The sequence below is a fragment of the Ostrinia nubilalis genome, chromosome 10 (assembly GCF_963855985.1).
Source record: "Ostrinia nubilalis chromosome 10, ilOstNubi1.1, whole genome shotgun sequence".
Lineage (NCBI taxonomy): Eukaryota > Metazoa > Arthropoda > Insecta > Lepidoptera > Crambidae > Ostrinia > Ostrinia nubilalis.
This window is the reverse complement of record NC_087097.1, coordinates 7614556-7686644: the sequence shown is the minus strand read 5'-3', so window position 1 is coordinate 7686644 and position 72089 is coordinate 7614556. Positions and strand designations below refer to the sequence as shown.

The 72089-nt window shown below is 35.8% G+C and overlaps 1 protein-coding gene across 1 annotated transcript; it reads right to left on the bottom strand.

Annotated features, from left to right (window-relative positions):
• Positions 1 to 19463: 19463 nt before the first annotated feature.
• LOC135075099 (uncharacterized) lies at positions 19464 to 50927 on the bottom strand. Its single transcript, XM_063969438.1, has 11 exons — positions 50797 to 50927; positions 48005 to 48205; positions 36319 to 36555; positions 35091 to 35197; positions 33608 to 33827; positions 32163 to 32312; positions 31497 to 31643; positions 25334 to 25495; positions 21913 to 22127; positions 20909 to 21829; positions 19464 to 20818 (listed from the first exon to the last, which is right to left on the bottom strand). The coding sequence occupies exons 2-11, from the start codon at positions 48134 to 48136 to the stop codon at positions 20272 to 20274; spliced, it is 2838 nt and encodes a 945-aa protein (XP_063825508.1). The 5' UTR covers positions 48137 to 48205; positions 50797 to 50927; the 3' UTR covers positions 19464 to 20271.
• Positions 50928 to 72089: the final 21162 nt, after the last annotated feature.

The following is a 72089-nucleotide window of genomic DNA, read 5'->3' as shown; positions in this document are numbered from 1 at the left end:
TGCATCAGCCCCCTTAGACAAAACGCACTTTTTGATCGAATCGAAAATCGAATCCGTCAAAACTCCATACAAAAAAGGGGCTTTTCGACCACTTTTCGACTGGTTTGCGATTATAATTTGCACTTTGTCTAGACCCGCTGATTTGTATGCTCTGTCACATCATAATTTATCAATGTCACCCCTCCCGTACCGCTCATACCTTAGACACTGACTTAGTTAAGCACCAGATCTATAGTTCAATACTGCAATGACAGCAAACGCATACTCGTATATTCCTCGTACTTCAATTAAAATGAATTCATAACGACTGGGTTTTTAATGCAAAATGAAATAGATTAGACGCTAAGTTTATTTCTCGACCTGGATAGATATCGAGTCTTCACTCAACAAGTTCTTTAAAGGAATTAATTGAAACTAGACTGAAACTGTTGACGTAGTGAGGAGATATTAACGAGTTTTAAAATGTAAAACAGCTTTGTAAAATTTAATTACTTTAGTCAATGATTGCTATAAAATATAGTTCCGATAGAGTAGAGTTAATTTCCGATATTCCCATAGTAAAAGTGACCAGAGGGACATGACTGTGAGTAGGCCAAATCCTCTCTTTGTAAAAATTGGAGAGGGTGGAGACTGACGCCCGTATTCACAAACATTACTATGAGGTCTCACAGTGTGCGTGGACGCACAGGGTGACACACGAACCAATCACAGAGCTCTATTCAACGCTGTGCGTTCGATTTGCTGCTTCACTTATGCAAGCATCGTTTGTGAATGATCAAATAATCATAATGATAAAAAATGTTCATCTCACTAGAACGTGTATCGCACATATCGCACAAGCACATTTTCGCGTGGAAAATCTTCGATCGGAATTTATGTCTCCCTAAACAAGCAATATAACTAAAATCGATGTTTTTATTGTTCAATAAATATCAATATATCACTCGAGATTGAAAGTAATAAATCTCGATAAAAGATGAAAATGGAAAAATAATCAATTCCCAAATTACTTATTACAACAATAAATATTCTTCAAAGATACAATGTACAAATTCTCATTTTTATTCCCCAAACTACAGTCACATTCCGAATAACATAAAATAAAGGCAAAAATACCTAGCTCCGGTGAGACATGAAAAAATAATTACGCCAAGGAATGAACCTGTAAATAAATACATAGGCACCTACGTGACTGCCGACTATATAGAACGTCGTTAGCTAAATAAAACAACGTACCAATATATTGCAGAAAGGCATCGAAACAAGAAAGTTCAGAGAATTCTCCCGAGAACAACACAACATTCGCAAATTTCGAAAAAGAAAATAAAAATACTCGTCTCTGAGCTGAAGTTGCTCTCAGCCATAACTTGTTGGCTGAAGGCTTTTTATAGAAACATGACTCAAATAGAAATGGGAAAGGTTCGCCTCTAAGTGAAGGATAAAAAGTTTTCGTTTTTCTGTTTGACTTATAACGGGTTTTGTATAGACTGTAATCTATACAATATTTGGGGTATGGTTCGAACTCACGTAGGCATTCTTTTGTAATAAAAGTTTTGTTATAAAAATACTTGTAGCCATAGTAGTTATACCTAACCCTGTAACGAGTAGGCATAGCTCATTTAGAATAACCTACATTACATAGAAGATGAGATGAAACAAAGTTTTTTTTTATACTTCCCACAGATGTTGGCTAACATCCTAATAACTAACCAAATCTAATAATGGACAACACGCATAAGTTGTAATATTAAGTTAAATTATGACTTAATTTAAAGTTTAGATCACACACATTACACTAGTTTTTATTTCACCTCAATCCATCCAGTATTACCGAAGATAGAGCCTCGAGAAGTTTGCAGACTTTTTAAAATTTTCAAAAATTTCCAATATTCGCGCGTGACGTCACAACATGATTTTGCAGCCCCCGCACGTTAACCCATTTACCACTTTTTGTCTTTTTCCAACTAAAATAAAATTTTACCTAACTGACAACTGTTGTTAGTTGTCATCGTTCAATCACGTTTCAAACTAGGCGCTAAAAAGTAACCATTATTATGCCACCTATTGCCAATTTTGTGCACTATGAAGCCATTTTTACATTTATGCACTTAAATATAAATTTTCTGGAAAAATAACCAAGTTTGTGTCTTTGTGCTCAATAACGAGTAAATAGTCCAGTTATTTGTTAATTTTACTTGGAAAGTTTTCCGGATTTTTTGAAAATTGGTGAATAAATAGATTTCGCTATGTTCTTTCCGAATTTTGTGACCTCGTTTATAGCCGCGCGCGCGCCCGCTTTATTGAAAAAAATCCGCCTTAAAAAAGGTTTAAACTACTTTTTATAATTTTTGGGACATAGACAAGCTAAGAAGCTTTGATAAATGTGATAAATTTCATGTTATGTAAGTTAAATAGATTTAGAGTTGTGAAACAGTAAAATTAATGTACCTGCTAAATTGCGAGTTCTTTTTTCTTTGATCATGGCAGGACACGCTGCCGGGTGTCCTAAATATGCTGAAGTATAAAAAAATTCGCGTTGCTGAAGTATACTTTTTTTTTGTCTTGTTTGTTTCTACATTACATAATTGTATCCTACTAATATTATAAATGCGAAAGTTTGGATGTCTGGAAGTTTAAAATAAAGTAAAGTAATGTTTGTTTCTCACCAACATAACAGATAATATTATGATAACAAACAATCAGGAAAAACAAAAAGTAAGAATGTTGGTGGATTGATACCTGAACTAGGAAGATTCCTGTGTCTCAGGTTTGTTACTCTTTCACGCAAAAAGTACTCAACGGATTTTGTTGAAACTATACAATATTATTGTTTGTAACCCAGATTAACATATAGGATATAATTTATGCCGATCTGTAACACTAAATTTCACGCGGGTGAAGCCGCAGGCAAAAGCTAGTCGTGAAATAAATAGGAAAGTTTAAGGTTCTGAAACGTGGTCGCTTACTATGGGCCTCATAAGAAGGCTCAAGGTCACCCAAAGGGTAATGGAGCGGGCTATGATCGGGGTTTCCCTGCGTGATCGAATCAGAAATGAGGAGATCCGCAGGAGAACCAAAGTGTCCGACATAGCACGCAGAATTGCTAAAATCAAGTGGCAGTGGGCGGGACACATAGCTCGTAGAGACGATGGCCATTGGGGCAGAAAATTTCTTGAGTGGCGTCCACGGCACGGGCTGGAAGACGTAGCGTGGGCAGGCCTCCTACTAGGTGGACCGACGATCTGGTAAAGGTCGCGGGAATAACCTGAATGCGGGCAGCGCAGGACTGTTCATTATGAAAAACCTATGGAAAACCCAAAGGCCTCTCGCCTTTGTCCAGCAGTGAACGTCATTTGGCTGTAACGACGAAATAGGAAAGAATGTAACTATCAAAAATCTTCTCTAAGGCAGCATTTTTCCAATTTCGCAACGAGCGCGGCAATCACACTTAACTAACAGACTAACACAGAGCATAGCGAAATCTATTTTAATCACCAATTTTCAAAACTCCCGGAACACTTTCCAGGTAACCACGTTAATTTGTACCAAACGACTGGACTATAATTAAATTGATATAAAAATTTGGGTACATCTTCTCAAAAACAAAAGAACTGGTGCTAAAAGGGTTAAGTGACGTTTTGACATTTGTAGAGGGCCTTGTAGAAGGGGAGGCTATGGTGCTGAATGTGGATTAACTCGAGTGTCATAGTAACTTATTAGACTGCTAAGCTTGATGATAAAAAGAAAAATATTTTATTCAATGTACATAGTCTGGTCATAAGTTCTGTCGTATTATTATGATAATAACTTTTGAATTTTGAATGAAAGTCTCAAAATCATTTTTTACTGAATTAGAATTAGAAAGAAAAAATGTGCGATAGTTCGAATTTTATTGTATGTGTAGTGGACACATAATGAAGTCCGAACTGCAGTTGTTTGTCACGCTGCATTGGTGCGGCTACGCGCCAAAGCATATTTTAGTCGCGCTGAAAAATTGTCTATGACAGACAGCTACACATCACTATCGGTCGATCTCATTCGGTCCGCGCGCGCGTTCACTCTTCCATTCACTGTATCCCCCTCTCGCCTATCAGCCACCGAACCGGCTTGACGTGCCGGCCGGCACGTTAACTCCAATTTCAATGTAATATTATTGTCTAAAGTACAATAAATTCTCGAAACTAAATAATGTATTTCTTTAATTAGTTCTGCGTGAACAATAGGTACAATGAAGTTTTAAGTGTAAAAAATCAAAAATAAAAGTAGTTGCCATCTCACGGATAGGGAGACCTAGTAGTAGTAGCGTTAAAAGCAGTGAAGGCGAGAATCCAAAGAATCCCATGCTTTATAACTGTTTACCCTGGAGGTAGTCTACAGCAGAAACAGGGTGAAATTAAAACCAGACATCGTTCAGATGTGCGTTCAAAAGACTTGAGATTTTAAAAAATCCCACGTTTTGTTTAAAAAGTTACTTGAAAAATTATGAAATACAAAATGATAAGGTATGGTAAATGATAAGTCTTTATCAATGAAGAAGCAGAAGTTCAATTTCATATGTCCTCCATCTAGGCTAGTTTCCGTCGTCACTCAAGGTTTGACTGCATGTCTCAAATTTGGGCTTAATTGAGGTATTTTTTGGGTGAGAGGCATAAGAACTAATGCCGTTTTATATCAAAAATTCATACTTAGAGGTACCTACTCAACCAGGTACCAGGCCTGTTCATCTCCGCGAGTTTACATCGAAAACAAAACACGCACGATGGCCCACCTACAGGATACTATTCGACAAGGCCTCACATACGAGCGAACATTGACTCACGCACGCGTATTCTTGTGTATGATGGAAAAAAATAAAGAAAATGGTGTACTAAATACTGTGCAGTATTTAACTGCCTAAATAATAATAAAAACACAGAATGTACTTTTTTAAGTAATACCTTCGCGAAGTAAAACTTCTGTACGTAGTACTTATTATTATTCTGTGCAGGTACAAAGTATTTCCTTGTATGTTAGTCTGCCAAGTCCCGAAATCCCCGCTTCGGCTCCCCTACTAACCATTCTAACCATTGTACACAGATAATATCTTGCATGCTGCTTTTCATGTTACTACGTCACATTTTCAAAATCCGCGCGGAAAATCGCTCCGAGCGGAAGAGCGCACTTTGAGCTTGAATATTTCAGTCATTTTTAAAGATATCAAAAAAGTAAAAATACAGTATTCATTCTAATTTTTTGTAGTTTTTTTTTGCATCTTCAACAAAAATTGTGCGCCATGTCCATTGATAAACATAGCATTTATTCACTACATACGATATTATTAGATATACTTCTGAATGAACAATAGGTAGGGTACTTTATGCCCTCCAGTATGTTACATTCACTACAAAAACAATAACGCCGAGCGGTAATGACGAAAAAGACAACAAGTGTAGTTTTAAATAAAAACAGTTGGCCTAGTTATAGAGTGGAAGTGCCCAAGTTGGAAGCATAGCCAAACCGCTAGTTTATAACTTTTCCCGGCCTTCCCGCTACCGAAATTTGTTCGTACGATTAAATTTTGACGCAGATTGCCGAGATTATTTGTTTTTAATGTGGAAGTTAACTTATGTCGTTTTAGAGTTTGGATGAAGAGAGTTTTGTATCTGTATTTAAATGTATGATTTAGTTGTTGCTATCAGCAAATAAAAAGGTTGTTTGATTTTTATTTTACAATTTTAAAAAATATCCAAGAAATGCGCTGCACTATAGTGACGTATTGTAATCATTCACGTCACGTCACAAAAAAACTAAGAAAGGGTGTTAATTTGAAAAGAAATACTACTACGTTGGCACAAAATTCAATTAAGTTCTGGATTAATTATATTTTTATGGAGTTATACACATAATAAATTCGCAACACAATCAATCAACTATTTGTGTAATACTGAGCCGTAGACAAGCAATCTAAACCTCAGGCATGTCTGAAGGGAGCGTTCTGCGGTCCATTATAAGCTAAGCCTATAACACAAGTTACTCCTCCATCGGTCCATTATAAACGGTGTTTTGCCAGAATAGATTGAATTTGGAAATCAAATTATAATGGAAACCCAATCTCAGCTGTGATGATTTCTATCCCCGTATTATGTGAGAGTTTTCGATCAAACTCCTTACGCACCTGGCCACTATAAAACTTTTTTCTTTTTATTCGACCAGTAGTAGTAGTATTGTCAGTATTGATTGTCATTCGTTTCAATCACAACCCCTTGGCCTTCTGCCAACGTTTAAAAAAACAAATTCGTAACGTTCCTTTTTTAAAAGATCATAATTGTAACATGAACACACCCAGAACACAGAACGTTGTTTGAATTTAACCCATTATAGACTGAGTTTTCAGTATTGATTGTCATTCGTTTCAATCACAACCCCTTGGCCTACTGCCAACGTTTAAAAAAACAAATTCGTAACGTTCCTTTTTTAAAAGATCATAATTGTAACATGAACACACCCAGAACACAGAACGTTGTTTGAATTTAATAAATATCTGGCACAATAGACTGTAATCGTCCAAATGTGAAACTAAATACAGTGGAAGGCATGATTAGGGAGTAAGTAGCAAATGAGTTTATAGCGTGATACCCAACCTCCGCGGTGTAAGGTTAAGCTTGAGTTGTTTGTTTGGCGTGTAATTAAAAAATAAATTATATATTATAATGTGTTGACGTGTTATTTTTTTTTTATCAATTTTAATACATATTTAATTTCTTACTGTTAAAGTTCTTATCGTGTATTTACTAAACACTGGCTCAATTAACTTCCTTTACAATGTTAAGTGCTTTTTGTTTTTTTTTTTCTAGGGGCATTATTTGCTGTAACATTATTATTAATTTTTGAAAAGTACTGATGGAAAGAAATATAGAAACTTTACTAACGTCTTATTAGTATTTAATTAAAAAATTAAGAACAATTTTGTTGCATTTAATAAAATGTTAAATTCAGTAAGGGGAGCATAATGACGCAACTTTTCAAAGGTCCCTCCCCTCATAAATTACTAACACATCATCTTTACACGAAGTTTAATTAAAAAATCTCAATCATTTTTTTATTTAAATTACAGAGGAAAAAGACTAAAACTGTAACTTTTAAGGGAAATTGTTTAAGGGAAAAGGGAAATTAATCTTTCGGTTAATTAGGAAAGTTGGTCGGACGCTGCGACGGGGTATTCGCGACCGATAAATCAAGGTGTTGGCTTTACAAATGAAAATAATATAGAAGCAGCTCTTCTAACAAATATCTTTGTATCTAATTTGTAGTAAAAAATGTCTGAGTTCTGAGGTACTACCTAACAGATCAAACTTAAAAAAATGTTTTTCAAGAGTTTAGTGCGAAGCTCATGGCAGAATGTGAAGCTATTTTCAACTCATTATCAGCGTGCTAAGGCAAGGGACTCCTTATAGTACGCCATTATTTCAGGGGTGTCCTTGTGATTGGAAAACTAGATTGACTATGGACTATTCTGCAACAGATATCAAAAATAAAAAATAAAAAATATCTGGTGGTACTTATGAACCTCTTGCTCACTCTGCCTACATTTTTTTCTTTTGGTCCATTATTTTCGTCTGCTTCTATAATACCTCATTCCATATTTAATCCTTTAATGAGATTCCAAGATTTCTACTTGAATTTGACATTTCGCATTAATTTGCTACCACGATTTTCCCTGCACCAAGCTCTACGCCGACTCCGCGTGACTAAACATGGCCCCAGTTTTTCACTTCTACGTTTCTTTTGTTGTCTACTCAGCTCAACCAGTCCAAAGCAACCATTCTTTGCTTTTAAGACTTCAATATTTTAGAGCACCCTTATCGATATTTCAGCTGCCAAAGCGTAGGGCGCGAAACCCTGATGTTAGGGGGTACGATAAGACATCGCTTTCCCACTGTTAGTTTTTACGATAAATCACAACCTTTGTTACGAACAGTGACCGATCGTGATAGTGGAGAGAAATGTTCGGGGTGCGTTTAGGAAGATGCATGTCGGGGGAGGCTGTCAAAATATTATTTCTCGTGTCAAATGAAAGGCTACGTGGCGATTTGTATTACTAATCTTCTATATTGAAAATTGAATTTTCATGTGATATCAGTATTAATAAATTAGATAAGCTCGGTATATGATAAATCGCATTTGCACCCCTTGGTTGAGATTGTTATCAAGCAAAAAAAAATATTTAAATTTTTTTTAAAATAATTTAAAATTTTTAAAATAATTAAAAATAATTTAAAATTACAATATTAAGAATCACGTATGCCCTTGACTGCTTCCAAAGCGCATCAAGTTATCGCTTGTATTCCATCGAAATGAGGGCGGTCGCAAGTCCAACACTTAATATTATCATGTATGACGTGTGTGTCTACCGATTGCTAGAATATTGAGGCCAATAAAAGCTAAATATACAGGTCGTGCCCAGGTCCCAAACGTTCTATAAAAATAGCTCGTGCCGTTTCTAGATTCATGTAACGTAAAGCACAAACATACGATTTCGAACTTATTATTCTAAATGCCTCGTATTGCCAAAATGGACTAAGTAGCAATATTCGAAATGAAATACTCAAGACAATTTTCTTTAGGTTATAGTAAGAAACACAATAAAGCTGTGACTACACCTTCCTTTTTATCGAACACAAAATTAACTACATATTCCATACTATGTAATACATTTTTCATTATCGTTATTTTCAGTCAACTACTTATTTAACATAGGCTTCCAAACGTCATTTTTCATGACTATAATATACCTAGGCGTATTGTCGTTTCCAAACGGCATAGTAGATGATTATTATGATTTATTTGATGATTAGGTAATAATATGATTTAAAATAATATTTAAAGTAATAATATGATTAAAAGATATACAAATTTTAATCTTAATGATGAGATTTAGAAATGAACACAATACAGTCCTTTGCGTCGCGAAGTCGGGTGAAAACTAGATGGCTATAGTATAGAGCCACACACATAGGTGTTGTTCAAGGAAAAAATAGATCTCATATTAAACGGTTATAAAAGTTATAATATTTCATTAAGTTTCAATTTTTTCTATTGACATTTCTGAACACAGTGCGCTCGTGTAGACAATTATGTAATTGGAAAGTGACCCCAGTTTAACGGATTGCTGGCTAAGCCGAGGGTGCAGCCAAAAGATAGCAGCCAGCTCATTCAAGCGGCTAACTAGCTTTTAGTGACATTTTAGTAACTCGTTATGGTAAATTTCACTTCTAATTTAGTATCTATTGGAGTTATAGTAAGTTCAATTATTCGCAAACGGTTTGCTGTGAAACGAAAAATAAGAGGAAAAATACGCAGGCAAAGCCGTGAGAAAAACATTTTAAGTTTTCGATAATATGAAAACACGTTAGGTACCTACTTAAGTATGTGCTTTTTATAATCGTCGAATATTCTAATATTTTCACAGTTAAGAGTGAGGTTACCTATTTAAAAACTATAGCATCATCACCTAATGATACAATTATAACAGTTATGAAATAATATTCTTATACTTAATTAAAAAAAATCTCTAGTACTCTCGATTGTCTATAGCATTAACTAAAGTGTAAAAAAGGTGCTCATAAACTAAGGCGCCTAAAATATTTATATTTATTGTGCTTGGTAAATTGTTGTTTCCCCGGCTGTGGCACAGGGGACGCCTCTTGCAAGTCCACCCGAGGACGCAACACTTCACACGTTGACGTTTCCCGGCACGTGAAGGGAATCCCGCAGCTTCCCAGGGTAGCTACAATTGTAACTGACATTGGGGTGGCGCTGTATTATTTAGCAATTTTCTACTCGTCTGATTTTGATAAGTCCCGCCATTTTGCTAATGCATCCGCCGTTATCAGGTTTACACGTCGTTATTTCGGATGAATGATTAATAATGTGAGTAGGTTTTAAGTTTAAGACCTCCATTATTAGCAGTAACGGAAAATGTTTAAATTTTAATTTAGCACCGTACTTATTTAATAGCAACTGCTTATGTTTACAATTTGGTATCAATAATATACCAACATAAAAATATGCTTAAAACATCGAGGATACAGAACTCTTCTTAAATCTGTCCCCAACAATCTGTGTCAACAAGTCCTAGCAGTAGGTAAATAAACTGAATAAGTAACATAATTACTTCTCAAAAATTTTAATATTTCTTCAACATCAGAGCTTGTACATTTTTCGGGAACAACATCATTATTTCATTAAGCGGCAATAAAAACATTTTCAAGTCACGCTTCCAAATAAAAACAAAAGAACACGATAAAGACCGTGAAATCAAGTATACGGAGACCATTTTAAAATTAATTTATGGGAGAAGAATAAAGGCCAAAATGGGCAGCGTGACATTAACGATGGTGAGAAATGTTAAGAAGGGTGGCATAGATAATTACTATGGGGGCCTCCCCCACCACGACCTAATGTTAATTCGTAATTGAAATCTTGATGCTGGAGGATTTGTAAAGTAATAACATAGATAAGGGGCCTTAACGAATTGAAGTGTAAAATCTTGTCTGTGCATCTTTTATCGCCCTAAGAGGTTGTATAAGTAGCTTTGTAGACCTCCTTTAATTTAGTCTGAGGGTGGAATGAAGAAGGCCGAGTGCATTACGCTGATTGATAGCGTTTAAAAAATGCAGTGAGGGCTTAAATGAGGTGTCTACATAGTCTCGTACCCTAAACGTAGAGGTGCTATCTTTGTGTCGTTAATATGTAATTTGATTTATTTTAGTAGCACGGGGGACGCAGAGTGATGAAAATTAAAGCATTTATTACACGGAAAGGTGGTTTACACAAACGTTACATTTTAAGCACATGTAAGCAATTTGATAATATTAGACCCACAGATATAGATGTATATCTATATCTGTGATTAGACCATTGAGGAAAACCTATAAATGATTCCTACTTACTTACAAACAAATGCACACTACACATAAAAATGCGATAGAAAACTAAAAACCATTTTTAAGATAAACTACTAATCTCTAATTCATCTTGCACTTTTTCCATGATATCTGTCAAATTTTACGTAAATTGGAAATAACAGCACTGAAATCCGCTCACAAACGTAGGTAACAAGATATTCCGTGATTGAAGTGATACATATACATGAGCTGTATTGATACCAGAATTGGTAAAACACAATCAGTTTATCTAAGCCAGTGGTTCTCAACCAGTGGTCCGCGTGAGTCTAAGGCCCAGAACAGACGGTGAAACGCAACTGCAACGAAACTGCAACTGCTAGTTACTTTTGAGTTGCATCTAAGTTTCTGCCATAGCGTCCGTTGAGAGACCACACATGACGCGACCAGTTTGAAACTTTCAGTTTCAGTTTCATTCATCAGAATCATCACAAAGTTGCAGTTTCGTTGCAGTTGCGTTTCACCGTCTGTTCTGGGCCTTAATGGGAACCGCAGATGATTTCAAACTTAGCAGTCGATGATATTTCATTTGTCGCGCGTAGTGAGTGGTTTTTAAGTCCTCGTTCTTAAAAAAAAATGTGCTAGAATTACTGACCTTGTACAAGAGACACAAGCCTTACATCGATTAAAAATTGATTTTATTTGCATTTTATCGATTTTAGACGATAATGTTAACTATATCATATTGCGTATCCTAAGTCCTATGGTCCTTGTTAACGACAAAGAAAACAAAGTGGTCCTTAGTCCAGCAAATGTTGGGAAGCACTGATCTAACCCAATCCGGTTAATCCCGCGGAACATTAATCTCAGTTAACCGTGTCACATTCATTAAAATTTCTTCAAACGTACGTGCGATAAAACAGTGTAGTGTCGCTGAAACTTTTGCTTATCTGTGGCACGTATGGTCGACTCTAGTGATGGGCAGAATGGAATTTATTCGAGTGACCTTTCGATTAATTTACTGTAAACATTTTCGAATAGGTAAAGCTATTTACAGTGGAACCACAAGAATTGATCACTTATCGATGTTTCTGTTTAGAAGCACCTATTGGAATGTTTGATAATTTGATTCGTGTAAGCGAGCGATAAACCACATCGCTGAAAACTTTTACTTATCTCTTGCACGCAGTTAATTTTGTTGTTTGGTTGTATGGTTGTGATGGGCAACAACAACAGATAAATAAATAATATTATTATGACGATCGATCAATTTATTTTTATAACAATAAAGGTTTTAATATGTTTTAATATGTACCTATGTCTTATTTACTTTTTTTCTTCTATTATTTACATCTTTTGTCTTCTGTGATGTCCATGGCAATAAATGTTTCTTTCTTTCTTACTTTCTTTCTTTCTTTCTAATATAAAAGATTACTCAATTTAGTAAATGTTTCAAGTAAGTACTTAGATAACATCAGAAAATTAAAATTATTTTAATTAGTTAATGTGACCATGTTAAGCAGGGGAACCCTTATGACTGAAATAATGATGATGATAATGATAAATTAATTAATGTGATCATTTAAAGAATTTTTTCTTCAAACCATAGTACTTATACATAATTACAATTAAAAGGTAAGTATTAACAAACCACAATGAACATCATATTTATTCCAATGAATGAATGAATAACTCAAAATGCACATTTGAACACTCGCCCATCACTAGTCGTTCCACGAAAATTACGGCGTGGTTTAACACATGGTACATTTACTCGAAAGTTCTTGTAACGCCCGAACAACCCTCGGGAACCCTTCCATCCAACGCAAAAACGTAGCAATAACTTCGATTAAGGAACGAATTATTGGGACGCGAGCCGCAGATCGATCGACGCTTCAAGGTCTAGAGGGTATTGTAACTAATATTATCTGTGCGCCGAATACCAGTATCATTTTTGTGGGAGCTATCTGAGAAAATGTGGAATAAATGACATACGATTTAAAAGGCCAAATTCAGAGTGAGGATAAAAAAATATATCACACACTTAATAGCTATAACTTTACTTTCCGACTTTTTCATATGAGTATTTCACGATGATCTTACATCATTCTAATGGTCTCATCAAAGTAAGTAGGTACCTCCATATCAAATAAACTTTAAAGAGAGTTGGAGGAGAGGCTTATGTTCGGTGTTTCTTTACGAGATCGAATCAGAAATGAAGAGATCCGTGAACGAACTAAAGTCGCTGACATAGCCCAACGGATCAGCAAACTGAAGTGGCAATGGGCAGGGCACATACTCGTAAGTAGTACGCAGACTGACGGCCGATGGGGCAGCAAGGTTCTGGAGTGAAGGCCACGTACTGGAAAGCGCAGCGTAGGATGTCCACCCACAAGGTGGACCGACGACCTCATAAAAGAAGGTGCTGGATGCAGGCCGCTACCTACCGGGCTTTATTGAATCATTGGGGGAGGCCTATGTTCAGCAGTGGAGGTCCTATGGCTGACATGATTCTGATGATGATGAAGCAGAGTTAATTTCGCATTTTTATTAATATTCCACTTTCAGCCTGCTTCAACTTGAGAAATTATTGGTCCTTTACAAACTTTCATTATCCATTTTCCGGATACAAGTATCTTAAGATCCTTTATCCTTTTCTCGGGTCTAATCTATTTTAGAATAAATAAATTAAGACTCGAACAGCTGTTTGGAAGTGAAAACTAATCAGATTGAAAGCTACTTTCGCATTTAGGCTGAGTTGCACCATCTTACTTTTACTTTGACAAAAGTCGAAAATCTGTCTAACTCCATACAAAAAGCACCGGTTATCGTTATTGTTACGGTTAAATTGAGGTGGTGCAACTCAGCCTTACAGTACTAGCTATTATTATAGACACAGTCAAAAAGCTTTGTCTCCTGTTACAACCAATCTGATGAATGAATTCCACACCTCCACTGGTTCAAACAAAGGACTCGGGAGTAATAATAATTATTACAGTCGCTATAATAATAGCAGCTAACAATATGTGTGGGGCGGAAATTAACAGACCACATTGCATTCCATAATGCTTGTAATTAACGAAATAATGCGAACCGCGATATTCATTTAACAGTAACATCAAAGAGAAATATTGTGCATTCGAATGAATGATACGTTTAATTATGCGATTTAGCCCTGTAAAGGGAAGGCATTGGAAGCAATGAGTTTAAAGCACGCCCATTATTAGTACCTACTTAAACTTTTGACTTTAATTCGAAAAGTCTTCTTAGAATAATTACATAATTAAAACTATACACCTGTAATATGTAATTTACCTTTGTTCCACGAATAAACGAATTTTTATTTTCGATTTTGATATTTCCACGAAATGGAAGCTGTAGGATGTGAACCACGTGTTAATTATTGATTTGAAATGAAACTGAAATATTTCTCATCAAACTTCAAATCTTCCTTGTGTGTTTAAGAAAACGAGTAAATAAGTAGGTATGAGGAAAGATTGCTTCAACTAATCATTATGTTAAGTACCTACTCGCACATAAACTCAGTTCTAAGTAAATATTAGAGTTGTTTGTTAGTAAATAATAATTAGACATATTTTGCTGTATAGGATAATAATGTATGAAAACATATTCCCAGAACGTTGAGAGTATTTCCAGGTTAATAAGTTAATTATTTACTGCAGCTATGTGTAAGTGTCTTGTGCTTTTAGGTCTTTTATAACACAAAAATACGTATTTTTTATAATTTTTACTTTACTTTATATAATTACGATTACGACAACGCTTTACGCAGGAACAAAATAAATACCAAATCCATTACTATGTCGGAGCAAACACGGAGGGACGGCTACTCATAGTTATATTTTAGTAATTTTAGTAGTCAACGTGGAAGACGTAGCGTGGGCAGGCCTCCTACTAGGTGGACCGACGATCTGGTAAAGGTCGCGGGAAGAGCCTGGATGCGGGCAGCGCAGGACCGTTCATTGTGGAAAACCTTGGGGAGGCCTTTGTCCAGCAGTGGACGTCATTTGGCTGAAACGAACGAACGAGTAGTCAATGGAGAGGAAAATAGTTGATTCAATTAAAGCATCAAGCTTATTATTCATTATTAACATGTCTTAATTATTCCAGATTATTATTAATTATTAATAAGAACCTACCTCGTATCTTATATTCATTTCCAATAGTTACAAGTGACAGAATAGTAGACGCAGCAAAACAGTAAAAGCACTCAGCCGATTAATTTTCTGTCATTCTGACATCGTTTTTCTTGTGAATCCATCCGTTAATAAACCAGGAACATCGATAACTTATTGATTAATTACAGTACGTACAACTACAGTGTTCAACGATCAAATTCAATCAAGTATAATTTCGCTTTTATGAACTGTATTAAATAAACATTATTACAATGCTTTTAGGCTGATTGACAATACATTTCTGTGCTACTTTCAATACAAAGCCATCAGCTTAAAATATTAATCAAAGGTTTCGAAGTGTTTGTTACCTTCATTATGTTTGACCTTTATGGTTCAATAGTAAGCAACTAGCTGTGCCTGTGACTTTGTCCGCGTGGGAATCATTTTCCAGAGACCTTCACAATATTTCAGGAAATATCAATCTACTATTAGAATTGTTGTTTATCCTTTAGGCACATAGTTCCTTATGGGCCAATTGAAATTATGGAGGCAATAGGCTACTTTATAGTATTGATGATACAACGCAGCAAAGTGGCGCGTACAAAACACTAAATGTTATATTTTTGCAATTGCTATTAGTCACCTTCATGAATATCGGTTTGAAATAACTATAATTTAGCACTCGCAAACAGATATCGATTCTCGATTACAAACAAAAACAAAAAATCCGCACTCCCAGCGCAGGTGCACTTTTCAAATGGAATGTGGGGACAAAATTGATTGTACGCGCCCGTTTTCCATTTAGATATGGAAATTCTGACAGTGTGTACGACACGACGCCACTAAAAATATTTCAACGATTACCCCGCTTGTATTGTGGAGCGTAGTTTTTTCTGGAGATTGGGAATTTGCAACCACTGTGTTTGCGGCTTTTGCTTTTTGGGTAACAAAAACTGTACGTTTGCACCTGCTGCGGAATATACAAGCGCTGTTGGATATGACAATAACAACCCTATTGTTATATGAATAAAATGTACGAGACAATTTTAAACCACTTTTGAATCATTTTCAGGAAAAAATGTTTTTTTTTTAATTTATTCAGGAAAACATCTATATTTATTACTATATGTATTTACGTCGATAGAGCCCATTGCCAAGTCGATGACGTAACGGAGCCCAGAAAAGTGTAAAATTATACGGCAATTTTTATCATACTTACTAGGAAAAAACCTAAGTCAAAGGTTTTACATAGCAACTTGAGCATTAAAAGTCCTTGGATTTTTAAATTTTGATAAAAAGTAGTAGATTGTTGATAAAATACGTGCAATATAGAAAATTAAATACAAACTATGTTTTTCAAGGGCAACTGCGACATTTTCAAACCAAAAAAGCTGTAATACACTTTTTTTTTTTCAAAAGCCAAAACACCAAGTCTACAATCATACATCTACTTTTTCAATTGAACAGTTCCCTTTTCAAAGATAATGAAAGGAATGGAAACAATTTCGGGATCACACAGACGAGAGAGTTAATTCCACACAGACATTAATCTTCTTACCCATCCTCTTAGCAACCTTGGGCGAATACCTCGACCCATTATTCCAGCAACTGGACGCAGTAATTCGCAAGCGATCGACGTACGCGCTCAAATGAATATAAGTGTCTTACTTTTCTATACGAGGGTTATGTAACTTTTTTAATATGTGTTATGTATAGGACTATAGGTATGTTACGAAACGGTGAAAATACGATACGATAGCGATAGTGTTTTACCTTTATAAAATACATCTTACTTTGTTTCGCAGAGGAACCACACGCGGTGGATTGTCAAAAAAATGTAGGTACATACAGGTTGTCCCAAAATGAAGTGTCAAGCCGAAACCCAGAGGTAGAGCATCACTAGAGCTATACAAATCACCCCCATATTGTATGTTCCGCGATTTGTGATAGTTTTCGAGTTATGATTGTTTTAAATTTCTGTGCTTAGGCACTTTTTTGATCACTGTGGCGCGAATAGTCAAGTTACATGCCTGATTTTTTATTATTATTAGATGAATACTAGGCCTAGCTGATTCAGAAGTATTTACATCCATAACACGAATGTAAACTAAAATCCTGTATGTTGTAAAAAAAATCATAACTCGAAAACTATCCAAAGTCGCGGTGATTTGGGTAGCCCTAGTGATGCTCTACCTCTGGGCTTCGACTTGGCACTACTTTTTGGGACACCCTGTGTATCGGTGACATACCGTTATCTCATTTCAAATGTGAATATTATTTGTTTATCTTCATCATTCATCTTGTTGTCTCATAAAATGACGCTTTCTTTCTTTTGCCAGTGTCTAATAATATGAGTGAAAATGTGTTTCTACAATGTATCACGTTATACCCGTATGATTTTAAAAAATATAGGTACCCAAGTCAGGAACAACCTGAATTTTAACTTCCCTTCAAGTCATATTTAACCCTCTATTTACAGGCTTTTAATAATAAAATGTGAAACTGACGAGCAATATATTTTCAATAAAACGACTGTCACTCAACGTCACAACCTTTACGTTACCAAGTCTGACAGATGATTACAGCTATAACTGAATTTAAACTTACCCTTGTTAAGTAGGACGTTTTTCCACAGTGCTGTTGTAACTCAGTAGACTGGTTCCAAAGATGTTTTCGTGTATATCTACACAAGGAAATAAAAAAGAAATCACACATCAACTTTCACCCACGGAAGTAAGTACTCTCGTCCAACATAAGATATACTTACGTATTTGTTCAAATAACAAAACGCAAATTTATGTATCACAAATAATCACTTATAAATAATTAACACTGATCGCGCCGGACAGTTTCATAAACGTCTTATCAGGTCGACGGTTCGACTGAAAGTGAAAAACTCTGTCAAACTCCACTAGGTGGCGCTGAACTGTCACCATCTTGTTAGGAAACGGAAACTGAATTGACTTCCGTTTCAGCAAAAAAAAAATCATCAAAAATACTTATTTCCAAACTTTGTAAAATCAGAGTAATGAAATGGTAATAAAACAAAATTGCTTTAGCGACAATGTTTCCTCATAATTATTGGAATTTAAATTAATTAGAATTGCTTACAAGTACCTAGCATAATATTATAAATAAATAAGAAATAAAAAAGCTGGCCATAAAAATAAAAAAGTTTCGAAATTGTTTCAGTTTTGTTTCTTTTTATTTTAATTTAAAATGAAGAACACGCAAAGGAATTAAGTAAAGAGCTGCTTACACACGCTGTGTTCTTGTTGTTCTCAGGTCCTGTTACGATGTGTATTATTCTTAATAGTAATAAAAAACGAAAAATATAAAAGATGATTTGGAAATCGTTTCACTTTTGTTTCTTGTGAAAAACTTTTTAATTTAAACAAAGAGCTCGCAAAGGAAATAAGTAAAGGACTGCTTACACACGCTGTGTTCTTGTTGTTCCCAGGTCCTGTTGCGATGTGTATTATTCCTAATAGTAATAAAAAATTAAAAATATAAAAGATGATTTGGAAATCGGTTCACTTTGGTTTCTTCTTCACGTAAAACTTTTTAATTTAAACAAAGAACACGCAAAGGAAATAAGTAAAATACTGCTTACACGTGCCGTGTTCTTGTTGTTCCCAAGTCCTGTTACGAGTTTATTATTCCTAATAGTAATAAAAAACTAAAAATACAAAAGGTAATTTGGAAATCGTTTCACTTTTGTTTCGTCTGAAAAACTTTTTAATTTTAAACAAAGAATACGTAAAGGAAATAAGTAAAGAGCTGCTTACACACACTGTGTTCTTGTTGTTCCCAAGTCCTGTTGCGATGTGTATTATTCCTAATAGTAATAAAAAACTAAAAATACAAAAGTTGATTTGGAATTCGATTCACTTTTGTTTCTTGTGAAAAACTTTTTAATTTAAACAAAGAACACGCAAAGGAAATGAGTAAAGAGCTGCTTACACACGCTGTGTTCTTGTTGTTCCCAAGTCCTGTTGCGATCCGCGCTTTAATTAGTTCATCAGATAATTTAGTTTGCGCTGCGCTCGTTACGGAGCGAAGTGGACGGCTAATACACGTTGAGCCTATAATTTAATTATTTGACGGGACAAATACAAATTAGTCGCGCTGTACAAATTACCTGCGGAACTGTGAGATCTTAATAGAATTTAAGAATTCAATTACGTGATAAAATATTTAGCATTTTGTTTTTAGTCGTTCTTAGAGACAATTTGTTTGTGTTTTTTGTGGAAACTTTAAGGATTAAAAATGGTGGTGAAGCTTTTTGGAAGATACCAGTGTATTGAATCAAGTAATAAAAAGAAAACTATTATAGGCTATGTATGTTTGGTTTGTGTACAAATTCATCATTCAGATCAGTCTATAGATATCGATGTAATGTTTTGTAATATACTAATCTTCGAAATAAATACGCATACGATATTTTTAGAAATGACTTTAATCTTCCTTTTACCTGGAAATAATTACAGACTTTAAAAATCTTAACCCTATAATTTATTTACAACCAATTTCTAAAGTTAGTTACAATTTTCAATATGCTATATTTATACATAAAGAAAACAATATTTTTACTATTTTATTATCTAAAGTTATAATGGTACACAGTGCGTGAACGCTTATCAATAGTTTTTACAACTATATCACATTTTCATTTTATACCTATCATTTTAGTTACATATTACTTATTGTTAATTTTATTCACATTTACAAATATGTGAAAATTCACATTAAAATACAAGTGTCACGCGTGATTTAACAAATCCAGGGTTGATTTACATAATAATTATAATAAACTTGATCTTAACCAGAACACTAACCATTCATTTCACTAACATACGTTAAAATGATTTAGTTTGTATTCTTAAAATTGTATTGTCAAGCGTTGTATGTACAATTAGATATGTTAATTGATGAGAAAAACTTTACCGTGAGACTCAATAAGAAAAACTATGACCGGTGAATTCTTCATTACCTAAAGTTACAATATTATTTACATTTTCTACATATTTGATAGTGAAGTCTTCTTTATAGTAAAACAAAATTACATTAAAATATTACATGAATGTTACAAACTTCAATTCATTCTAAGAATTAGACCAAAACATTGGGGAGGCACTTTCGCCAGTTCAGTCTTTTATCTAATGTTACACCAAAACACAATTCGAAAATCTTTGGGTGGGGTTGAGACCCCGTCGCTAAACAGTTGTTTCTAAGAGGTCTGGAGAGGGTCAACAAAAGCCGTCTTTGAGGTCGGGGTACCCAAGGTCAGGCATGGCCGTTCTCGAGCCGTTGCCTCTAGAGTTCTCAACGCGCATGCCTCGCCCGGCGCGGCCTAAACTAGCGTACCTTGTATCCGCCAGCTTATCCCTTTGTGCCACCTCGTCGTAATACCTCGCGTCGTTCAAGCCAGCGCTATACTTCTGGCTTAAGCTGTACTTATCTATCGTGGCATACTTTTGAACGGTGGCATACTGCCGCGCCGCTTCTGGGACGCCGTTTGTTTTGGCTCGGTCGTATGGCCTCTCCTCGGGAGGTAGGGCGCCGTCGAGCCTCGCTTTGAACTCTTTGTCTTTTCTTCTGCGTCGGCGACAAGCGCACATGGCGACTAAGACCGCGCAGATAAGAAGACCGGCACCGGCAGCGGCAGCGACGTAAGGGGGCGGGAGGGATATCCTAAAGGAGCAGTTGGAGTCATCTTCATCGTATCCTGATGGGCAGTGCGCGCTCCCGTCGCACCATAGTGTGAGTGGTATGCAGGCGTTGAGTTCTGGGCAGCTAAAGAGAAAAAATAATAACAATTATTACCTTGATACTATAACTTAACACATTTGTTTTATGAATTAAGAATGGAATTGAAATACGCACCTATAACGACATTCCAGGGCAACCGAGGTAGGAAGGAATGTATTTTCTGGATCGTGTTCATACGTTGACTTTTTCATTAACTCTATCCATTTGATCGAATAATCCGCTTGCTCGTGTTGCAGAAAATCAATGACATAACTTCGAGCATGGGGCTTCAGCGATGATTCCAAAGGAGTTTCAGCGGACAACCACCCAGGAGAAAACAGTTCTATAAAATTTGGGCTGTCGGGACATACTTCGCGGTAGCGGGATGTATCACGTGCCTCGTAAATAAATAGTCTATTTGGTGTGGGACAAAACGGCGACGTTTGCGTCATCTCATACCCTGGAACTCTAATATACAGGTATCTTCCTTGCACGGACGTGACCTCATCTCCACCGGGCTCTATAAGCCAGGGTCTATGAACGCACGCTACTTCGGCTCTAACACTTTCAGATATGACATTTCTATCGCCAACGATTTCTGGAGCCAGAGATGTGTGTCGCTTATCAAAGAGACGGATTTCCCCACTGCTTCCTCGAAGTTGTCTTTTTCCCCACCCCGTAGAGCACACGGTTTCATCGCCAGGCCCTGTTGGCACAAACTTGTATTCACCTTCGAAAGCAAAATCATCGTAGTCTTCTGTAATGTTCATCATAGTCACTGTAAAGTTTATTTCTACAACAGGAGCAGTCAAAGTATGTATATTGAGAGGTTCCGTTCGATTTGTACACAGACAATCCCTTTGTATCGGCACCCCTTCCCACGGGTACTCGGTAATAATTATTTGGGCAAGTCCTTCACCCCCGATTGTTCTTTTAGCGGGCCTATCACATTTCCACCGCCCGGTTCGTGAATCTTTGTGTGTACTACAATGTTTATTTCCGAAGTATGTGCTCGTAAAGGTTAATTGTACTCTTTCTCCTTGTTTAGCTTCAAACCTGAATAGAAAGAAATATTTTTAGATTGGTCAAACATTTCATTATTGTACTGGATTATGTTAGTTGTAGTGGAATAATTTTACCTTAGAATGCAAGTCAGATTTTGCGCTCCACCGCGGCCGTAATAGAATATTGCTCTGGGAGCTTGGAATCTCCCTGAGTACGTCTGAGCTGACTTGAAAATTCTGTCACAAGCCGACCGGGAATCGACAAGAGGTTGTCCTTGCTCGCTCACGTCTACAAACTCGTACCTCAGAAGGAACGAAACAGGGTATAGTGCTGATCCTTGCCGAAGCTCCTGCGTGGAAGACAAATCAGAGTTTAACACGATGAATGCAGATTGTTGACGATGAAACTTGAGAAGTTTACAATCTGCCCGTAAAACAAAGCCAAACCGGGAAACGCTAAACAGATAGTATTAGTAAGTTCCTACAAAGACAACCGTGGAAATACTTGTTACCATCTGGCACGACTTATTGCATGCCATTGTTGTACATTGAGACAAATTCAAGGCCGCAGTTAACATTAACTGAGGCTACGCGGTATAGTAAAACTTCAAATATTTAGTTAGCAACTTGGTTCAGTCCTTCCTCTGTTGAATTTAATATTGAATAATAAAGCAGTTCCCAACTACCGACTTTAACAACTTGCTTAAGACCAGGTTTCCTATATTAAAGTAGAGCGCTACTATTTACAGAAGGTCGAGTTGCATACTAATGCCAGGTCTTCAGTATTTGAAATGAAAAAGTTATTAAAAGTATTTCCTGAGGCGAGTTTCAATCGGAATAACTTTGGAATAACATTAAAGTTTAGGAACGTTGAAGCCAATGAAATATCAGACTAAATTAATATTTTATTTTCACTTTGCTTCGCAACATCAAAAAGTATTGGAGTTCTGATAAAAAGTTAATAATTTATTTGTATGAGTCCGATGAATGCCATTTATTCGAGAATATTGAATTTGCAAAATGAAGCTTCGTGCTACAGACTTGCTCTGGTTGTAATTAAGCTGAAATTTGTTTTATCTGGAGATACTCGTGCTCGTAGCTGGAGGATTGTCGTCACAAACTAACGACGTATTCTTTTTGTGCATTAAATGTCTGTGTACAGAGGATGCGTGTTCCACGCCCTGCAGCAGCGTGACAGGACACTAAAGCATTCCATCACTTCAGAGCAGCTGAGCTGGCACGTACTCTGTGCATTATTCACTATGGCAAATGCAACTCCGCGCGTGACTTATCTCGTAGGATGAATGTTTCACCGGGCTGAAAAGTCCCAAATGTAGTATACGGGGACTGAAAGCGATCTGGAATGGAATGGACCCGGCGAGACCATTCATGGAATAAATGAAAGATGTATTGGAGTAGTTTCTGCGACTCTATCAATCCTTTTATGGATCTAACTTAGCAAGATGTAATGTTTTTTTACAATCATCTTTTTTTCCTGAAACTTATACCTGATAGTGAATACCATCGGTTAAAACAGTTTTTTTGCAGTTTTAATCAAAGACTTTATAATTAAGTATAATGCTTACGAGACTGAGCATAAAATAGCAAAAATAGATATAACCGTCATTTTACGATTTATGACCTTCATAAAAATACTTTTGAGATAAGTTCTAATTCTGACAGGTAATTACGATACACAATGAGTTAATTAAACTTTTTTTAATTTAAATGTTTAAGAAACAGTGTCACATCCAGTCTTAGCCCTCCATGGCGCACTTCGCAGAAAAATTCCCATGCACTCGGTGTCGTTCCACTCAGTGCATACGCAAGTATCTGCCTACACGTCGAAAATGGAAGGTTAATATTTGCCAGGTCTAATTAGTTCCCTCTTCAGCTATGGTTGGTACTCCAAGTCTAGAGGTCGGAGATTTATGCTGTGCTATTAAGAAATGAGAATTGAAATGAGTGAAATGAGTATTTATATTTTAAGAATTCTGCTTTGGTATTTTATTAATAGAAAACCGGCCAAGTGCGAGTCGGGCTCGCACACCGAGGGTTCCGCCGTACAAACGTAACGTAGCGGTTTACAATTTATGACGTATTAAATCAAATTACTTACTTGATTCCGTTGCGAGTAGTGGCGAATTTCAAAATATGCGGTATGATTATTTTTTATTTATTTATTTTTCCTATATTTGCATTATAGGTAGGTACCTACCTCAGCGTTTTGAATTTTTGAGTTGATTTAGAATTTCTCACAGTTTAGAGGCAATTAGATTTAAGAAGTGTTTGATATGAATTTCAACTTTAATATCTCTACGCGTTCATGTGAAAAAGGGTAGGTAGTAAGTTTATAATTATTAAAAAAATATTTTATGTCATGTAAGCAAAAATAATATTTTAAATTTTATATAACTTCAAATTTATCATTTTCGCAATTTTTCCTTTATCTGTACTATATAACGTTGCTTCGTGCCGAATTTCAAGATTCTGAGTTCACAGGAAGTACCTTGTAGGTTTTGATTCCCTAGCGTGTGACGGAAATTCGTCTAAGGTGTCGGTATAAACTGCTGTATCTTTTGATCGCGTTAACTTAGAAGTTTGATTTTTTTACTTCTTAAAGGGACAATAGATCTAGGTATTTGGTATAAATTTCAATTTGATACCTTTATTCGTTCGTGAGAAATAAGGTAGTAAGTTTCATTTTATTAAAATATTTTTATTATATTATATAACTAAAAAAATGTAATTTTCGCAATTTTCCCTATAATTGCATTATATGACAATGCTTTATGCCAAATTTCAAGATTCTGAGTTTACGGGAAGTATCCTGTAGGTTTTGATTCCTTTGCGAGTGTCGAAAATTTGTTGAAAATATCGACATAATCGGCTGTATCTTTTGATTGGCTTGGCTTAGAAGTTTGATATTTTCACAGCTTAAAGGGACAATAGACCTGAGTATTTCATGTGAATTTCAGCTTGATACGTTCACGCGTTCTTGAGATAAAGGGTCTTGACAGACGGACGGACAGACGGACAACAAAGTGATCCTATAAGGGTTCCGTTTTTTCCTTTTGAGGTACGGAACCCTAAAAATTGAATGTTTTCTTTTATGAATAGTCAAGGTTATACGTAAGTAAACTTTTATAACCCATAAATGAATCAGGACTTCTTTTTTCATAGCAAATCTGATTATTTTAAAGACACATTCCACAATTTAGACTTATTTTTTAGAGTTCGAATACTGATGAGTTCAGATGCTCAATGAGTAAAGAGCTCTACTTTTATTCACTTTTTACTTAGATTAAACATCAATTTGGATCTGATCAATGTTTACAAGGGAACTACAATTTGTATGATGTTATGAGTTTTATCACTAGGCAGAATGGTAAGTTTGTGTTATGACTAAAGTTTGTATTTTCATATTCAAAATTGAATAGCGACGATAGCCGAACGTTCGAATCCCACCGCCGCTCGACTATTGTAGTGAGCCCACTCGTAACACATGATTATTTAGCTTAACACGAGGGGCTTACGGGACTATTAGTAATATTACCTGTAGTATGGTGAGTGCTGGCCCAGTAGTGATGTAACTTTCAGAAGGCGCGCAGGGTCTCGTAGCTCTAGTGGCATTTGACAGAAGGGCGTGGTCACACAACCGCGGTGATTCTTCTCTGCAAAACGATCCTAGCAGCGACTTTTTATCAGACATCTCCAACTGTAACAAAATATATTTTTTTAATCCTATAATTTTAAGACTACAGACTTATATTCGGCCGATAGTTGAGCTATTCTAATTTGCATGAAGAATCAATCGGTGTAATTTGCGCTTTTTCATACATCTCCATACTGATTAACAGTCCGACCCAACTATCTGCCAACTCAAAGGCTAACTGATCAATGGCGCATTTTGAACCTTAATGACTTGCGTATAGGAATAAACAAACCAATGAGAAATATAAACCAGCTGTACCGCACAGAGGGTTGATTAATAAATATGATGAATGACACTTCTCACTCAACCCCTCATTTGATTCCGACCTATTTTTGTTTATTCCATTTTCCAGGAAATTGGTAGCAATTTTTTAATCCCTAAAAAGTCGGTTTCGCTGTATATGCTAACGTAATTGTATTTCCAATAAAAGGCATTATGCTCTCTGGCTAGCGGGCACAAATAAAGCAAGTTAAATAAGATTGTTCTAATTTCAAGGGAAAATGTACAACTAAAAATACTTAACGTTGTAATCCGATGTCTAAAGCTTACGGTCTGTTTTCTGAGCTGAAACTCAATACTAAGTCTACTTTACAGAAATAGAACATAGCAGTGTGTGGATGTGTGGCGGATAAAAGGTTATTTTAGAGGGCTTAGAAAATGAAGATAATTAAAGTGATATACTTTTTATTTAAATCTGTATGTTTTTTTCAAGAGAATTTAGTGTAGGTACCTTACCTTTTACTTTTTCTTTAAACGATAAATTCAAGTTGAAATTAAACAAAATTGTACGTACTATGTATCTTGCTCTAAACTTACCTACTATCAATGTTGTTTAAATGTATGTAATTATGACAACCGAGATTTGAACAAAATGTTATTCCTCTGAGAACTTATCCTACTAATATTATAAATGCGAAAGTTTGGATGTCTGGATGTTTGTTACTCTTTCACGCAGAAACTACTGAACGGATTTTGATAAAACTTTACAGTATTATTGTTTATAACATAATATAGGTTATAATTTATGACGATTTGTGACAAACTAAATTTCACGCGGGTGAAGCCGCGGGCAAAAGCTAGTTTACTAATAAATTTTGCTATCCGCAGTGCACACTACTAATGTAAGGCTGGGTTGATCTTGTAACAAACGTCAAAAATCTGTCAAACTCCATACAAAAACACCGGTTATCGTTATAGTTACAGTTAAACTTAGATGGTACAACTCAGTCTTAAAAGGTTATATTAGCGTCGTAACGTCGTCATAGAACATTAAACTGAAAATTAAATAAGTTTAGTGATACATTAGTTCCGTTCCACAACATCTACGCAGTTCCCATAGCTTTGTACATTATAATCGATTGTATTGTGGTTTCCAGTACATTAAGATGCGATCCCACTCGGCCGACCCGTATTATTTCGCATGACAAACTTGTAACACGGTAGTTTGGATTATACTACGTCGTTCTGCTTTGTGTGTATACGAGCCTATACTTGTAGCTTTCAATTGAGGACATGTTGTATACAGGGTGTCCTAAAAACAATAGATAACCTTACAACTGTCGATAAGCCTCCTCAAGATCTCTATAATATCAAAATTTTGACCTTAGTAAAAATGTCACTGACTTAAAGATTTTTATTTTTAGAAAATTGTCACCCTTCTCATGAAATTCAACAAACTAGTTCCAAATTATTTTATAAAAATTAAAAAAAAAGAAAAGGAAAATGTAATACGTTTAATCTCGCATCGCAATCGCATATGTCAATTTTCTAAAATACAAGAAACAACCGTGAACCATCCATGACCAATATTATTTAGTACATACCTACATTTATCATAACATTCTCATAATTACTTGTTGTATTTGTTAAATCAATCATTAATAAACGCAAAACCCCATAAGATATATCTAAATAAATAAATCTATACTTATAATAAATCTGTAGAGAGGTCAATTCTGTACATGAAATATAATCAGGGGGTGATTAGTGATCGATACTGATGCCAAAAATGCAATCAGTAAAATTTTGTCTGTCTGTCTGTCTGTCTGTCTGTCTGTCTGTCTGTATGTTCCTTATAGAAACAAAAACTACTCGACGGATTTTAACGAAACTTGGTACAATTATTCTTCATACTTCTGGGCAGGTTATAGGATACTTAGGAATTCCCACGGGAACGGGAATTAGCGGGAAAATTCTTTTGTATGAAAAATCTAAACCGCTTAAGTTAGACGCTTGAAATTTGGCATGCAGGTACCTTAGTAAACTTAAAGCTTAGTTACAACAGAATATTGCAAAATTCCCACGGGAACGGGAGTTAGTGGGAAAAAACATTTGTATGAAAAATCTAAACCGCTTAAGTTAGACGCTTGAAATTTGGCATGCAGGTATCTTAGTAAACTTAAAGCTTAGTTACAACAGGATATTGCAAAATTCCCACGGGAACGGGATTTAGTGGGAAAAAACATTTGTATGAAAAAATCTAAACCGCGTAAGATATACCCTTGAAATTTGGCATGCAGGTACCTTAGTAAACTTAAAGCTTAGTTACAACAGGATATTGCAAAATTCCCACGGGAACGGGAGTTAGCGGGAAAAAACATTTGTATGTAAAAATCTAAACCGCGTAAGATAGACTCTTGAAATTTGGCATGCAGGTATCTTAGTAAACTTAAAGCTTAGTTACAACAGGATATTGGAAAATTCCCACGGGAACGGGTGTTAGCGGGAAAAAACATTTGTATGAAAAAATCTAAACCGCGTAAGATAGACTCTTGAAATTTGGCATGCAGGTACCTTAGTAAACTTAAAGCTTAGTTACAACAGGATATTGCAAAATTCCCACGGGAACGGGAGTTAGCGGGAAAAAAAAATTGTATGAAAAAATCTGAACCGCGTAAGATAGATGAAGGGGGGGTAAAACGAGATCCACGCGTACGAAGTCGCGGGCGGCCGCTAGTAATAAATAAATAAATAAATATCTTTCGACAATTTCACACAGCGCTATCTAGCCCCAAGGTAAGCAATTAATATGCTTGTGTTATGGGTGCTAGTTTAACGGATATACTACATATATACTTTTTAAATACATACATATTATACATAGTAACACCCAGACCCGTCACAGAAATTAAAATTCATTATTTCAATTTCTGCCCGGCCGGGAATCGAACCCGGGACCTCTCGGCATAGTAGTCCGTTTTAGAACCACTACACCAAACGGCCGACCTATCCTATAGTCCAGTAGAATTAGCTTTTAAATCGGAAATAATTCCTACAAAAGATTTGATTGTTTTAGTGGCTTCTTTGGTTGCCCATTAAGACTCTCCTAAGTTTTCGACTTCGACGGAGTTGTGCTTAAGTGGTGGGGGCCCCCGAAAGAGGCATTTTTTCGGTTTTCCGGTTATACCGCGTAAAGGACTTACCCTATCAAAAAGTGGTCTTCATGACGGTTAAAGGGCACTTAATCCTGCATTGAATAAGACCAAATTCATATGTTTTGGACAAACCGTTCTCGCGCTAAAGTTCGGCAAAATAGAAAATATACGTATAATTAATGACCCTCTCCACGTCCAATGGTTTGTTACCCACAGGCTTCCAAGTCTTGAAAAGGGCCACCTCAACCAGTGTAACCCTATCAAGGCTTACGAACTTGATGCGCCTATCCTTGTTCGTCCCAGACGTTCCTTAACTGCGGTTGCTGCACCTCTTCCTGGCACTCACCTGAACGACTCTGTGTTACCTACTGTGGCTGCCCCTCTTCCTTGTATCCTCCTGCATGACTACGTTGCCTAGCCGTATGCCTGGTCTAAGGTTCGACGCCAAAAATCAACAACAACAAGTTCATATTAAAACGCTGAAGAGTTTTTTGTTTGTTTGTTTGAACGCGCTAATCTTAAGAATTACTAGTTTGATTGAAATCATTATTTTTGTGTTGAATAGCTCATACATTGAGAAAGGCTATAGGATATATACAATCACTCTACGACTAATAGAGGCGAAGCAGTAAAGAAAAATGTTGCAAGCACGGGAAATAGTATTTAAACTATTTTCACTCGTACGAAGTTGATTTTGTGGCGTCGAACCTTGGACCAGGCATATGGCTAAGCAATTAAATCGTACAGGAGGGTACAAGGAAGAGGGGCAGCCACATTAGGTAACACAGAGTCGTTCAGGAGAGTGCCAGGAAGAGGTGCAGCAACCGCAGTTAAGGAACGGCTGGGACGAACAAGGATAAGCGAATCAAACTCGTGAGCCTTGTTAGGGTTACACTGGTTAAGGCGACCCTTTACAAGGCTTGGAAGCATGTGGGCATCAAGCCATTGGACGTGGAGAGGGTCATTAATTATACGTATATTTTCTACTTTGCCGAACTTTAGCGCGAGAACGGTTTGTCCAAAACATATGAATTTGGTCTTATTCAATGCAGGATTAAGTGCCCTTTAACCGTCATGAAGACCACTTTTCGATAGGGTAAGTCCTTTACGCGGTATAACCGGAAAACCGAAAAAACGCCCCTTTCGGGGGCCCCCACCACTTAAGCACAACTCCGTCGAAGTCGAAAACTTAGGAGAGTCTTAATGGGCAACCAATGAAGCCATTAAAGCAAAAAAATCTTTTGTGGGAATTATTTCCGATTTAATCAATTTTTGTGTTTAATTCTACTGGCCTACTATCCTACCTATCTAAACAGTAAAGCAGAGATTCGCATGCACATCGCCATTTTTATCCTCAACTCCAGTTTCTATTTACAAACTGTATTTGCTAGAAACTTCCCTGATTAAAGTGCCAACAAAAAATAACTTAACCGCTCATCCATTCTTAATGTAAACTAAGGAATTCCGAATGAATGAAACGAAACACCGCACTGCAGTCGGTCGAGAGCCGGTAAGAGTGCTCGGGCACATTAAAGAAAATTAATGTTTGGCTGCCGACGTCAAGAGGGGTTGAGGTAGTCGGGTAGTTGGCAAAGTGAAATGGCACGAATAAGGCGAGAACGCTACCCAATTTTATATCGCTTCTGTATTGTGCCATAGCATTAGTCTCGGAATGCAAAAGTTTCAACGCACGCGTTTAAGTTAATCCACATTTCATTACTGTATGCGGTTCTGAACTTTTTGTCGTTTCGAATCGTGTTGTGTAAAATTTTATGCGGAACGGTAGTGCAGTTACGGTTGAACGTTACAGTTTCGCGATGATAAAGTTTAAAAATTGGCAACACCTACGCTATTTTCGTGCTAGTGTACGGTGCATGGGCTCTGTAAAGAGTATTTGCTTACAAAGAAACATCAAGTAGGTACCTAATCAATTTTCCTTTTGTTTTTTCAATGGACTTATGTCCTCGTTATCGAGGTTCAATTAAGTACCACTTATGATGAGAAAACTAAAACCTTGTCTTTTCTGAGCACAAAGTAGGTGTACGTAGAAATTAAAATATTTTCAGAACTCACTATAACATGTATGAACAGGTTATTGGAGTGAAAACCCCTAGTCAGCCTAAAATAATAAGTCTGAAAATAATTCAAACATTAAAATTCAAATACTAAAAACGATTCTATATTTACATAATGTAGAGACGGATTTTTACATAAAATCGTTCATCATATTCAAATGCCTAGCGCCAATGAACAATCTATCTTCTTGTCTACGTTTTATGTTCTTTATGTTCTATGTAAAACCATTAAAATTGGCGATCGGCGGTTTGTATAATGCAAACAAAAAAAAATAGCCGACATTGGCTGGGTTTCATTTTAGCCAAACTGAAGATGGATAAAAGTAGAGCTCAAAAGTTGCAGTTGCTGAAATGGAAATAAGTAGTCCCGCGGTGGTTTTAACTACCCTATTTGTAATGGTTTCGATTTTGTCAGGCACTTAAAAATGTCCACTGCTGGGCAAAGGTCTCCGATAAGGATTTCCATGAGGCATAATTCATCAGATTGTCGGTCCACCAGCCTACACTACGTGTAGACGTAGCTATGTCTACTTCAGCCTGTACATTGCTTCTTACCTTTCTATCCAGGTCTGCATCTGGCGCCGCCCCGTCCCATATGGTGAGCTGAGACGAGCAGTCCTTCTGCTGGTCGAACCCTGCCGGCTCCGTTCCCGCCGAGTGGTACTTCACAAATGACACCCACACGATTTCGTTTGGTCGACCCTAAAATTAATTGCTTTTTGTAAAATATTGCTATAAGAATTTGTACGTTTCTACGAGTACCTCTACTAAGGCTAGTTGCACCATCTTACTTTAACTTTATCAAACGTGAAAATTCTGTCATACTCCACACAAAAAACACCGGTATCGTTATAGCTAGGTGGTGCAAGTCAGCCTAAGAGTGTTGTGGTCTGAATTGGAACTTGACGTTAAAACTAAATTTAGTTTTAGAATTAGCGTTTTTAGGATTTATCCAACTCTGTGAGTACTTAAACCTTAAACTATGTTATTTGTGCAATGAAAATGAAATTAAAATATTCAGAAAATATGGTTTTGACAAACAAATTACAAATTAATATATTCAATACAATTTAAAACACAACATCAGCCTTGTAAGTAATGAGGTAAACATGTTTTTATTACATTTCAAAAGTGATGTGATTTGATTCCTGCGTGATTGGAATGGAACAAGATAAAAATACGTGATTGTGAAATTTATTAGAGAAAATCTTTAAATCTTACCTGAAAGTAGTACACACAAGACGTGTTCGGTGGCAACGAATGCCGTGGATTCCTGAGAACACCGCTCGTTTTGTCGGACGACCGCAACACAAACCGACAGCGGCCGTCGGAGCGTACGTACGAGTGGGAATCTTTGTCCACGTACAACACCTGACAAAGTGAAAAGGATTTCAATGCTTTAGTCGAAGGACAAACAATTTTTACACGTTCTTATTCAGTATAGCACTGATAGCGCCATGACGTTACTCAGAGATAGGGTCGATATGAAAGTAGGTAGTAATAATAAATTATTACATTTTTAACGAGAAACAATAGAAGACATTAGTTAGGGCATGGAATGCGACACAAAAAAACTAAACTATTGCTTAAAATTGTAATACGACGCATGACATTGAAATTGCAATAGAATGATGACTTTAACTACATCCAAAGTCACCACTTCTTTTGATCAATTACCAACTTCACACTACTACTGTAAAATATCAAATCATTTTGTCATTTTTCTGTCTACAGACTCGATTAACCTTACTAATGAGCGAGACAGTTGATTATCAGAATTAGTGAAAACGTACAAATGTAGTAGCCATTATCTAACAAATTGTCTTGATCATTACGGGGCATAATGAGAGCTTAATTATTTGTCTAACTTCGTCAAGGCCAAAATAGCGGCTGAGTTGCGACATCTTACTTCAACGTTGACAAACGTCAAAAATCCGTCAAACTCCATACAAAAAGCACCGGTTATTGTTATTGTTACGGTCAAAATAAGGTGGTGCAACTCAGCCTAAAAATTTGAAAGAATACCCAAAAAATATTTAGTTTTCATCCCTTTGTGTTTCCCGGTTTCCTGCGTGATGTATTTGGCTCCATTCGCATCCAATATCAGGTTTCGCTTTGCAAGTATAACGGGTAAAAATTGAATCAAAAGATGAAATCATATTGGTATCGACTGTCGCATCATTCTATTTGTGTTTGAATCTCTTTTCAGTCATTGTGTTTTGTTTTTAGAAGTCGTAAAAACGACCGAAATGGCTACGTTACGTATTCATTTTTTTTTTATTAATCTAATGGATAAAGCATGTACCTCCCTACCTACGAGTATATTATTTAGTTATACTGTTACAGTATTCTATTTATGAAGATAACTCTATATTTGTAACTAGGTGCCTAAATTACCTTCTCCCAAATAAAACTAATACCTACCACTGTCAGTAATAAGCCTAATATTTTTGGGAGTAGTTGGCTTTATAGGTCTATGGTAAGAAGACGCCATGAATCAATGGGACCTGCCTACTCAATCGAACGAAAAGTTCAAGTTTTATTAAACTTTAGTGATATTATGAAAGCAGACTCTATTTAGTAATAGAAAAAAGACTATGTTTTGTTTTCATAGCACTTTTCAGGCACACAATATTTTTAGTTCGTAATTAAGTTAAAATACATACCTGGACTTCCAGCTCAAATCCCGGTAAGTAACTCAGCGGAACAGGGTGAAAGGGGTTGTCATAGGGGGACGTGTGAAACTCCAGCAGCATATTAGGCCCTCTGCTCACGATATCGGGGACCGCATCCCCCCCACATAAGCGGACCAGGACCGGCGAGTCTCTTGTGGCCCCGTCCCACACCGTCAAGTAGTCTTGCACTACATTGCACTGGTCCCATATCCTAAAAATAAGTGTATTTATAAGACAAAAAATACAATTCTGAGGGTGCTGCGGACTTCAAAAGACTCTAACGCCCGTATCACAAACATTACTATGATAATTACATAATAGCAATCCCGTCAGTAATAATAATTATGATAGTGACCATGAAAGTTTAAAGCAATATAACATTACAATGAGTTCTCACAGTGCGCGTGGATGCACAGGGCGACAAATTCAACGCTGTGCGATCGATTTGCTGCTTCACTTATGTAATCATCGTTTGTGAATAGGGGCGTAAGCCTCAACTGTCACTATAGGTGTTAATTGTTCGACACTGTCATATATGACGTCATGTACTTAGTTGATAATGATCAGTTTTGTTTGTCGAATATACAAAAAATAAACATACAAATAACCAAATGTGTGGTGCTTAAGTAATAAGTAATGGTCTGTCTATATAATTCATCTATAAAAAGTTAAGTGAGTGTCTACGTAGCTCTCTCCAAACATAACAGAAATACCTTACATGCAAAAATAACTTACATTTATTTTATGCAAATACATTAATTAAGCAAATTGAGTTAAACTTTTCAACGTGAAATGTTACAATTCACCGCAACTTCGTTTCGTAACCAACACAATACATTTCGAGTCTAAAAACGTTGCTTCAATATGCAAACAAAGATTGCGTTATGTACGGGAAACCTCATGAAATTCGGAGGTAAATGATGCAGAGGCCTCATAAAAACTTTTACACCGACAAAATCGCAATGTTTTGTCGCGTTCGGAATTTGATGGGACCAACGAGAAATATGGCGTAGAGATATTTCGTTTTACATAACATATTGAACTGATATGTACGGTTTCAGGAATCATTTCAGAGTACTTTAACGTTATTATATTTGTTCTGAAAGAATGCTTTATTTGCACAACTGCACATCAACTGAAAATGATGATTAAAATTTCAGAGAAACGTAAATCAAAAACTTATATGGAAATATTTTGAAATGTTATTTGTTTTACTAGGGTATTATCCGCACTAATAAATTCAAAAACATTACGGTTTCCTATAAGTTAATTTTACTATCCTGTTTACTACGAGTATCCTGCATTATTTATTTTCTGAGTTAGGTGTTTCTACATATAGTGGGTTTTACTGACACATTTTATCATATCTCTTAGGTGATATTAATTTTCCCGCATTAGGCAACTTAATACAGCGTACCTATAATAAAACATTTTTTTTAAGTATTAAAATTAGTATTAAATATTAAATACTTACTTTAAAACTCGCTGGCTTCTATCATACTTCACTATTTGGTCTTTGATATGTATTTTGTGGCTATTTGTTTGTCTTACTGCTAACAGCACGTGCTTGTCTGCTGGTATCTAAAAATAAAAGTAAATTATTAGGCTAGTATCTAATGATAGCATCGACTACATACACAGCCCATAATTAAAGGTCATGCCACGGAATCAAACGTTGAGTGTTACCATTATTTTTTTTCCGAAAATAGAGTTTCGAAGTTTAACTTAATATCGAAACCATCAAGATACGTGGCAGGAATAATATGTAGGTATATCCACACCATCATCCACGTAGCTTTGACAAAGAATGTGTTGTTTCAGAATTCAGTCCTATCTATCGAATTGATATAAGCAAGTTTAAGGTGGAAACTGTCCTAAATTTATGATCTTAAAACTGAAATGGAAGATTTAGGTATATGGTACTCGTACCTAAGGCAACTATTATTATTTACTAACATTTTCTTACGTTCCAAGTTTATAAACTAACCAAATATACTATCAAACAACAAAAGTAATCAAGACGATCTAAATTACTATTAAGTTACATATTAAGTCACAAACATTTAATTCTGCTAAGTCGCGCTCATCCCGTCAACTTCGCGTGGAAACATATTTTATTAATATGGCGACCCCAGTCGGTGTTGCCCGTGTGAAGTTTGAGTTAAATATTAATTGAAACGACCACACCGGCCATATTTAAATCAGGTAACTGGAGCCTTTCGTTCATTTTTGATGTCATCAACGCACTGGATTTACACATAAATTGTGAACGCTTTATATTTATTTATTGTATGTTAATGTTTTATATTAAAGACAAAGAGAATAAAATATTACTAGGACTTATGGAACTTATAGTACTGAATTTTAATTTTATTACAAAGTATTCTTTCAATATTACTAGTGGTCCTTCCAAGACTTATAACATTTTATTACGCATGGTGCATAAAAATAAATTTTGTGATAGCACCTCATATGTATTAACGCAATGTCCATTCAGTTACTTTTTATTAAGTTTATATCCTCAAAATGACATGAAGAAAATTGCCAAGAACATTTATTTGTTTTTATGTTATTATGCCCCTTGTCTGGAGAGATTTCCACTTAACTCTGGACTCCACCAGCAACTGTACCTCTAATGATTTATCATTTTCATTAAGTCAAAGAAAACAAAATGTATACAGCCTAGTCTTTATTTCTCTTACCTTAGTGTGCTCGATGCGGTATGTGCAAGTCGCGTTCCTCGGGTACACTCCAGGAAAGTTGGGCGATTGGATACGGCAAGCTCTGAGATCGCAGTCACTCAGTATGCGGTCACAATACGTCCCCGGCACCCTCTCCCCTCTCCAGGCTCCCACCGTCGCGTTACCATACCGCAACCGCGCCTCGCTCCGTCTTAGGAACTTGTACGCCAACTTGAAGTCGAAATTGTATCCAACACCCTAAAACCAGAGTTGTCAACTGTTTTATGACGTACAGTACACGTAGACGTTTATATGAAGAAATGAACTTTATTACAAACGGTTAAGGATAGGTAAGCATCCTGTCTGAGTGTATTAGTCCAGTAGAATTAGCTTTTAAATCGGAAATAATTCCTACAAAAGATTTTATTGTTTTAATGGCTTCATTGGTTGCCCATTAAGACTCTCCTAAGTTTTCGACTTCGACGGAGTTGTGCTTAAGTGGTGGGGGCCCCCGAAAGAGGCATTTTTTCGGTTTTCCGGTTATACCGCGTAAAGGACTTACCCTATCAAAAAGTGATCTTCATGACGGTTGAAGGGCACTTAATCCTGCATTGAATAAGACCAAATTCATATGTTTTGGACAAACCGTTCTCGCGCTAATGTTCGGCAAAGTAGAAAATATACGTATAATTAATGACCCTCTCCACGTCCAATGGTTTGTTACCCACAGGCTTCCAAGTCTTGAAAAGGGCCACCTCAACCAGTGTAACCCTATCAAGGCTTACGAGCTTGATGCGCCTATCCTTGTTCGTCCCAGCCGTTCCTTAACTGCGGTTGCTGCACCTCTTCCTGGCACTCACCTGAACGACTCTGTATTGCCTACTGTGGCTGCCCCTCTTCCTTGTATCCTCCTGCATGACTACATTGCCTAGCCGTATGCCTGGTCTAAGGTTCGACGCCAAAAATCAACAACAACAAGTTCATATTAAAACGCTGAAGAGTTTTTTGTTTGTTTGTTTGAACGCGCTAATCTTAAGAATTACTAGTTTGATTGAAATCATTATTTTTGTGTTGAATAGCTCATACATTGAGGAAGGCTATAGGATATATACAATCACTCTACGACTAATAGAGGCGAAGCAGTCAAGAAAAATGTTGCAAGCACGGAAAATAGTATTTAAACTATTTTCACGCGTACAAAGTTGATTTTGTGGCGTCGAACCTTGGACCAGGCATATAGCTAAGCAATGCAATCGTACAGGAGGGTACAAGGAAGAGAGGCAGCCACATTAGGTAACACAGAGTCGTTCAGGAGAGTGTCAGGAAGAGGTGCAGCAACCGCAGTTAAGGAACGGCTGGGACGAACAAGGATAAGCGAATCAAACTCGTGAGCCTTGTTAGGGTTACACTGATTAAGGCGACCCTTTACAAGGCTTGGAAGCATGTGGGTAACAAGCCATTGGACGTGGAGAGGGTCATTAATTATACGTATATTTTCTACTTTGCCGAACTTTAGCGCGAGAACGGTTTGTCCAAAACATATGAATTTGGTCTTATTCAATGCAGGATTAAGTGCCCTTTAACCGTCATGAAGACCACTTTTCGATAGGGTAAGTCCTTTACGCGGTATAACCGGAAAACCGAAAAAACGCCGCTTTCGGGGGCCCCCACCACTTAAGCACAACTCCGTCGAAGTCGAAAACTTAGGAGAGTCTTAATGGGCAACCAATGAAGCCCTTAAAGCAAAAAAATCTTTTGTAGGAATTATTTCCGATTTAATCAATTTTTGTGTTTAATTCTACTGGCCTTGAGATGTAGTACTTAAATCACCTATATATTTGTGTGTTATTGGACAATATAGTCAGTCTTTATCCAGCATTCGATTGTATCATTTCTCACCTTCGCATCCGTCCCTACATGGCGACCCTGCCTATGGGTATCGTCTTACGCGAGTGAAGCTAACACTAGCACCGTGCCGAATATGGACTCATTGGCGTAATCATCATTGTTGCAGTACTAATTAAAATATTTCATCATGTTAAAATACATTCTAAATTTTGTGACAACGGGTGTGTACCTTGTAAAAGCAAACAATGGGAAAATCACAATCTAAGGAAGAGGTCATAATCGCCCAAAATGCGGCAGGCGGTTCCAATGACGCCAATCTTGAACTACTGCACAGTCATCTTACCACTACCAACATTTTGATGATCTTCATGGTGCTTTGTGTGGCGCTCATTGTGCTATACATGATATTTCGAATGTATCGAAAATGCCACTTGAGATGGATTCGCCAGGAGTTCCAGCAAAATAATAACAGAGGCTCCTTTTTTCGACGACGGTACATTTACCCCAACAACCCGCCGACAGAAGAAAGTAAAGTGTGAGTGTAAAGTGATATAAAGTGATACGTATAACTATCAGTGATTTATATTTCAATTACGGTGCGCGGACGATATCCAAGAAATTAAATATTATGAACATTAAGTTTTACAAGAAATTAAATATTATGAACATTAAGTTTTACATGTGAAATAGGTACTTTCCAAAACTTGTAAGTAAAAATAATTATTATAGTATATTTCTATTCAGTTATGATCTGATTATTGCTATTATTTTATGGCAAAATTTATAAAGGAATTGTATGACAGTTTATTAGTAATAAGAACTTATTTAATAAAAATTGGCCCTTCTAGAAGAAAAGGAGAAATAATAAATAAAAAGCTTAACGAGGCCAAATTAATTGTTGATCAATATAATAATTATTTACATAATATAAGTAGAATCGAGAGATTAAACACAGATGAACAAACATTAATAAATACCTATTGTGACAATTTTATTAAATTATATAAGGAGATTTGTGAGTTGTGCAATCAATTCGACGCTATATGTGATTTAGCAAATATGGAGAATTTTGATTTAAAAGTCGCTTTGAGCTTATTGCCGGTCATGACGGACGAAATAACGGTGACAAGACAACTAATTGATGGCATAGAATATTATAGTTCAGTCATTAATAATGATTCCAATAAGAAATTAATTAATTTTGTATTAAAGAGTCGACTTTCACAAGGTGCGAAACTAAAGTTAGATAGCCAATACGACACAATTTCAGAGCTTTTGGCTGATATGAAACATATTTTATTGCCACAGAAATCGGCAAGTTCTTTGCAAAAGCAATTACTTAATTTTCGACAAAATGATATGTCGATTAACGATTATGGGAAAAAGCTTTCCGAAATGTTTGTTGACCTAACGGTTTCTCAATCCAATGGAAATAGCGAAAAATACAATGTTTTGAAAGAAATTAATGAAAAACAAGCCATTAGACAATTTAGTGACGGATTGCGAAATCGTAGGATCAGCACGATTATTTCAGCTCAGAGGTTCGGATCACTGAAGGATGCGATACAGGCTGCAGTCGACGAAGACGTAGCGGCCTCAAATACACAGCCCGAAATCATGTCGATGAGGTATACTCGTAATAATAATAATTTCCATTCAAGGCAACAATACAATAACAGGGGATTTGGAACCATGGGCCGAGGACGACAGCGAGGCCGTGGTCGTAATTATGACCGTAGATCGCATCCGTCCAGAGACACTCGGCAGGATGCTCAACAGCCTCAGTCGCAGCCAAGCGGATACCGATACCCTGCACACCGAGGAGGTAGAGGTAACTACCGAAATAATTATTTTAATAATAATTACAGGGGTAATAGACAGTTTAGAGGGCAAATCAGGACTGTCACTAATGATTCACAAGGTTCTCAGGCTTCACAGCCACAGCCCAGTACTTCAAGTCAGCATTATGAGCTAGAAAATGAGTTTTTTCGAGTCTAATAATTATAATATTTTGGCATGTGACAGTAGTTTTTTCGTAGAACTGTATTACAATAACAACTATGCGTTGACTTTCCTTTTAGATACAGGTGCATCAATTTCTGCTTTAAAATATAAACATGTTGCCCAGTTAGGTATTCCAGTGCATAGAGACAACATTATCATAAATGGAATAGGAGGCAAAGTTCAGGCAATCGGATACGTGTTTATGCAATTAACAGTACACGGGCAGTGCATTGAACACAAGTTTTATGTATTTGATTCCTTGCCTTGTAAGGCTCATGGAATTATCGGCCAAGACTTTTTAGGCAAACATAAATCTGTTATAGACTTTAATAATGAAACTTTGTCGTTACGACATAGCGATTCAACTGAAACTATCATTAAATTATTTAGTTCGAAAGACTTTTTAATGACTTTACCAGCAAGGTCAGAATCCATCCAATATGTAAACACGAACTTAACTGAGGAATGTGTTATATGCACTAATGAAATATCGGAAGGAGTTTTTGTTGCAAGTTCATTAGTAACTCCTAGTAATGGTAAAATACCTGTACGAATTTTGAATACGAATACTAAAGATATAACTTTATCAGAAATAAATCTCGATATTCATAGTTCTAAGGAGTATAACATTTGTGTTTTCGATAATAATGTGAAAAATGCATCGAGAGTCAAACAATTATTTTCCAAATTAAATTTAACTCATTTGAATAAAGAAGAAAAAATAAATATAGAGAGTTTGTGTGCTAAATATTCAGATATATTTTATATAGAGGGTGATAAGTTATCAACAACAGATATTTACAGTCATAAAATAGAATTGAAACCAAACACTCAGCCAATTTATTCCAAACCATATAGATTACCTCATGCTTTACAAAAAGAAATTAAATGTCAAATTGATAATATGTTAACAGAAGGGATCATAGAACCTTGCCAAAGTGAATGGTCTAGCCCCATCTTATTAGTACCGAAAAAACAAGATAACAAAGGGAATAAAAAGTGGCGTTTGGTCATAGATTATAGAAAACTGAACAACGTAATTCATGATGACAAATTTCCGCTCCCGAATATAACGGAAATACTAGATTCTCTATCTGGCTGCATGTATTTTTCACATTTAGATTTACATCAAGGTTACTACAACGTGAATTTAGATCCAAACAGTCGCAAGTATACAGCGTTTTGTTCAGGTCAATTTCAAATGACTAGGATGCCAATGGGTCTTAAAACTAGCCCAAGTTCATTTTCCCGAATGATGACTATGGCTATGACAGGACTAACATATGAAAAATGTCTGGTTTATCAAGATGATTTAGTATGCTTTAGTAGAGATTTACACAGCCATATAAAAAACTTACAGGATATTTTTGAAAGATTACGAAAGGTAAACTTAAAATTAAACCCACAAAAATGTAATTTTTTACAAAAGGAACTTCTTTATTTGGGTCATGTCGTCTCTTCAGATGGCGTTATACCAGATCCAAATAAAATAGAGGCAGTTAAAAATTATCCAGTGCCAACGAATGCAGACGAAATAAAACGGTTCGTTGCTTTCGTTAATTATTATCGTAAATTTATTCCTGATTTTGCAACAAAAGCATATCCACTAAATTATTTATGTAGAAAGAATGTAAAATTTAACTGGAATGAGGATTGTCAAAAATCATTTGAAATTTTAAAACAAAATGTTATCGCACACCCTGTATTACAATATCCCAATTTCTCAGAAAATAACGAATTTATTTTGCAAACCGACGCATCTGGTTATGGCGTCGGAGCAGTATTATGTAATGGCGATAGAAAACCTGTGGCATACGCTAGTCGCAGTTTAAATAAAGCAGAAAAAAGATATCCAACTATAGAAAAAGAGTTACTTGCGATTGTTTGGGCTGTAAAACATTTTAGGCCATATTTATACGGTCGAAAATTTAAAATTCAAACAGACCACAAACCACTCATATATTTATTTGGTATGAAAGACCCCTCAAGCAGATTATTAAAATTTAGATTAATAATTGAGGAATACGACTTCACTTTAGAATATATTAAAGGTAAAGAAAACTGCGCCGCGGACACGCTTTCTCGTTTAATTTTAACATCAGACGAATTAAAAGAGATGAATCAATGTGTTATGAATGTTATGACGCGAGGTCAAAAGGCTAGGCAAACTCGGGATGCTATTGTTTCCAAGAACGATTGGCTTGATCACCCAAAAGTTGTGGAAATACATAGTAAACCGAAATATTTCACGGAACTACGTTTCATTAGCGCTAATGAATTAAATCGATATCGTAACTTAAATGAAATAAGACACGAGAGTAAATGTTTATGTTTTGTACCTAATATTAACACAATTTTTATTAATCCAGCTTCTCGATCGCAATTATCGCCAGCCGAATTTGCGAGAGAACTGAATAAATTTTGTAATCAAATTGATATAAAAGAAATATATTTTATAAAAAACGATAATAATAATATTTTTATTAAAAAATTAATAAATGAAGTTCAAAGTTGTAAAACGTGGTCAGGACCAAGGATATGCATTTTAAAAGACGTTAAGAGGATAGATAATAAAGACGACCAACGAGTTATTATAAATGATTTTCATCTTTTGCCCACTAGTGGCCACGCGGGCATAAGACGAATGATTAACAACATTAAAAAATATTACTTTTGGTCAGGTCTTGAGGTTGACGTAACGGAGTTCGTTAGAAAATGTGGTAAATGTCAAAAACAAAAGCACTCTTCACATTATACTAAAGAGCCAATGTGTATAACGACCACAGCACATACAGCATTTGAGAAAATATTTTTAGATGTAGTAGGTCCTTTGGATAGAGATATAAATAATTATACATACATATTAACAATACAATGCGAACTTAGTAAATACATAGAAGCTTATCCGTTATATTCTAAAAGTTCAGGCGAAGTAGCAAGGAGTTTTGTTAATAATTTTATTCTCAGATATGGCATTCCAAAAGAAATAGCCACCGACAGGGGAACCGAGTTTTTGTCATCAACAATAAAGGAGGTTTGTAAACTTTTACATATAAATCAATTACAGTCAACGGCGTACCATCACCAGAGCATCGGTGCATTGGAGAACTCGCACAAACACTTAGGTAATTATTTACGCATCCAAACTGATAATCACCCGGAGGCTTGGAGCACGTGGCTTCCTTATTGGTGCTTTTCGTATAACACATCGGTGCATACTGAAACTAGGTTCACGCCTTATGAATTAGTTTTTGGTAAGAAATGTTGCTTACCAACAAATTTAATTTCAGGACATGTTGACCCTTTATATAATGTTGAAAGTTACCCATTAGAATTAAAATACAGATTACAAATGTCACAAAATGAAGCGAGAAATAATTTAATAGCTAGTAAGGTAAATAGAAAAATTAAATATGATCGTACTATGAATCCTGTATTGTATAAACCCAATGATTTAATTTTGTTAAAAAATGAAACCGGTAATAAGTTTCAGAGTATATTTTTAGGTCCATACAAGGTAATTAAAGATTGTTCACCTAATGTCGAGATAATTAAGGATAATAAAACATGTATAGTACATAAGAATAGGACAAAATTATATATTTCATAATGTGTCTAGTTAAAATATAAACACTGATAGGTACTCAGATACTATGCGTTGTTATGCTATATTAAATGACAGCAAATATATTATCACTTTACTTACGTTTTAATAAATGTAATCAGTTTATATAGACATGTAACATGTTACTTATATCAAAATAAAATAAATAACGTTTATTTTATTTTTTTTGTAAAGGATGGTGATGAGATGTAGTACTTAAATCACCTATATATTTGTGTGTTATTGGACAATATAGTCAGTCTTTATCCAGCATTCGATTGTATCATTTCTCACCTTCGCATCCGTCCCTACAGCCTATATAGGTAACAATACAGGAAAACTTTACGCTTACATGTAACTGAAGTTAATAAAGTTTAATTAATCTTACGAGCGTAATCTTGGGCTGCTATTTAAACCTACTAAACTTTTTTATCGTGTAGGTACTTTATAAATCTTTGTAGGTACTTACTAATGTTATTAAAAAAAATAATGACAGCAAAAAATACTAAGCCTTGTCCTAAAATCTGCAAAACATTTTAGAACAGTTTTATTGTTACCCAATTTCATAAATTGCCGAAGTAAATCGTTTGTACAGCGTATGCTCATGACAATGGTTTATGAACAGGCTGTAACAATAAGCGATATTTATTGTCAAAAGCTGTGTTTAATTGGAACATTGTTATAAAATAACGACAGAGAAACATGAAAATAACATTATTATTTTTAACTCGAAAATTAAACACAAAAGAACTGAAAAACTAGTCAAAAGTGTGGTTTAAAATCCAACCGCAATCACAGTAAGAGAAATGATACCGCAGGTTTTAGCCAAAGAAACATTTTGGCAACCAGCAGACCGCAAAGAAATAGATTTACTTATTTAGATCCACGATTTGGCTATGAAAGATGCAAAGATGAGAAGTCTTATCTATACTTTTAACTCATCTTTATCTAATAGAGATTAAGGCTCAAAATAACCTTCACTTGTTTCATCTTCAGAATAACACAGCTCCCATGAGACACATAATGGCCTATCTGAACTAAACTCATCGCAGTAGGCAACTTTCTACAACAAAACCACGACATTGATTGACGTACCTCTAACGAGCCATATTTCCCTTAACGCAAAAATCTCGCGCCGCTACTCGATTTCCGTTTATTAAATTACTGAATTAGCTTCTAATAGCGTCCATTATTGTAATTGAAGCATTGGGAGCAACAAGGGCGTTCGGTACCGAAAGTCCGTTTTGATGTTATTATATCAAAACATGCACTGTACCATCTAGTTTAACATCCCAAAAACTGGTTTCGATCAGACGCTCCCTGATGGCGTGAAAATAATTTAGGTCACAAGTGGCGCTACGCCCTTGTTGCACACAGTAACAAAAGTGCATTTAAATTCGATCTGTATGCAGTTTTTAAAAACTTATTAATGTAAAAAATGACTGAAGACTAGTTTTGAGTCTTCCAGTGACTTGGCCCCCTTTTAGATTGGTCCACGGATCAAGTCGCCAGACTGAATTTTCAATTATTTATTCCTCCGGCAAATGGACTCGCTCTAAGATTCTAGAGTAGATTTGTGTTGATTTGGTGTTTAATTTATTAACAAAAATATTGAAGGTCCACCTTTTTAGCTCTGGAAACAGCGGCAACCAGTTTAAAAAAGAAGAAAATATTTAAAAACTCAATCCGGCGACTTGGTCCGTGGACCTAGCTAAAAGTGAGCCAAATGAGTGGTTGAAACTGGTCCTGACCTTCTATGCAGGCCTGGAGGATCAGGCTGGACCTTCCAGGCCAGTTGCAGCTGATTCGGAAAATTCCCTTCAGTCTAGTAAATATTTTGATAAATCTGATTAAAACACGAAAGTCGGAAAAAATATTAAGAAAGTTTAATATTTTAACGGTGATTGTAATAAATACACATGTTTGACTTACATTTTAATTAAAATTAATAAAATAAGTATTCAAATTGTTATTTATTTTCCAAAAAAAATTGTAATTTAACTAACGCCCTATCTGTTTACCAGTTTGGTGCAACAAGGGCGGATAACACAAGTAAAAAAAATCGCATTTTGAGATGTTTCCGATTGCTTTAAAATAGTTATAATACCTTAATCTTATTGCTAAATCATGGGACTAACAAATAATAAAGTAAGTGTAAGTCAAATTATAAACATTTAAAAAATATAAGACATTGAAACTTTCATCGTCAATTTTCTCGAAACTCAATTTTACGAGATACGCCCTTGTTGCACCCAATGCTTCAATTGTGAGGTAAGGCCTATCCTGAACCTCCCTGGAGGGCGTCGGTAATCGTCGTCTAATTAATTGATCGAAAGTTCACCCCTTGGTGCACATAATACGCCTGCCAGCAGTAGATAAAGGAAACTTACCGAACCGTTAAAACCGGGGTGATGTGAAATATTAGTCAAGTCACAGTCGAAAACATGTAGTTAGTTACACCACGTCAGTGAAACAAAGGGATGCTTAGTAAGTGACTCTTAATGAAGATAAATATGGTTGTTCATTTATACAGATTAACTTTGGTGCGTGCAAAAACTTGTAATTAAACATGTCGGGGCGTGTTAACAAGTGTGTGCGTTAACAGATCGGCGTTAGTACGTGAGGCTTTTATAATGATACAGGCGTAAGTCGTGCTGCGAAATATAAATCTTTTCTTCTTCGTATTAGTTTAAAGTCTCTAATGTCATTCAATGCCCAACTTATTACTTTATTATAATTGCTTCAATTTGAGTTTTTGAAAATGAAACTTCGAAGGGATGGAGTATAAACAAAATATTTTAATCAGGAATTTTTTGTAGGAGCTGGAGGGTAGGTACTCCTGACAAAGAGGATTTTACCATTAAGTAAAACCATGTACCTAGTATTTTATACATTTGCAATAAATATCAGCCAATTTGCTACAGAAATTAATAGTCCGATGTGCTGACTGTACAGAACAAAACACGTATAATTACGGTGTATATTTTACCTGGCCTTAGGGAGCACAATAAATTAAATTTCCTTTATAAATAGAGACGTTTAAATTATACCCTCTCCCAGTATAATGAGCCTTGATTATTTTCAAATTATATACTATTCGCAGCTAATATTTGATAATGAAATTATGAAACATGAAGGTGAGTATGGACTAGCTAGAGCATTTACAAGTAAATTCGTTGTTCTGGTACAAGTACCAGAACCACGATCCGCACTATGAAATGTTTTAGTCAGTGTCACCATTTCACCATTCTTTAGAACGTTATTGTATTGTAGCATTAGTTAGCACGTTACTTTACATAGAAATGCTCTAGCTAGTCTATAATCCCCTTTAGTCGTTTCAAAGTGTACTGTGGAAGAAATCGATGTCACGTGATTACACGTACCTATGTCAGTAAATGGAAATATGCCGTGGATTGTATCGGCGTGAGTCAATACGAAATAATAGTTCCCGGAGTTGAAAGCACACGTAATTATGAATCACTTTAGAGCTTCTTGTATCAATAAGTAATTGGACTTATACCGACTTTTGTATCAATGTTTAAATAAATGTTGACTTTTAGTCTACTTTCTGTGAAATAATGAAATAGATAGATCGGATTAGGTATCCGAGCTAATACTTATAGGGTCGAGTTATTCAACAAACGCTGAAGTATTATGTGTTTTTCATTTACATAATAACTTTTTAAGTAGTATTTATCAAATAAATGACTAAAACGCCTAAATACGGACAGCGCAAAAAGAGTAAGTAACTGGGGGAACCAAAATTGGATAGGATCTTGAGGAAAGTCTTTATTTAGCAGTGGGCGTATTTCAGTTGAAGAAAAAGGTATATAAGCAGCAAGCAACATCAACAGGGGCCTGACACGTGATAGAGACAGGCCATAGAGATGTTTCCTGGGTAAAAAAGCAAGAGTTTGAATAAGTCCGTCGGTTAACTTATCAAAAAATACTCGACACGTATTTTTCACTTTTTTAAACTGATGAAAATTGAAAGAGATAAAGCGCGCCAAAGATGAAAAGAAAAGGCCCGTGACATCAAGGCGTGCTTAAAAGTGTAGCACTTTGTGCCGTCACGCGGAACTTCAATGAATCATAATTTCGTTTGACTGAATAATAAAAAATACGTGTCTAATATTTTTTGATAAGTTAACCGCTGGAGTAAAAGTTGTTATTTAGGAAACTATCTTATCATATGAAGTCTGAACCCATCACTCTCATACTGATCAATGAACTTTATTTAAAAACACTCACCTGTTGACTCAGCCTGTCCAACCTTAGCGTCATATTTATAGAGTCGGACTCGCTAAAGTACACAGTGTACCCCCAGGCGGATCCACACCATTGACCCATGGGGGGTGACGGACTCCGCTCTACGATAGTCATGTGACCATCCGGACACCCGTCCGAGGTGAATGACACGAACTTCCCTACGGTGAACGTGTCGAATGTTAACTGAAACAAAAACTATGTTTAGGAAAAGCATAAGTGGACCTTTAGTATGACTGTTCTCTCACTCAAAAATCTTGTAAATGTACTGTAAACATCTTGTATGAATTTCTAAGTTTGCACGTAACGTAGCGAATAGCTAAAACTCTAACAGCCGTATTCACAAACGATGCTTGCTTAAGTGAAGCAGCAAATCGAACGCACAGCTTTATATAGAGCTCTGTGATTGGTTCGTGTGTGACCCTGTGCGTCCACGCGCACTGTGAGACCTCATAGTAATGTTTGTGAATACGGGCGTATCTCTCTATCGACTCACCCGTTGTCCTAGGTGAATAATGGAATGCAACATGAAACGATGCGACGTAATGCGACCAATACTTCACGTAACTTATGACACATGTCATTATGACACGCGAATACGTAGGCCACTAATAGACAACGACTACTTGATATTTTCGCATCGTGATTCACCTAAGACAACGGGAGAGACTCAACTCGACTCGACTCTACTATAAAACATAATATCAACCTATTCTGAACAAAAATTCCCTCTGGACACGTGGTCCGACTGCTTTGTCCGACTAATCGGACCACGTGAACTTTTTTTTCCTGTTGGTTCGATTAATCGGACTACAAGGAATCGCAATTCCACTTCGTCCGACTAATCGGACTTGAAATAAATTAAGGGTGGTATGCAACAAAATCGATCCATGGAAACTATTTCTCGTGACAATTTCATATTAACTACCAATGCGATGCTCTTTGGTCATAATAATAACAAGAGCTTCCTCGTGAACGCCTGGCATGGAAAGGTTCACTATTAAATAAATTTATAATAATAAATTTAAATTAATATTGATTTGAATAAATTAATACAAATATGTAAAGGTATAAATAATTTTAATTAAAGATTGTTTCAGTCAATGTAAAACGACCTCCTTTTAGTTCAATTCAAAGTTCAACTGAATTGAACTTTCAGGAAAAAAACCGTAAAGTCAACTTTCTTAAGTAATCTTTCAAGGAAGTTGAAATAAACGGATTTTTTTATTATAAAAATTTCCTAAATGTTTATATTATTATAGATAGGTCATGTAGGTATTCATTTGTTTTCCACATTTTCAATAGGGATGTTTCCTGGGTAAAAAGCAAGAGTTTTAATTAGTCCGTCAGTTAGCTTATCAAAAAATACTCGACACCTATTTTTCACTTTTTAAAACTAATGAAAATGTAAAGAGATAAAGCGTGCCAAAGTTCTAAAGAAAAGGCCCGTGACGTCAGTGAGTGCGTAAAAGTGCTGCACTTTGTGACGCGCGCGGAACTTCAACGCACTTTAACCCTTTACCACTGACGTACGTACGTGGTACGTCGGTCAAACGGTTTTTCGTTCAAAACTTCATTTTGTGCAGGAATTTTTGCGTGTCCTACTTTGTAATTATTTGTTTGATTGACAATTAAAAATATACGTGTCCAATATTTTTTTATATTAAAATTGACGGACTAAAAAAATTTTTTTAGGAAACTAGCCTAAAAAATCAATCAAAAATATTCAATAGATTTATTATAGTTGAATTTTTAGGAAAATATATTCCGTTTATTTCAAATTTCTAGAAAAAATATGAAAACTATGGATTTTTTTTCCTGAAAGTTCAACTCAGTTAAACTTTGATTTGAACTAAAAGGAATAGGTCTGTTATAGTTTTTCAATTAAGAAAATGCAATTAAAAAGTGTTGAGTTAATGAAATAATAAATGTATCTTTCTTTCTTGCTTTCAAATAGGTTGGGCGGTTAAATGTCGGACCATGTAACCTTAAGAACAGAAAGTCTTGATAGTCCGACTCCTTAATCGAACCAACAGGAAAAAAAAGTTCACGTGGTCCGATTAGTCGGACAAAGCAGTCGGACCACGTGTCCAGAGGGCAAAAATTAACCTTTTCTACATAAAATTAAGAACACAAAGAGCTATAATAAAGTCAGTTCCAGAAAACAAGTAAGCCTTTGTTCCTAAGACAGTGGAACTATGAATAGTTGATATCAATGTAGTTTACAGTACATGCAACCAAGCGAGGGTTTTTAACGACGTGGCCATCGATATTATTACTGTTGTGTAATGTTGTGTTCAAAAGGATGCTGTATACACGCTCTTTTATGATGCTTCTGTTGTGGCGATATTTATTAGTTTTTAAAATATACTAAACGGAAGTGTAATTTAGAAGTATGTGCGATTTTTTACCGTGGAGAGTATGTAACGGCCCATGTCTATACACACCACAACATGCTAGCAATATTATATTTTTTTATATAAAAAGATCCATAAATGAAAGCTATTAAACAACAAACATAATAAAGGTAAGTAACATTTTTCAATGATTAATTTAGGCTGGGTTGCTCCATCTTACTTTAACTTTAACAAACGTCAAAAATCTGTCAAACTCCATACAAAATTCACCGGTTATCGTCATAGTTACCGTTAAAGCTAGGTGGTGCAACTCAGCCTTAGAGATCAAGTAACATAGGTAAAATATATTCGTACTGAGTTATCTATTAACCACAGCAATAAACAATAAAAAAAATAAAACAAGAATCACTCTTTGCTTACCTGTATGATGTCACCATAGTTCCCTCCCGTGGCGGTGAAGTTTAGGTGGCATACAAAAGGCAGATGGTCCTCCCTTGGTCTTCGAACCTCCAACTCGTAGGTTCGTCCTACATCGCCCAGGTACGTTCTGTTGCACGCTAGAACAAAATGTTTTATCAAATACAGTACATAAATACAAATCATAAAGTACTCGTGTTAGAGTTATAATTAGTTTTATCAAACCTATAATTTATAAAAATATAATTGAATAGTTCCGTGACTATATTATTATCTCTCTCTTTTCGACTTATCCCTGAATTTAATAAATCGAAATTAATGGAAGAATATCCTCACCTAGAATTATTTCTTTATGCGAGGGCCTCATAAACTTTACTGAGTGACTCCCGACTGAAGATACGTGTAAGAACCTTTATCAAACCAAATGCCTAAATAACCTAGCGTTAAAAAGTAAAAACACATTCCGGAGATAAATTCGTTCGTCCACCCCGAACTTTTCCAAAGAGAAATTAAACAAAAACAAAACCATCCTAAATTGTGCCAGTCATGATAAATACCCTCACGGTACCTGTACTATTGTTAATCCTTTCAACACTGAAATAAGGAAATGAGAAGTAAAAAGATCCGAATAAAGCGGCGAACACAATGGGGGATCGGCCATATTTCCACAGGCTTTTAAAAAAAATGCCTTTTGTCTGCCCTGTCAGCACATTACAAGGCACAAGACGAGTGTTCAGCTCTGTTCAGACCCCGCGAAACGGTATTGTTCGTCTGTATTTTCTTTCACTATTCTTACCTTTTATTATCCTCGATATTATACACAAAACGTATGTTTGACCAATAAACACCGTGTTACTATGGCATGGGAAACTCCCTAAGATACCAGTCTGTAGTTAAAATACTTATAAATATTATGCATCTCCGAAAGACGAAACTTTAACTTCACGGGAACGACACTTCACACGTCTGCTAGCTTGTGATATAAATTCACGGGTGCGTCTTTTCTGTTTATAATGTTACATGTATGGTTGCACAGATTTTGTTTTCCTTTCATAACATCCAATGGTCATCTAACTTGGTAAGTATGCATCCTTTAACATTTTCTTGCTTTTACGTGCCGAATTTTCATAAGGAAATCTCCCATTACTTTTACCCAACAAATGCCACTCCTAAAGAAAGCTAAGTAATTAAAACAATAGAATTGAAATCAAAAACAAAAGACTGGAAAAACGACATCGCAAACGGCGCGAACAAAAGTATTTGCTTAAGCGAATGTAATTGAGACATCTTAGTGAGGACGCTGCTAGGACCCGCCAAAGTTTCCTGCGAACTGAGGAATTGTTCCTCCCAAGTCGGGCGGAGACAAAAGTTCCTGCATTTGCGGAATTTCCCAATTTTTGAGCAAGATATGTAAATTAGACTGACCGCCATTTTACGAATTTACCCGAACTTATTCAAATGGATTTGTTAAGTCATCAGATTAAATCGACTTAGCTTTTGTGATTATCAAACCATACCAGGCTTATGGTCTATAATATTAACGAATAATTTTATGTTCTTTCTTTCGTTCGTTTCAGCCAAATGACGCTCACTTCTGGACAAAGGCTTCTCACAAGAATTTCTATAACAACCCCAACTGCGCTGTGCGCATCCAGGTAGTTCCTGCGACCTTCACCAGATCGTCGGTCCACCTAGTAGGAGGCCTACTCACACTAGGTACATCTTCCGGCCCGTGGTCACCAATTGAGAATTTTGTTTAAGGTAAAAAAAAATAATATTCTTAGAAGTGGCAGCTGTTGTAATATTTATTATAACTTTAAAATTGCTGGACAATCGTTACGAATTACCAACATATAAAACATTTTTTATAAGTAAATACAGTTGAGGGAGATGGCGCTGTCTAGTTGAATGTAAACCTGCATTTTAGTACATCGTTAACCGCAGCCATGTCCTCTGTCCAGTAATCTTGTAAATGATATCATCTTTTTTACTGACACTATTATGGTTGGTTCATTCTCCGGTTTTGTTTTACCTACGTTTATATGGACACTACAATATAACTTATTCAATTAATTGAAGATAAAGTAAAAAGAAATACTATTACAAAACATTTTCTTCCTTGTTAGATGTTGTGAATAACTAATGAACATTGAAATTGGCGTGTAAATTTTAAAAGATTTATCCAATAAGTATGCAGAAGTTAAGTAGGTACCACATCACTTCATTCTCGACAAGCTTGTATAGAAATTGGCGAAAATTCAAGCTAGATAAATATTCTGGAGCTCAAAAAAGGTAGCTACCCTATAAACATTTGATAAGAGTCATACACGAAACGATATTATAGTCTGTATTATATTAACCAGTTCTTGTCATTGTTTTGATGTTTGAATTTATAAAAATAGATTATTTTCCAAAAATTAATAAAATCACTTAGCAAGCTGAAGTGGAAATGGGCAGGGCACATAGTACGCAGAACTGGCGGCCGATGGGGCAACAAGGTTCAGGAGCGGAGGCCGCGAACCGGAAAACGCAGCGTGCGACGTCCACGCACAAGGTGGACCGACGACATCATAAAAGCAGGAAGGCGCTGGACGCAGGCCGCTACCAAGGGTTAGGTATTATCTGGCCCACCGAAAATCTGGTCCGCGGACCAGTTAATAACTTTTTAAAATACTAGTCTTCATCTCGTCCGAAGGTCCGGGCCAGATAATACCTGTAAAATCACTAGGGTATAACTCGCCCAATCTATAGTGAGATTTAACAATCTGTTCTTAGTTAAAGGATTCGTGATAAATGGTTAGTTAAATAGCCAAATTCAAATTTCAAGCCCTTAAAATTTTAAACTAGGTAATGACTTAGTGCATCTAAAAAGTGGAAAAAAAGGTATGTTCACGGTCTATTTTTTTATACCATTGAAAAATTTAAAACAGGCATCCTTTTTATGTTTCAAGTGTTTCATAAAGATTTCAATGAGAGTTTTTGATAGACTTTTTGATGTCAATTATTGCATATTCTTTTAGCAGTCGAACGAATTTACTTTACTTTTATGCTTATAGGTCCTGTACATCGAAGATATTGCTAAATTAATTAATACACCCAGACACAGAAACCAAAAACTGCAATTTTTAAAAGTAGGCCCTACTCGAACAAAAATTGGCACTTTAAACTTTAATCATTTGCAAACGGATCCCTAAAAGGAAAAATAGTCTTCTTAGAAACCCCTAAACCGAAAAGTCCTATCTAACGATACCCCACACGATGAGGTAGAAGATGAAAAAAAAATCATCCCCACTACATGTAGGGGAACTACCCTAAAAAAAAATTTTTTTTTTTTCAAAATTTTATTTTATCTTTTTGTCGGCGTGATTAATATGCATACCTCCACAAAATAACAGCTCTCTATTCTCAATAGTTTCCAAGCAAAACCTCGGACAGACCGACAGACATATCGAAACTATGTAGGGTGGAGTTGCTCAAATTGTACCGGTTCGTAAATTGTACCACTTCAAAATCTACCAAACCGTTATGTTTAGTTTTAAATTGACAATACTAAAATCTAAGGCTGCCAATATGACGCAATCGCTGCCATTTTGGATTCGATGTCACAACAGAGTGAAGTGTAGTAAATAAAAATAATTATTACGGCGACCTGTTCTTATTTTATGGTTGTTTACCTAAGGATTTCTTGTGGCAACGATAAGTACACTGCAACTGTTATATATGTTTTTGGAAAGTAGGCATATTAGTGTACTTTTCAGAGAATATAGTTTTGATATTTAGCATCTTGAAGTTATGGCACCTGCTCACATAAAAATAAAACTTAGGGTTGCCTAATTTGTACCAGGTAGGGTACGCCTAATATGTACCGGTACAATTTAGGTGTATGGTGGTTCTTCAACTCGATTGTTAACTATATTGAAATGTTTTCAGACGTCTGGAAGGGATAAAACATATATTAAATGGACGCAAGATGACTTAGAAAAAGCCTTAAAGCCTTTGCCTGTTGGGAAAAGAAATCCATGGGAATTAACAAATGTTTACGTATTTTCATTTACCTAAACCCACCTTAAAGATACATTTATTGAATTCAAACAAATATGCAAAAAACCTAACCATTTCCAAGGGCAGGCCAACTGTTAAGATTTTATTAAGACTGATTAAGATTCAAGTAGAATAAGAGAACCCTTTAATAGTTTTATATAAAAGTTCTATTACACAGTGTTTTGTTGTTGATTAGATTATTTTAATTAGTTACATTATTAATATTCAACCCGTAAAAATAATATTTTTATAAAGATATATTAGTAAGACTGATTTCAGTGTATAAAGGGCACTTGAACCTCATTTCGGTCATGAAGTACAATTTAGGATACCTATGGTACAATTAAGGAAACCGGTTTCCTAAATTGTACTTTTTCAGACATTTTTAAAAACTTTAATTATTGTTTTTCATATTACATTTTCTCATTTTTTTGTAATAAAAAATGAACACCAATAGAACAACCTTTTGATTTCTAGTAATATAATGCTCATAAGTTACATAGTTTTTGTGACAGCTTGTAAAGTTCGTTAACTGGTACAATATAGGCAACTTTACCCTATAAGGGTTCTTTGACAGGACTACGGAACCCTAAAAATGATGCTTGTTTTAAATTTTTCAATGGTATAAACAATAGACCGTGAACGTAACTTTTTTTTCCACTGTTTAGATGCACTAAGTCATTACCTAGTTTAAAATTTTAAGGGCTTGAAATTTGAATTTGGCTATTTACCTAACAATTTATCACGAATCCTTTAACTAAGAACAGATTGTTAAATCTCACTATAGATTGGGCGAGTTATACCCTAGTGATTTTACAGGTATTATCTGGCCCGGACCTTCGGACGAGATGAAGACTAGTATTTTAAAAAGTTATTAACTGGTCCGCGGACCAAATTTTCGGTGGGCCAGATAATACCTAACCCGGAAAGCATTGGAGGAGGCCTATGTTCAGCAGTGGACGTCCTATGGCTGAGATGATTATGATGATGATGATTAATAAAAACAAATAAAGATGAGCGACACGACGCCTCATCGCGTCGTAACGTAATGTAACACCTAAACCACATTTACCAATGACAACCGCTGACGAGCAGGATTATCTGGCTCTATCCAGTAATCTATTAGTGATTGCATAAGGCCTTAGTGATGTATTGTAATGCCAAATTATATATCTTGCGTGATCTATGGTGATCCATTGATCTGAGGGATTAATTATGATTTGCGTGCTTTTGGCGATGTTTATCCAAAAATATTACTTAGATAGTTTCAGCGGATGAACTTAGTCTTTATGATTCCGAAATATTATGTTAGATTAGGAAAAGAAAAGGCAGAAAATTGTTAATACAATATTTTATTGAATACTGCAGCAAATCATTTATCATAGTGCAATAATAACTTAGTTAGGTATTACCTACATTACATAGGTAGGGTTACTTATTTATAGATCTGAGTTAGGCATGATGTATATTACAATAGTGCATGTAACCTATGCATTGTATTCAATTCATTTTTGAATGTTACAAAAACAGGAAAAACTCCGTATCGTAAACATGTGGACTGCCTTTAGGCTGATGATTCTTCAATGTTAACAATTATTAGGTAGTTCAATATAATGTCACAAATTGTTTCTTTTCTACACAAATAACTCACTATTAGTTATTTCGAAATAATAATTTCCAACGATTTCTGTGTTATCTAGGTTTCCCAAATATCAGTTTTGATAAAAGATTGGTATATTTGAATTTGTTTGAAATAGGATCGTCCAAAGAATCAATTTGCCAGCCGATAACAACGAGAGCTATTTGCGAAAGGTTAATATCGGATGAATATTTAGATTCGAAGGTCATGCTTAAATTATTATTATTAACACTGTTTCAAATAGCATTTAAATTCTATATATTTTGTATTATACAGGGTGGGCCAAAAATGATTGCAAATAATAACGCTTGATTTCTTGAAAATGGTTTGAAGTAGGGACGTGGGTGATGGGAAACTGCATAATTTCATCATTTTTTTTTTTCACTATGAAGCGTTCCATGAAACAACGTGCTTTTTTAAAAAAAAAATTTTGTTTTTGTGTGGACTAAAGTCACATAAACAAATTACGACATTAATGCCTTATATGGCACACATCTACTTATTAATCATTACATTAGTATAAAAATTTAAAGTCTAGCTTTTTGACTGATATAACAACATTTATGTAAGTCATGTACTTAACCGCTTGAGTCCCAGACGGCATTCATTAATGTCATAACAATTGATTATCTATTGTGTCTAGATTCGCGGGCCTTGAAGGATTAAAAAAAATAAAGGCATAGAAGTAAAACAAACGAAAAATCTCAAAATGGCAATTTTTTGAGTTAACACATTATCCTCACGTGTAAATTCGTGACAAGCTGCCGTCCATTTTGTGAACGCCGCCACGGTAGACTTAACACCTTATTAAATGGCTCGTGGGTTTTTTTGTTAATTGAAGCCATATTTCGGGTTAACAACCACCTACGTGGTGCGATTAAGGAAAGCTCGTTTCACCGTAATTAAGAAATGTTAATTGTTCACTTGAATCTTTAAGTGCCGTATATAATTTCCGATATGTGAAGTTTTGCGGGACCTGAAACGGGCTTTTGAATATAGGTCAGATTTGAAACTGACAAAAGAATATTAAGCTTTAATTTTTAACGAGGAAATCAAGAAAATTAACAAATAATACAGTATTCCTGTTCATTTTTTATGATTTTTTGTTTTACTGCTATGAGTAGAGCCTTACGCCCGTATTCACAAACTATGCTTGCCTAAGTGAAATCGAACGCACAGCGTTGAATAGAGCTCTGTGATTGGTTCGTATGTCACCCTGTGCGTCCACGAGCACTGTGAGACCTCATAGCTATGTTTGTGAATACGGGCTATAAAATATAGTCTATCTACATCACTTTTTTAAGTACCTACTTTGATTTTCGTTGATATTTGACACCATGACGTCACAGATATAAAAAACATAATATGTATCACTAAAAATCTGTTTCCTGAGTGTTAATGGAACTCAATGTTTTATGTTCCAAAGAAATTGTAGGCACAGAGTGATCTAGTTCTTTCTGTCCCCTTTGTGGCACATCCTTGGTCTTTTGTGTAAGACAATTATCGTTCCGGGCATTTCTAGCGTAAAACGTATTTATGGACACCGAAATAGTACGGCCTTAGTGAGGTGACAATATCGATATTATACATCGGTAAAGATAGATTTATGCACAATGGAGATTGATGTTAAATATAATAAGAAATTTAAGAAAGTAGGAAGTTCATGATTGAATTCGTCATCATCATCATTATTTCAGCCATAGAACGTCCACTGCTGAACATAATAAGCCCCCCAATGATTCCCACAGTGGCCGGTTGGTAGCGGCCTGCATCCTGCTACCTTTATGAGGTCGTCGGTCCACCTTGTGGGTGGATATCCTACACTGAACTTTTCGGTACGTGGCCTCCACTCCATAACCTTGCTGCTTCATCGGCGGCTTTTCGATACAGCTTTATAAATTTAGACACCAAAGTTGTTAACCCACACAATAAAAGAAAAATCGATATCTTCGACAGTATTATTACAGCTAAAAGTTATTAAAAAGGATTAGTCTATGTTCAGATTCATAAACCGTAATATCGACAAACAAGGTACGTCACTCCCAACCCTAGTATAGCTGAAGTAATGCCAAGTCTGAATTAAAGCCTGTTTTTGTTCGGAGAATGCTTAGGAGGCCATCCAGTAAACTGTTTGTTGACGGTTAGACGCATCCACTTGGACGTTGTAAGGAATGAATGAAAGCTTCAGTTAGGCACTTGGCAGTTTCGTGGAGTAGTTCCTTGAATTCTGAGGGTCTTGTTTGTTTTATGATACGAAAATCTGTTACTAGCTGCCTAATGTAAAGGGCTAAGGGATTGGGTTCTATTTATGAACTGGAGACTAAGAATGGGTATTTTTTTCTTCACAGGTCAGAAAAAGAAATAATCCTAAGTTCTAGTAAGGGTTCTTTTGTGGTTCTAGTTACTGGTACTTAATTAGAGAAAAACAAACATGCAAAAATACCTTACCTACCTACTCTTAAAACGATAATAGAAATAGTCGATAATAAAGGTCAATTACCGATCATGATAATCACACCAAGAAAAATTTTGTAACGAAGAGTTAAATTACCATTTTTAACCAAATAGTCACCTAGATATTTTTTTAGTCAGCCAACACCATTGTTATTTCGACAAATATATTTAATAAAAGCCTTACTGAATGAAATTTTTAGCCTTTGCTAAGCCCTCAAAAGATGTCCCTCAATACGCATACAAATAACGAGTGCGCTTTAAACCCATCCTAACGAGCCGGTCAAATCCACCCGCAAAGCGATAGTTCCCCTCTGTATTACGTAAATCCATAAACATGGAGTATAATATGTTTTGGCCGGGGCCCCGCATAACTCCGGGGATGAATATTACATAAAAGCGGGAAGCCAAGTCCACCGCTGACGCAGCCACTCGGCTGCCATGCGACGCTTCAACTTACGCCCATTAAAGTATCGAGTGCTGTAAGAGTTTGCTTGAGTGACGTAAGGCCAGTAGGTACATTTTTGCAATATAAGACGGATTTTTATCGGTAATTTTTCGAACAACAACAAGTCTCAAATTTTTAGAGCATGTAAAAACCGACTACCTCAAACAAACCTGCAATAGGCTAGTTTCTTATAATAACTTTTAGTCTGTCAATTACAATATAAAAAAATATTGGACACGTAAGTATATTTTTATTTGTCAAACAAACAAGTAGTTACGAAGTTATGATTCGTTGAAGTTCATAAAGTTTTACGCTTTTAAGCATGCCTTGACGTCACGGGCCTCTTCATTTTCACTCTGGCGCGCTTTAAATTTTCATTAGTTTAAAAAAGTGAAAAATACTTACGTGATAAGTTAACCGACGGACTAATTAAAACTCTTGCTTAAACTTTAACATCTCTATTGCTGCTCGCTTGCAAGCAAATTGCTTTCCCGATTGTTATTACACAGATATTTATCAATTTCGGCACTAAGAAAATTATTAAGTCCAGAGAGCCATTCTGGTCTGGTTTATTACTCGAAGTCGAGAGTCGTCACATCAACTGTGCCAAAAGCATAATTAAAAACGATTAGAATTAAGAATGCTTTGCCACTATTCGGCAATCAAAAAGATTAATGTAACAAAATTTTTTCTACGAATGTTACGAGGTGCATAATTCGGAGGTTCTCAACCTCTAAACTTAATTGTCACTTTAATAATAAGTCTGTAATACACTCTTTTTAGGGCTGACAGATAACTTCATTCTTCATGTTATCCAAAACATCAGACAGTCAGCCAGTTTTAAAACTCGAACTACTATACATACCGCTCATTTCACGGCCCTAAAGACGCAGACCCTTTATACCTTTTCTTTTGTGACAGATGTCAGCAAACCGAAAAGGGGGATATATTAAAATGCGCTTCAATGACTTAAAGGAGTCCTTGACGGACATGATTAAGCTTCCTGTCCCCTCACAACGTTGGGCTTACTAAGGGATTAAGAGGGATATTCAAACGCCTATGTTAGCTAAGGAACATTTTATTGTATGAATATCTTTGTCTCATGAATAACTACCATGTTTACAACATTCTGTGTACATTGAATGTGTTTTGTTTCTTGTAACTATATGGAACCTTTTAACTATATTTTATTTGTAGGAAAATGCAACGTGGGACATCCACCTATAAGGTGGACCGACGACATAGTAGAGGTAGCAGGAAGGCGTTGGACGCAGACCGCTACCAACTGGGCAACATGGAAAGCATTGGGAAGGCCTATGTTCAGCAGTGGACGTCCTATGGCTAAGATGATGATGATGATGATATTTATTGAAAGATACACTCCACAAACAACATACCATTAATTTAAAAAGTTTTGTCGTAGAGAGTATTTTTGAGTGTTTGCCAGAAAAATACACATCTCATGCTAGTTTTGTATTTTTATTTCGAGATAGGCCTTAATCGAACTATTTAACTAGATACTAATGTGAGTAGCTATTATAAAAATATTTATTGATTCTGGATGGAATTGAATGTTTGTAAATTTTATAAGGATATTTAACAATTATGAAAAACCTACTGAAATTTTTCGACGAGACCAGCAGATAGTATGCAGTCTAAGTATCTGGCAACCGACATCATTAAAAAAGAGAGTAGAACGGACACTGTTAAAAAGAATAGAGTAAAAATACTTACGAGTACAAAACTTGGGCTCGTCACTCTTGTCCCCGCAGTCGTCCTCACCATTACAGTACTTGTCCAGCGATATACACTGGCCCGTGTCGCACAACAGTTCGCTAAGTCTACAAGGTCCCGTAGCCACATCCCTTGGAAACTTCACTTTTTTCACTGACACCATACTCAAATCCGCGGGCTCAACACTATCCTCGTTCGAAAACTCTTCGTTCAAATCCTGCGGTCTACAAAGCTTTAGCGACAACAGCACTATTATAAACAGAAAGGTTTTATTTCTTGTTACATCTTCGAAATTCTTTAACAAACACATTTTCGCGAACCCCCCTTTTTATGTAGGCACAATCTTCGTCACAACATTTTGTCGCGACACCATCTCCTTGATACCTGCAACAATGAGAAACGTGTTAATTCATACTTGTAGGTAATAACCGTACTTACTTAAAATGACTTCAGGAAAATATTGCTTTTACAGTGTTTGTGTATAGTTTTAGGATCCTAACAAGAGAAATGTGATTTTATCATCTGTGTCAAAAGTTCGTTTGATAAAAAATTCAAAAAAGTGTTAAAGGAATTTTGTATTTTTTTTGTTCAAAAAGATTTGTATTGGATTAATAAGGCATCGGGTGAACAGAATTGTTTTTCGATGACATCTTGTCAGGCATTAGCAACTTCATCAAAAATGTTAATAAGTACTGTTATAGTCACAGTTGAATAGGTGCCAATTGATACCATTAACCAAAAATTCCTAGACTCTTAAAATAATAAAACTATAGAAGTATCCATTGCCCTACTTAAAATAAGTTAAAATTTTCAAATCCCAATTCTACCTAAATCCAGTTCAGAAAAAAGGAAGTGAAAAACTAATAATTCAGCATATTGAACTTTCAGCGTTCTATCACCCATCCCTGTTTCCAATCTCTAAATAAATCCAAGTGCACACTCCCGTAAATCTTAAATCAGTTTTATGCATCGAGAGCGTATATTAAATTTCTTTATCTAGCCAATCTGGCTTACAGGTGTGCACCAAGATTTACGTTCTCCACACATGTCGGAAGGGTGGAATGTATTACCCTACTTACTGAGGGTCGATTCTAATTTCGCACTTGCCTCTGCAGCCATTTGTAGCTGGGTTTCTCCTTTTAGCTGTTGTTTGCGTTCCTTCTTTCCAATGTAATAGGATTATCAATATTTATAGTACAGTTTAGATTTGTTGTTGAACTTTAACGCAAACTAAATTGGTGTTGTTTATTTTCCTCGTAGAACATTATTGGATACGTTTCCAAGTTACATTGTTATGTTATCACGCCCTTTTGTAAAGTCAGTATTGTTTCAATAAAAAATCAAGGATCTGGATCTGTTCAAAAATTCGATTTTTTTTATCTCAGACGACTAAGTATAACATTTATCAAAATTTTATGAGAAATATCAGTTTCTATACCTACTTCGTAGTTACTATGTATAGACATGAGATATGAAATTAAGCAATATATCCGTCTACAAATCATTTAATTTTAAAAAACATCACTCTTTTATTATTCCTTATTTACGGAGTTTAAGAGAGTTTAGGCTGTGCTTCTTACCAGAAAATTCACTATATCATACTGTATATCAAAGAAACTAAACACGTTTTCAACGACTCTTAACTCGTAACCTCTCACCCCTACATTTACCAGTACGGTTTCCCCCAGATATCATTAATACCAAATAATTGCTTTTTGATAACCGTACGCCCAATAAAGATCGATAGTGATAACCCAAAATACCACGGTAGTTGCGGAAGTCACCACTGGAACACAGCAACATGCAAATGCCCGTAAAAGCGAATTTGTGTTTCCAAATGCAGAGCGCTTACAAAGGGTTTAAATTTGCAATTCTATATGAGCGATGCAGATAATACGGTAAAATGTTAAACCATCGGAATAGTTTGACAGCCGTGAGCCTATGTGCGAAAGGTTTTCGGAAACCTATTCAACGATTTTATGATAGGAAGGAATTCGGTTTATTGTGAAATCAATATCTTTGAAATAAATACGAGTACTTCTATAGGTACACCGTATTATCGTAACATATTTCACTTTTGTGATTTTTTGTATACCTACAACGCGGAAGTTTTTTACCTGCATCTCATTTTTTATACAATTCGAATTTTGCTGTTGCTCACAGCAAAATGGATGGATGAATGTTTGTTACTATATTTTTTTTTACTCTTTTACGGAGAAACTACTGAACGGATTTAGAAGAAAGAAAAAAGCATCGTCCGCCGTCCCACATTTTGCATTTGCTTGTGCTATAATACAGTCAGTGCGTGCGGGTAATGCGGTTGGGTACTTGTGCCGGCGTCACTAAGTGGAAATTGTAAGCTAAGTAATTTTATCTTTTTTATCTAATTATGGATTTCCGCAAAGTAACGCCTGATACTATTAAATTTCTATAAATAAGATGCATAAACAATAACATGCATCAGAAGAACATACTGGCAATAATTTATATAAAGCAATGCAAGGTAGCAATAGGTACAAATGATAACAAAATGTTTTCAACTGAATAAACTAATAAAGTTTCCTTGATATATCACTTTAAATTAAAACAAATAACAACTATAGGGATTCTCCAGTATTTCAGATAACGATGCAAAATAGTATATAAGCAGCAAAGCACATTATACTGGCATCATTGTTCACTTATTATTTCTATAATGTGGATCCCGCTGGTGGTAGTTACATTATTTGTGTTCACCCAGCTAGTTGCTAGCCAAGACATATCGCCTGTATATGCCAGGGAGTCACTAAGAGATGATACAGGTCAACAATGTCTGACAAGCTGTAAACATGAGACCAAGCAGTGCATAATAAACTGGCAGGGAAGAATAAGAAACTGCAGAACGCAAAACCAGCCCGCACCAATATATAAAACTACTCAAGGCAGAGGATCTGAAGTATATTGCGTGAGCAACTGCGGTCCTTACGATGACAACTTCTCGTACGAATGGTGTTACACAAAAACAGATTACAGCAAGTGGGACTACTGTAGTAAATATACTCGTCGAAGTGTTTCAGTGATCGGTCAGCCACAAGGTAAGGCCAGAGGCATACATGTTTGGTGTCATTTTATAGATCAAAATAAAAAGAAAGAAATGCACCCTAAAAGTGCTGCATTGCCCAGAATACCGGTCCTATCTGATAAATTTGAAATTGGAGTGATGAGCACAGAAGACAATTTTGTGAAAACAAATTCTGATTTTGATCAATTATTGTCATACACATCCTTTGAAATAGGTGATTATTACGTCACTGAAATAGCCGAAGCTATAGAAAACGTAGAAATAAATGAGTTTATTCAAGTTGTCCAGGTGAATGAACTTAATAATCCTGTGAATAAATACTCTATGGTTAAAATCAATGGACTGATGGTACCCGGTGTAATCAGAGCTCACATCACAAAAAGTAATGTAAATTATATTTTAAATAGTACGACGATTTCTCGGTCAATGGAAACCAAACTTTCAAAACAGATGGCCAATACTTCTCTCGCTTATGTTGCTGGTACTTTGATTGGCTTTGGCCTTGGTGGCCCAAATACAGAATACAACATAGTACCCAGAAATCTCAACTGGAAAACCGATGATTGGGCTGATATGGAAGAAGGTGTCATTAACTGGTGCAGACGAACCAATGGCTCAGTGGACGTTGTGATGGTTGTTTTCTATAGCGATGCATTAACACCCATCCCTAAAGCAATTGGAGTAGCTTTAACATTTGTTAATGCTGATTATAGTATTTTTGGCACATGCAGAGAGAAAATTTATTGGAATATTTTAGGCAACATAGATAGTTTACCTTTGGATTTAGTTTACCTATAAATGTCTGTTCTCAAAAGAGAGCCATAATTTGATACATGATTTGTTTTATCGCCTATCATAAATACATTTAGGCTGGGTTGCACCATCTTACTTTAACTTTGACAAACGTCAAGAATCTGTCAATCTCTATGCAAAAAACACCGGTTATCGTTAGGTAGTTACCGTCAAAGTTAGGTGGTAAACTCGGCCAAGTCTTTATTTAGGTATCGTATATTCATAACACTTTATAAAGGAAATAACATTTTAAATTAATTAAATACTCAATGATTAAAAACAACAGTAGTTTTCTTTCCCTTAAATGTTTTTCAAACCAATTAGATACCCTTCATATTACAGTGCCAGTGCTAATGTACACTTGGTACTCATGGTAGGTACTCGTATTTGTATGTACATCACAATTTACATGAACACCGAGCTCATTTACATAAGTAGCAGGATGTGCGATTACTGATGTAAGTTTAGAATCAATTTAGGTGAAATAGTACTCATGAATTATGACTTGATAATTTTATATCCTATTCAATGCTTACAATTTTGATTTATTGTTTATATACTTTTGCCCCCTTATTAATAAAGTTACAACCTAGTTGAACACTGTTTTAAAGTGACATTTCCATACTAAACGTCACAGGGTTCAACTACAGTGTAAGTTTTATTAATACCCCTTATTAGTTAGAGACTACAGCTCGTTAAACTAAATGTTGTATTATCTTAAGGAGCTCGCCAGCTTGGTGTCGGCGGCTTTACTATAAAATAATCATGTCGATATAACCTTTCTATGACTCAAAAGTCTACGATTCATGTCGGCGGGTTTGGTGTGTACCTAGATTGACTGCATTATTTAGTTTTAAAGATAGCAATTTTGCCGACAAAGATCATAGTTTGTATGTTCTGATTTGAATGTGTGTGTTTTGTAATACTATTTCTGTCAAAAACGTTCTATTCATCCAAAGAAATAAACGAGCAGAGAAAATCCTCCAACAATTTCGTATAACGAACAAAAATACAAATTGTGTCATTGATCCGCTGGAAGAAAACAAGACAATTTGGTGGACAGTGACAAATTAATGAGTAAATAAGCGCTGATAATGATCAGGCGCAAAAACAGTCCACGGCTTGACAAATGAAAGTGACCTCCGAAAAAATAATTGGCCCATTTAAATTCCACCTCCCGGTCTAAAGCCAAACAAATGGACTTTTTCTATTTTATGCTCAGCTTAGGAAATACTCTGAATATAGTCGCACGAGCTTGAATTTTAAACGAATGAGATATGAACCTTGCTAAGTCTTTTAATTTTATTTTGTTTGTGAGGATGTTTGTTACTTATTCTCGTCAATTCTATTGAACGGATATCGATGAAACTGTACAGTATTTTTGAATAAACATCAGAATAACATTTACCTAGGATAAGTAAAACATTAAAATTATTATGTATCTTCCTGGGACCTAATCATAAGCTGAACTAAAATTTTAATTTAGAAGAATTCAAAAGTCTTTGAATACTTGTGTCTTATCAACAAAAACTAATCACTAAAATACCTGCTTCTTTACAAAATTAAAAAGTTTGTATTCATGGTGTTTTATTGTTTTTAACACTGTTACAATAAGCGAAATTTCCCGCTGGATATAACGAGAATAATTGATAGCCTGTCATTACAACACGCGGATGGCAATGTTAATTACATTTTAATTTATAGTCGGCGTTCGTTCCGAGTACCCATACAGAATTATTCTTGCATTATTTTATTACTTCGTTTATTTGAAAATTCTATAATGTATTTACTTATAGTGTCTACTTACTAACTACTGCAATGTTTGAAAGTAGGAATTTATTTACTATCTGAACTAAATTATATTTTGAAAACTTAAGTTTTAGGCCCGATTTCCACAAAGGCGGAGCAGAGTGGAGCGAAGAAGTGTCAGGCCGTCAAATTCTGACAAATTTGACAGCGGCGGCGACGCGGAGCGGAGCTGTGCGGAGCGGAGAAGAGAAGTAGAAATAAAATGAAATCTGATTGATTATTCAAAACACTTCTCTTCTCCGCTCTGCCTTGGTGGAAACCGGGCTTTACCTTGCTTGCTTCATGATAATAATACCTAACTATTAACTTCATTTCAAGTTTTTACATATACAGGGTGTTAGGTAAATGGGTATATGAGCCGACACTAGCCCATGTTAACATAGGCATATAAATGGTATGGTGAAGTCAGAAATTTGATATCATGATTTTAATTTTTTTAATTTTCATACAAAATAAATTTTACAAAATCCGATTTGCATGAAAATTAAAATAGTTAAAATGAAGATATCAATTTTCTGACTTCACCATACCATTTATATGACCATGTTAACATGGGCTAGTGTCGGCTCATATACCCATTTACCTAACACCCTGTATACCAACTTAAAAGAAGGTTCATAATTGCATTAATTTCAAAGTAATAAAACTAGTAACTGCGTGCAACTATAATGTTGTTCGCAACATTTCGTGCAGTTAACAATTTGAAAACTGCAGTGGCATGATTTTATGTTATAAACTGCCATATTAGTTATTATGGCAACAGTTTAAGCTCAATCTTGATGGTGTTGTATGGAATATTTATGTAACTTTTATTTGACACGTTCATAGCGAATGTTCGATGAAGTTTATTAAGGCAGGGTTGCGCCATCTAACTTTAATTTTGCGTAACGTCAAAAATATGTCAAACTCCACACAAAAAACACCGGTTATCGATGAAGTTACGGTCAAAGTTAGGTGTTGCAACTCAGCCTAAAACTACAACTTTATAGTAATACCTATGGATAACGATTTACAAAGAATGTAAATGTCTAGATAACATGGCTATTATTGGTACCAATTACTATTTTCAGGTTATTGGAATATCGAAATTAAAGGTTATTATCAGTTTCCAAGCTCTGGTAGGGTTCTGGAAGATTTTAATATTTTAGTAACAAGAGCTCTTAATCGATCAAGTGCGATCCAAATTTACGCAAGAGCGTCGTAACCAACAGGAATTAAGTTTCTTTTATCCTTTAACGGCAAAACAAGTCCAATTTTTCCATTGTTTTTGGACCTGTCTTACAGGGGAATAAAGTTCAAGGTATGGTGGGAACTATCTTCCCACTGATATGTAATGGGTTAAATAAATAAATAGAAAGATACCGATGCTTCTTTCTTTATCAGCAAAGACCTCTATCTATGCTACAAAATTCTGGAGCAACGAAACAACTGCTTATGATTATCTTCCAGCGTGCGGTCGCGTCCACGGGCGCCAAACGAAAAAACTTTTGGCAGCTGCTCAAGACTTGTTGGTAGCAAACGTCCCGCGGGCACTGGCTTCATTATTTTATATAACTTCCACATAACTACGCTTATTAAGGATTAATGTATATTAAGACACAATTTGTGTGTTGTCTTCAAAAGTATTTTGCAACCGAGCCAGCAATGCCTAATATGTTAAAGTAAGTACGACTGCACATCAGCCTAAATAAATTTGTCACAAAATCTTCCCTAATAACTACATAAGACCAGTGTTTAGTTTGACATGCTCTCGTCTCTACGTTGCACAGTGTTTTATGAAGACCATTTTTCGGACATTGCCTTTTTATTGAAAAAGTGGCAAGATATGGCGATGTAAATGATAGCTACGAGTACGAAATCACCATTTAGCTAGCATAAATCTAGTTTATTGACTTGCTTTTTGGATTACAAATGGTAAAATGTGCTTATGCGTTAATCTGAGAAAGTACCACAAAAACCATGGTAAAAGCTGATATTTTGAATTTTTCATCCATTTAAACTTAGCGAGCTCACAAATGTTCACAGCACATCAGACTTTACATTTTTGTTGTAAAATCGTATCTATTACACTTACGTAAGATGCCACAATGTTTTACTTGATATGCCGTGGATGTGCCCAAAGTAACAAGCTCACATCTGCTACAACTTCACAGATAGCTTAATTTTGACAGATGAGTGGGTTCGATCTCAAACTAAAATGATAGCAACTGTCCCGGTAGACGTGTACCTACCTATCTTGGACACTGTAATTAATTACAGCCTCTTACACGATCTTACTCCAAGTTGGAGTGGAAACCATTCTTGCTTATTAATGTTGGTCATTATTCAGTAGCCGCCACAGATGAGACTGGGGCATAAAACATTCCGGGGCTATATTCCTCTTGCCTCGTTAAAAGAAACTTTGAAAACTCAACTTTCGTGATAGTTGTCGTTTATTCAAAGGATTTAATTATAGCCAGTTTACGTTATAGTTTTTGATAGCTTAGTTTAATGCTAGCGATATTTTGACATTCGCGTGGGCTGTGTACTAAATGTCTACAATAAAGAAGATTTACTTGATGTAAAGTTTTGTAAATAAGCTACAACTTTAGTCGCTGAATAAACGGTTTACTTCAGACAAGTAAAATCAAGAGGTGAAACTATAAGCATTTGCTTTCACAAAAATAGAACAACAGCATTTCGAGGATTAAAAAAATAAATATAAAATCCCTAATAATAAACGAATAGAACTCACCGAAGTTGAAACTGGATGGTGTAAATATTTCTTATTATCTGATTACTTAAATTGAAAAAGATCCTACATAATACGAAATTGAAAAACCCTGTTACTCTCCACGCATAGAGCTTACACAAGAGCGTATTCATTCTTGCGTGATCGCTCGCAACATTTAATATATTACGGATAATTTATCAATTTCTTTTCCCTATTTAGAAGTTCGGAAGATGTAAATGGCTAAAGCATGTCTACTTTCAAATTTCCTATAAGATTGTGAAAATTAATGGACCTTCGTTCTAACTTTATTAAGTATAATCTCTCTTGCTGCGGAATCGTGCAACCGGCCACATGATCCGAATAATATGAGCGACGGAGAAAAATAGATCGACATTTTTCATCGCAGAAGTTTCTTTGCAAGTTGGATTAAAGGCATATCTTCAGCAACAAACTTGTTAATATGGAAAGGAGACTGCTTAAACGCGTTCGAGTGATTTTCAGATATCTACATGGCTTTCATTTTTGTTCCCACTCCTTTGAAAATGTACATTTTGTGAGTTTTTAATAAGGTAGGTTGAGAATTAGAATCAAGTTTTTAATAATTGGTAGTTTACCGATCAATAATACTTACTTAGTCTCTCTTAAGACGTAAGACTAAGACGCATTAACTTTTAAAACAAAAGTTGATCTAGTCCAGGCCTATAACAATAATCTTTTTTCTTGTAAAATTAACAAAGATAAGGTTTTCCTGGAAAGATTTAATAACTTCAAAAAAAGTTTAGCAACTTAAACAGACAGTTTAATTACGAGAGGTAGAAACTTGTTCTTCTTTAGATCTTCCCGGGATAATAGAATCTTGCGGAAACCCTCAAATAAAGCACGAGATAACTACTCTGTTCCATTTAGTCTCGGACTAGACCGCTCTGATTGTACTACTTGCTAAAAGGTCATGCGAATAACATGAGAATCTGTCTTTGTTTTTACGAGTCCTTGAATATACTGACTTACAGACTATTCTTGCCTTTTGATGAAACTTCTGTCAAGTAAAAATCGTTTCTACTACATCCACAAACCGAGTACTACGTAAGTTATTAAGAAGCGACTCTAAACACTAAGAAATTTTAATAAAAGTAGTCTATGGGGAGAGTCACAAGTTACGTTTTATTATGTGAAAGAGAAAGATCGTGCGCGCATAGTAGGCCAGTAGAATTAGATTTTAAATCGGAAATAATTCCTACAAAAGATTTTATTGCTTTAATGGCTTCATTGGTTGCCCATTAAGACTCTCCTAGGTTTTCGACTTCGACGGAGTTGTGCTTAAGTGGTGGGGGCCCCCGAAAGGGGCGCTTATTAGGTTTTCCGGTTAAACCACGTAAAGGACTTACCCTATCGAAAAGTGGTCTTCCTGACGGTTGAAGGGCATTTAATCCTGCATTAAATAAGACCAAATTCATATGTTTTGGACAAACCGTTCTCGTGCAAATGTTCGGCAAAGTAGAAAATATGTGTATAATTAATGACCCTCTCCACGTCCAATAGCTCGTCACCCGTAGGCTCCCAAGCCTTGTAAAGGGTCGCCTTAACCAGCGTATCCCTGTCAAGGCTCACGAGTTGGATTCGCTTATCCTTGTTCGTCCCAGCCGTTCCTTAACTGTGGTTGCTGCACCTGTTCCTGGCACTCTCCTGAACGACTCTGTGTTACCTAATGTGGCTGCCCCTCTTCCTTGTACCCTCCTGTACGATTGTATTGCTTAGCCATATGCCTGGTCCAAGGTTCGACGCCACAAAATCAACTTCGTACGCGTGAAAATAGTTTAAATACTATTTTCCGTGCTTGCAACATTTTTCTTTACTGCTTCACTTCTATTAGTCGCAGAATGATTGTATACATCCTATAGCCTTCCTCAATTTATGAGCTATTCAACACAAAAATAATTATTTCAATCAAACTAGTAATTCTTGAGATTAGTGCGTTCAAACAAACAAACAAAAAACTCTTCAGCGTTTTAATATGAACTTGTTGTTGTTATGATATTTGGCGTCGAACCTTAGACCAGGCATACGGCTAGGCAACGTAGTCGTGCAGGAGGATACAAGGAAGAGGGGTAGCCACAGTAGGTAATACAGAGTCGTTCAGGTGAGTGCCAGGAAGAGGTGCAGCAACCGCAGCTAAGGAACGGCTGGGACGAACAAGGATAGGCACATCCAGTTCGTAAGCCTTGATAGGGTTACACTGGTTGAGGCGCTCCTTTTCAAGACTTGGAAGCCTGCGGGTAACGAGTCATTGGACGTGGAGAGGGTCATTAATTATACACATATTTTCTACTTTGCCGAACATTTGCACGAGAACGGTTTGTTCAAAACATATGAATTTGGTCTTATTTAATGCAGGATTAAATGCACTTCAACCGTCAGGAAGACCACTTTTCGATAGGGTAAGTCCTTTACGCGGTATAACCGGAAAACCGAAAAAGCGCCCCTTTCGGGGGCCCCCACCACTTAAGCACAACTCCGTCGAAGTCGAAAACCGCGCACCGGCGATCGCCAACGGCTAGAGTACCTTCTGTACTCGCCACTCTGCCCGGTGAAGCTGGAAAAGCTCCTCAAG

What these genes read in the sequence shown, in the direction of transcription:
- LOC135075099 (XM_063969438.1), bottom strand. Translation starts at nt 48,136, where the DNA reads ATGACTATCGTAGAGCGGAGTCCGTCACCCCCCATGGGTCAATGGTGT. An exon ending in AGAAGCCAGCGAGTTTTAAA is followed by an intron (nt 33,828 to 35,090) that starts GTAAGTATTTAA and finishes ACTTATTTTTAG; the next exon opens with GATATGGGACCAGTGCAATG. An exon ending in CTTGTGTGTACTACTTTCAG is followed by an intron (nt 31,644 to 32,162) that starts GTAAGATTTAAA and finishes AATTAATTTTAG; the next exon opens with GGTCGACCAAACGAAATCGT.